Genomic DNA, 62,918 nt, shown 5'->3' with positions numbered 1-62,918 from the left:
TTACAAGTGCCTTTACCTGCTGAGCCAGCTTGCCAACCCCTGAAATATTTTCCTGTAATGTTCTTTGCTGTTATTGTTTGTTTGAAACTGGGTCTTGCTATGTAGCCTGGGCTGGTCTTGAACCAGTGATGCTCTTGACTCAACTTTCTAAGTGCTGGGATGTGGCTGCCACCATGTTGGGCTCTTATAATAATCTTTGTGTTTTAAGGATTTATTTATTACATATAACTACACTGTAGCTGTCTTCAGAAGAGGGCATCAGATCCCATTACAGATGGTTGTGAGCCACCATGTGGTTGCTGGGATTTGAACTCAGGACCTCTGGAAGAGTAGCCAGTGTTCTTCACCACTGAGCCATCTCTTCAGCCCCCTACAATAATCTTAAAGTAAGCTGGTATATAGGATGTAAGCCTCGAGAGAGATGGGTCAGGGCAGGCTGCAGGGTCAGGGAGTGATTCCTGGCCAGCTTAAGCGCAAAAGAGCTTTTAAGTCACCGAGCACTGTCCTGAGTTTCTCTTCTACCCAACCCATGAGTGAGATCAGTGGGCTCAGGGACTAGAGGTTCTGGCACTCATCCTGGGGACCCAGATTTCCTCTGTACCCCTCTTCCTACGTCACTCCAGAGCAAAATAGACAAGCAAGGGTTGGTATGACACTCTCAAGTGACAGACAAGGCTTAGGAGCTTGAGCAGGCAGGTCTGGGCTTGGCTCTGGTTCCGCTACAGGCAGTCTATGTTCCCTACATCTCTAAACGGGGATAATAAAGAGTCTTCTTTTAGGGTTAGATAATTCTATGTGGAAGCTAGAAACCTGGGCATACAGAAAGCCTTTGACAAACTGGTTCTGTGATGATGATGATAATTAGTAACAATATTATTTTACTATCACCATCACCAAAACACCAGCAGTGGCCCAGTGAGGAGGTGGAATGGGGCACAATCAGGAATGGTGTTTATATGTAGAGAAGTGTTAAATGCTACAAGTTGGGGTGCGGGTGTTGGGGTGGGGAGAGACTGAGAGACATTGAGAAAGGCGGATGGAAACTGGTCCCTCCTAACTAGGTGATGAAGCCCAGTGTTACAAGCTGGTTCCAAGTGGGAGGACCCAGGGCTCCTGGGAACAGAGAAGCAGTCACACTTGTCGAACAGGGACAAGATATGAGGAAGATGCCTGGGTTCCCCATTGGAACCGTGACCGGTGGTGAGGGCCACAAGTACCAGTGTGTGACTGTGTGGGGGGGGTGATCTTGTACTGATCCCTCCTTCCTCCACAGGGCTGCCCTGTGATAAGCAAACAGCAGCACGGTGGCTGTGAGCTCTTACAGGCACACATGTTCCTCCATGCAGGTAAACAGGATGGGTGTCTGGGTCAGCTTCTCCCTCCCCTGCTCTTCCCGCCTACTCTTCCCCTAAGGGTGGCTGGCCCGCCCAATTCCCCTGCTCCTCCGCCCAGGGCTCCTGAACTTCTTCGCCACTAACAGAGGTATGCCACTCCAGCCAAACCAGGGTCCCCAGAGCCTCAGAACTTACTGGCAGCCCCAGAATTCCCAATGTCTAATTACATCGTGGACATGTGTGAGGACAGGCAGCTGTGGGTAGAGGCATGCCAGGAGGGACATGGGAACGATGTCTCTCCAGTCTGCGTGCCCCTGAGCATGCCAGGGATGGGTCCTCTGTCCTGTGGCTTTGCTTTCTGTATACCCTGGGGGGGGGGTCTCACTTGTTTGTGAATCTTGTTTCCTTGGTACCCCCACCCTGCCGCCTCCAGAAGACAGCAACACCTATCTCCTCAGATGCTCCTGTCCCCACCCTGCGCCCCAAATTCCTGGGGTTGGGCAACTGGAATACTTTTGCATCCGTCTCATCTTATTCTGTCCCCTCCCTCCCTGGTGGCCCGCTGGAGAGCGCTCTCTGTTTCAACACCGGGCTCTCACTCACAATTAAACTTCATTATCCTATCTGTGGATAGGCCCTGAGTCACCGGAGGAGGGATCTTAGGTGGCCCAGCCCTGTTACTTTTTCCCAACCTACAGTATAAGGGGTAGTGGCAAGCAGGAAGGCTCTGGAAAGCAGGGGAGTCTGGGAACAGAGAGAGAAGGCTGTGGGTCCTGGGAAAGGGAGAATACCGGAAGGAAGGAAGGAAGGACAGGAGGTCTTGAGAAGGGAACACATAGACTGGGCTGCAGAGATCCTTAGGGGAGACTGGAAGCTGGGCAGAGATGAAGCTACAAGGGTCTCTGGCCTGTCTCCTGCTGGCCTTATGTCTGGGTGGCGGGGCAGCCAACCCGCTACACAGTGGAGGGGAGGGCGCAGGGGCAAGTGCTGCCCATGGAACAGGAGATGCTATCAGCCATGGAATTGGAGAGGCCGTGGGCCATGGAGCTAAAGAAGCAGCCAGCTCTGGAATCCAGGATACCCTGGGCCAGGGGCATGGAGAGGAAGGTGGCTCCGAATTGATGGGGGGCAGAGGTGACGTTTTCAACCACCAGCTTGGGGAAGCAGCGCGATATCTGGGGAACGCTGGGGAAGAGATTGGCAGACAGGCTGAGGATGTCATTCGCAGAGGGGTTGACGCTGTCCACAACGCTGGGTCCTGGGTGAGTGGCCGGGAAGCTGGGTGTGCAGATGGGGGCTGGGTGTGGCTGGGTCAAGAACCTTGAGCAACGGATCAAAGGGTGAAGAGATGGCTCCTTGGTGGCTGTCTGGGACAGTTTCTTTTGCTGTCATGAATCTTCCCTCTCCTGCATGCCCCCCCCCATCCTTTTCCCCTTGATGGCTGATTCCTTCTCTCTTGTGATTGTCAGAGTCACACTAAGGGTGGGTGTATTGTCTTTGCAGGGGACATCTGGAGGCCATGGCCTGTATGGTTCTCAAGGTGGTATTGGAGGCGAGGGCAATCCTGGCGCTCAAGGGACACCCTGGGCCTCAGGACCCAACTATGGAACTAACTCTCTGGGTGGCTCTGTGGGTCAGGGTGGCGATGGCAGGCCACTTGACTATGAAACCAATGCCCAGGTAAGGTCACTACCCAGATCTGTTCCTCAGCCCTGTTCTCTCCACCCCTCCTTATCTCTGGATTCTAAACTCGGTTTCCCCCTTCTCTGCAGGGGGCTGTGGCTCAGCCTGGTTATGGGACAGTGAGAGGCAGCAACCAGAACTCAGGGGTAAGGTAGACGTGTGACAGGGTCCGTGTAACTGAATGGGAGGGATGAGGAGAAAAGGGGAGGTGGGGGTGGAGGTCACAGACCAGGGGAGGGAACTAGAAAGGGGAAAGAAAGCCAAGTCACAGGCAGCAACAGAGGTCTGGCCGGGGGAGGTAGTTTTGACATCTCTGCCCTCATGGGGTCCCCTTCCATCTACAGTGTACCAACCCCCCATCTTCTGGCTCCCACGAAAGCTTCAGCAACTCTGGGGTAAGAGGAGTGCGGCCTGTGGTTTGGCTCTGGGAAGGCGGGATGCACAGCTTTCTGGGGGTAGGGGAGGGCGAAACTATGCAGGGCCCTGTAAGGGGACAAGGAAGACAATCGTGAGGGCTCTGTCCTTAGACATTGCTCTGTTCTTCTGGCCGTTAGGGAAGCAGCAATGGTGGCAGTCGTGGTGGCCCTGGCAGTCAAGGCAGTAATGGTCAAGGCAACAGCGGAGGCGGCAGTGGTGGCCAAGGCAACAGCGGCAACAGCGGCAACAGCGGCAGTGGTGGCCAAGGCAACAGCGGAGGCGGCAGTGGTGGCCAAGGCAACAGCGGCAACAGCGGCAGTGGTGGTAGCAATGGCGGATCTGGGTCCCGGGTAAGTTTCTTCTTTAGGATGGGATCACAGTCCTGGTGGTAAGCACACAGGGTCTGGGGTTTCCCTTAAAGCTGTCACAGCGCTAGAGGGAATGGCTTCAGTGACAGTGAAGGAGAGAAAGAGTGTTGGAACTCAGAGGCCACATGAGTTTCCTTAGGGGTCTGAGAATGGTACCAGTCAAAGCAGGAGGCTGGTGCTGGTACCCAGTGGTGGAGGGTGCTTTTCTGGGATGTACTAAAGCCGTGTTCCACCCCCCGTTCCACATAAGCCAAGATGACTCCTGTAATCCTAGCTCCCGCGTGTAGAGGCAAGGTCAGGAGTTAAGATCATCCATGGCTGCATAGTGATTTCAAGGTTATCCTGGGCTATATGAGAACCAAAACAACAACAATAAAACAAACAAACCCAAATAAATAAAGCCAGTCGCAAGTGGCTTTATGTGAAGAGTCTGAGACTACCCTCTCTCTCCATTCAGGAACTGGAAACGTCTAATTTTGATGAGGGCTATTCGGTCTCCAGGGTAAGAGGCGGAACAAGCCCAGCCTGCCCCCTAGTGGCAGCTTCTTTAATTTTTATTGGTATATACGCGTACGTAGGTCATGAGTGCAGGTGCCCATGGAGGCCAGACTGGTTGGTGGATCCCCTAGAGCTGGAGATCACAAAATGTTGAGCCTCCCAGCACGAATCTTGACAACTGAACATCCTCTCGAAGAGCATGTGCTCTTAACCTCGGAGCCATCTCTTCAGCCCCAGCGGCAACTTCTTGTGTGTGTGTGTGTGTGTGTGTGTGTGTGTGTGTGTGTGTGTGGCCAAAGACGGAGAAAGGAGGGAGACTGGAGAGGTGGCTGGAAGCTCCTGGGTCGCTTTGCATGCGCTTTAGATTCATTATGACTATTCTTTTCTTGCAGGGAAGTAGTTCGTCTTCCGGCAGCAGAGGTGGTGGTGGTGGTGGAAACAAACCTGAGGTGAGTGGAGACCGGAGATGCTGGAAGAGCCGGCAAGGATGGGGCTTGGCTGCACATGGTAGCATTGTTGTCTCCAAGAGGTGCTGAGCACACCGCTGTCATAGTGGGGCTGGGACTGCAGAGCCTCAGGAGACTTAGGAGAAAAAAAATCTTTCCCCTACAGTGTAACAACCCAGGGAATGATGTGCGCATGGCCGGAGGATCTGGGAGTCAGGTGAGAGATGGACAAACTCACAGGTACAGGGGCAGGAGCCTACTCCGCTCAGCCTCATAACTGACATTCACCTCCGTGCAGCCTGGGAGGGAAACCAAACTTGACAAGGAAGGTAGCAAACAGAGACCCCTAAAATCTCAGGTCTCTGAAGTCACAGTGGACAGCAGGACAACATTCCTTCATTTCTGATGTGTGTGTGTGTGTGTGTGTGAGAGAGAGAGAGAGAGAGAGAGAGAGAGAGAGAGAGAGAGAGAGAGGAGTCTGTGTGTGCTAACAGGAATTGAACCCTGGGCCTTGGTCATCCTAGGCAGACACTCTACCACTGAGCCACACCCCCCAGAGCAGGTGCTCTACCACTGAGCCACGCCCTCAGTCCCTCACTGGAGGATTCTAGGCAGGGGCTCTACCACTGAGCAGCTTGCCCCCTGCCCTACTCCAGCTTCTTAGTGCTGGATTTTAGGAAAGTGTTCTACCGTGGAACAAAATCTTCCTTCCTTCCTTCCTTCCTTTCTCTCTCTCTCTCTCTCTCTCTCTCTCTCTCTCTCTCTCTCTCTCTCTCAAAACAAGTTCTCAATAACAGGGTTAGTCCAGGTTGCCCTCAGACCCATAGCAATCCTACTGCCTTCAGCCTTAAAAGTGCTGAAATTACAGGGGAAAATCACTAAGCTCAGCTTCTTTTAAGTTTTTATCTTGAGATAAGGGCTCACTAAGGCCTTGAACTCCATATGTAGCCCAAACGACCCTTACACTTTGATGGTAAACTCCTATGCATTATGTTTTGCTTTTGCTGTATATTCGGATGATGCTGTGACGAAGCCGTGTGTAAACTAGTCCGGTTTCATTTTATTTATTTATTTTTGAGATAGGCTCTAGTCCAGGCTAACCTCAGAATTTCGAGGCTCCTGCCTCAACCTTGTGAGTGCCAGAGTTACAAGTGTGCAGCACTCTGCCCACCATCAGTATTTCATCAGCCTATTTTAAATGTCCCATCCCTGGCCAGTGACTGGAACCCATTGAACTCTAAGTGCCCGCACGCACACACACACACTACACACACACACACACACACACCTTCCAGTTATTCTGGAAATCTGGGCACTAGGGTCAGTACCCGAAGTGACGCTGCTTGAGTAAGTGTGACACCCAGGTCCACACCTAGAGGTCTTGTGCAAAATGCAGGTTGAGCCAGCAGATCTGGGGTGGGGCTGGAATTCTGAGTTTCTCATCCCTTTCCTGGAGATGCTGAGGCTGCTGGGCTGGGTCTTGGTGCCAGCAGGGGTCACTGGGCAGGGAGCAAGATAAAATTGGGAGAAAATAGGATGTGTTGTGTGTGTGGGGGGTGGAGGGTGTGTGGCTAAACAGAGACAGTTCTCCAAAGAACTTGTATATTAGGGTGCCAAGTTTTATGGGTCCTCAGGTTTTAAGAGTGACTCTTTTACCTTGTTAACTCTTGTTCCTTATTTATTTATTTTTAAATCAGCTTTAAGAACACAGAGGGCCTGCTAGGCTTTGTGATGCAAGACTTTAATCCCACTTGGGAGGCAGAGGCAGGTGGATCTCAGTGACTTTCCAGGCCAGCCAGGGCTACACAGGGAAACTTTGTCTCAAAAAACAAAACACAGAACAAGAAGAAGACTGTCAACAATAGTGTCATTTTTCTTCTATGGTCTCTGCCATTTTTCTTTTTTTCACCCTTTCCTCTTTTTGGTACTTCAAGAGAGAATGGGAAAGTCCTAGAGTTCCCAGGGGAGGAGCTACCCTGCTCACAGAGAGTACAGTAGCCACTAATCTTCAGTAGCAGCAGTAACAGGGCAGGTATCCCCACATCCTGGCCAAGGCTACTGCTAGCTCTGGGCATGAGAAAAGACAATGGAGCTGCTGATCTCTAACCCAGGAGGTGGCTGAGTGGAGCGCAGTGTGCCCGTTCTCACCGGTGCCACTCCCTTTCTGCCCAGTGCAGAGACCAGCCCAGCCTGAGTTTCTTGCCTGTGTCCGTTGAGCCTGGCCAGGGGAGGAATCGGATGACTTAGTGACGATGGTGCTTTCCCACCGTGTTCTGGAGAAGGGAATATTGTCAGACAGGGAGAGATTTATAAGTGTAAGCAGTCAGCGGGCCCGCATGTGACAGGCGGGAAGACATGACAGACGAAAGGTGCTGCCCATGGTCCCTTCATATCCGTGCACCCCTCTGTCCTGCCCTCTTTGCTCCCACCAACTTCTACTATGTTTTCCTAGGAAAGCAAAGAAAGCAGCCATCTCCTTGGGGGCTCCCATGACTACCAGGTGAGCAAGGGACAGCCAGCCAGGGCAGCTTAGCAGAAGGGATTGTGGAGAGCAGGTGGGGACACCAAGAGACAAAAGTACTTACCTCTCCTTGTACACGGCTCTTAAACTGCCGGGTGACCACTAGGAAACCAAAGTGGTAACTGGGATCTACCTCCCCTCTTCGGCCACTGTTTCCCTTCCTGTTTCCGTTTGGGATCAGAGCCATACTGAAGGCAAGTGGGAAATGAGAAGGAAGTAACAGAAGGACAGAGATACAGGCCTGGAGGTCACACCTGGAGTTGTAGTTACTGGGGAGGAGGAGGCAGGAGGACCACAAGTTCAAGGACTGCCTGGTCTACAGAGTGTGTTTAAGGCCAGTCTGGGCAACTCAGAGAAATCTTACCTTAAAAAGTAAAGAAGAACTCTAACACAGCTTAGAAGTAGAACAGTTGCTAGGATCCCCCCAGTGAGGGGGTGGGGTGTGGCTCAGTGGTAGAGCTTCTGCCTAGAATTCGTCAGTGAGGGGCTGGGGACGTGGCTCAGTGGTAGAGCCTCTGCCTAGAATTCCTCAGTGAGGGGCTGGAGGTGTAGCTCAGTGGTAGAGTCCCTATTCAACATATGTGAGGATTTAGATTCAATTCCCAGTAATTACCCCCAAAGGGATCAAGGGAATATGCATATAGGTGTGTGTATTTACATATGTACATTTAATTGTGCTTAATAGGTAAGCATCTAGAAGGGGAAAGTCGCTGAACTTTAGGCATAAAGATGGGGGTTAAAGATCAGGTGTGCCATTTTTATCTATGTATTTTCAGGCAAGTCCATTGGCTCTTTGTGTCCAGAAACTCTGACTTCCTCCCCACCTTTCTCAACCACTGTACACTTTTCTGTATCATAATCAAACCAAGGTCCAGGCTCCAGTGAGGCAGATAGAGCCTGATACTTCCTGCTGACCACTCCTGTTAAAATGCAGTCATCTCAAATAAGTCCTATGGCAAAATAAGGTGTAGTGGGGGGCACACAGTAGGGCCACACATTATCCATCATCATCTCCACTGGTATTCGTGTGGGGCGGGCAGAAGAAAGCAGAGGCAAGGCTCTGAAGGTGGCAGTCAGTCATGGTGGTGGAGCAGTGTTAATCCCTGTAAATCTGGGGTGAGGCCAACACAGGAGGATTGCTCCAAGTTTGAGGCCAGCCTGGGCTACATGGCGAGCGCACATCTCAAGAGTCTAAGTCAGCCATGTTGTTGAAGTCACTCTTGTCTTTGAAGTGGGAATTCCGGTGTGGGAGAGAGAAAGGAACAAGGGCTACAGAGAGATGCAGGGCCACTGGTGGAGATGGGTAGACCTGAGATAGACCGACAGGACTTGTCTGGCAGCGGACATGAGCCTTGAACATGTCTCTTCCTTTCCTCTACACAGGAGCATGGGTCCAACGGTGGCAACATTCAAAAAGAAGCTATCGGCGAACTCAACACTGTGGTGAGTGGATTTCTGGGATCAGGGTGTCGGGCATATTTTATCGTTTTCCTTCCTGACACCCACATCTCCCACCTCTGCCTCTTGCTCACAAAATGGACTCGTAACCTCCTGCCCTTTTCTCATCCATTCCTTAGAACTCCGATGCATCTTCCTTACCCTTCAACTTTGACAAATTCTGGGAGGTGAGTTCCGGAAGCTCGCTTTGGAGAAGCGACACCACATCCTCAGTCCTCCACATCCCGAGGGGAAGCCACAGCCTCCTTTAAATTTAGTATTTTTTATTTTATGCACATGAATGCTTTGCTGGCATCTATGTATGTGCATTGTGCGTGTGTGTGTGTGTGTGTGTGTGTACCGTGCCAGCAGAGGCTGAGAGAGGGCATCAGATCTCCTGAAACTGGACTGATAAATATTGTGAACAATCCAGGGCCTCTGGAAGAGCGTTCGGTTCTTATCCACTTCATGACCTTTCCAGCTCAGCCCTTAACTCTTTCTGGCCCCAAAAAGAGAACAAAAGGAAAATCAAACTTTTTTTTTTCATGATCTGATATAAACTATATCTTTGTTTTCTCTGCAGAATTTTAAATCCAAGATGGGTTTCATTAACTGGGATGCCATTAACAAGGTAAGGGCTGGAAGGCTGCGCACTGCTGATTTGAGAGCAGAGGCGAGCTAGACATCTCTGTGCTGAGGCAGGGGCAGAGCCGTGGTAGCCACTGAGAAGGTGTTTAGGCAAATGCTCAAATAAAACCAGGTCTCATGTGGGGGGACCTGGGAAGGGAGGGTAAGCCCAGAAATTCCTGGGAGCTGAGAATGAGCCGATGGGACGAATGCTGTTAATATCTCAATGTAAAGGAACAGGTGAACGAATCCATAGCCCCAGTTGAGGTTGCAACGGTGCAGCCTTATCATTCTGGCAATTTGGAAAGAAAAGGCAGCAGGGTTGGCAAGGTTAAGGCCAACCTGGACTACAGAGTTAGTTTATATAGTTTGTTTGGGCGATTTAAGGAGATGATATCTCAAAATTAAACCCACCAGTGAATGCCTGAGTTGAAATTCATAGTAGAACCCTGCCTAGAATCCCCAGTGAGGGGTTGGGGGTGTGGCTCAGTGGTAGAGCCCCTGCCTAGAATCTTCCAGTGAGGGGCTGGGGGCGTGGCTCAGTGGTAGAGCCCCTGCCTAGAATCCCCCAGTGAGGGGCTGGGGGCGTGGCCTAGTGGTAGAGCCCCTGCCTAGAATCCTCCAGTGAGGGCTGGGGGCGTGGCTCAGTGGTAGAGCCCCTGCCTAGAATCCTCCAGGGAGGGCTGGGGGCGTGGCTTACTGGTAGTGTACTTTGTCCGGCTCTTCGTTCTCAAGCACTAGAAAGAAAATTACTTTTTTAAACCAAAGATAGGGCTGGAGAAATGGCTATGAGTTTAAGATACATGCTGATTTCAGATTCTAGCACCGATATGATATCAGCTCATAACTGCCTGTAACTCCAATGCCAGGGGATGTAATGCCTTCGTCTGGCCTCCTCCCAACACACAGAGAAAGAGACTAATATAGGTACACTCACACATACCTAATTAAGTAAAAATAAACTCCAACTTTGCTTTAAACAAACAAAAAAGTGGTCCAAACAGGTACTTCTGTCATCCATGGTCATGGTGTCTGCCTGAGGGGTCTGGGCTTTTCTTTGTTCTTTATCCTCTCAATTCCCAAAAGCTACTATGATGTCAAACCATTCCGGCCAGAGGCATCCACTGTGAAAGGGAAGGGTAGGATGGGAGGAGGAGAAAGAATTTCACTGCCCTAATTATGATTATATGTGAGCAGGGACACTCCCAACACCTGTGATGTCCCACATCTGGTGACAGCAACTACCTTGGCCATTTTCCTTGTCTCTCTGGGTTTGTCAATTTTCATAGGTCCTTGTAGGTGCATGTGACTCCACTCACTGGATTCTCTAGGATCATGCCTGCTCAGTCTGCCTAATCCCTTATAGAGCTGGGGATTGAACCCAGAGCTTCACTAGGGCTACACAAACAGCTCTACCACTGAGCCACGCCCCCAGCCCCTCCCTGGAGGATTCTAGGCAGGGGCTCTACCACAGAGCCACGCCCCCAGCCCCTCACTGGAGGATTCTAGGCAGGGGCTCTACCACTGAGCCACGCCCCCAGCTCCTCTCTAGGGGATTCTAGGCAGGGGCTCTACCACTGAGCCACGCCCCCAGCCCCTCCCTGGGGGATTCTAGGCAGGGGTTCTACCACTGAGCCACGCCCCAGCCCCTCCCTGGGGAATTCTAGACAGGTGAGTACTACTGAGTTGTATCCCTAACATGCTTTTTCACTTTTAATTTTGAGACAGGGATTCGCTAAGTTGTCAAGGCAGTCCTTGAACTCAGTATATCCTCCTGCCTCTCAGTCTCCTGAGTAGCTGGATTAACAGGCCTGACATAGTGGGCTTGGGAAACTTGGGGGTTGTTAAGAAAAGACAGTACACACTTGAGCAATGGGGTGGCCTTCTCAAGAGTCACCAAGACATGTTTAAAAATAAGAATAGGAATTACTTGCCAGAGTTTAAAATTTGGTACTTAATTTAGGTGCCTGGCTTATCTTGAAATATTTGGCCAGTCTGGGACCTTTTCATGGGACAGAGTGGCCTTACTTTGTGGTATAGGTTATTGTTCTCTGGTGGCTACTCTGACCTTGCCCATTAAGGATTCCAGCCGCCTGACTGGAATTTTAATCCTTATCCTAAGACAGCCTTCCCAGGACTTGGGGTCTTTATGGGAAAGTAGGCCATGGTGAGAAGGGGAGAACTCTCTAGACACCAGGAAAGCCTGTTTGACCTCTGAGGACTGAGGCGAGGAATAAGAGATGCGTGGTTTCCCCGCAGCAGCGTGTTTCTGGTTTACATGAAAAAAAAATTGTTTTATTTAAGTACTTTATTACTTAACTCTGAGACAGAGCCTTCCAATGTAGCCCAGGTTAGCCCTGAATTTACTAGGTAGCCCAGAATTACTTCAAACCTGAGCTTTTCCTGCCCTTGCCTCCTGAATGCTTGGATTCCAGGCACGTACCATCCCATGCCTGGACGAGAGGTCTGTTTTTTTCAAAAACCTGTTTCTGGTGGTGTGATCCATCTTGCTAAAGTCCTGTGTGGTGGGGGTCGGGGGAGACTACTCAAGACTCCAGAGGAGGCCAGGGTACAGACTTGCAGTACACCAGGGGCAGCACACATGACCAAGCATTTTTGCCCATCTGGGACTGCTAGGTAGTTAGGATCAATGGAAACTGGCTTTTCAGCAGGTCAGTCAGGGAGAAGGGAGTAGGTACTGCTGGCAGAATAGGGCACCCAGCTCTAGTCTTTCCTATTGGAAGGGGGATGAGGAAGCTGAGCCCTTTAGCCAATGGGAGGAGGAGAGGGGAGGGGCCCTAGCCCAAGCTGGAACATCTGGTTTGCTGGGAGGAGATTTTGAGAGCAGGGTTCCCTGCTAGCCCACCCTTGACCACTGCTCCCAGAGACACCCACTGCTCTAGGTTCCTCTTAGAGCCCATTTCTCCGCTCAGGACAACAAGGGGAGCTCTGGAAAACCATGACCTCCAGATGAGGAGCTACCGGCTACATGAGAGTCCCACCATTCCCTCACCCCTAACTCTCATCCTTCTCCCCGGAAATAAACTGTGGCTGCCCCACACTGCTGGTCTCTGCTCCTTTCTTCGCCTCCACTGTTGTCCTAGAACAGGGTGGGGGGAGATGTTGTCAGTCACTGTGGTAGCCCTGGGTCCTGAGGGGTTTGTGACAGTTGTGTGGTGTCGAGGAGAAGAATCCGGACAATCCAGAGCTGGGCCCCCACACTGCACAGACTTGTAGCCAGTCTTTGTTTCCAGGTTCTGGTGTCCCCGGGGATTCCCAGTATCCTTTGCATGCATTAGTTACAAGGTATCTCTGGAGGCTGAAAGGAGCCGAGTGTAGGAGTCCGGGCTTTAGGCCAGCAGTGAGTGGCAGGCTCCCTGATAACCTATTCCCTGTCTTTTGTTTACAGGGTCGTCTCCCATCTCCCAGCACCCGGGCCCTACTGTACTTCCGCAGACTCTGGGAGGTAGGAGAACTCCCACCTGTCAAAGACCGGAGGATCCTGGCCATCATGTCCCCTTGCTCCAATGTCTCCCTCAAAGACGCCCAGCCCACCTACCACAAACATTGTCCCTTCTTTTGGGGGACGGGGTGTATGTTTTATTTCTGCAGTCCTGCAGATTGAACAGAGAACACATGCTAAGCTGTTATTTCACATTTTTTTGGAGACAGGATCTCATTATGTATCTCTAGCTGGCTTTGAACTTGCTAGCTAGCCCAGGCTGGCCTTGAATTCTCTATGCAACACAGGCTAGCTTGGAATCCACAGTCCTCATGCCTTGGCCTCTCTGAGTGCCCGGCATCCTAGGTGTGTACTGCTATGCCTTATGACTCTCTTTATCTTTGAGATAGGTCATCTCATTAAATTTTATCCCCAACAGCATCTCAAACTCAAGCACCCTCAACTTCCCAAATGTTCTTACCACACCTGGCCCTCCCTGCAGCCTCCTGGCACCCTGCCCGGGGTGTGATCATCTCTCTTGCTGAGTTCTGACGCTCTGGGCACTTTCTCATGTCTCTCTTTCCTTCCAGAATTTCAAACGCAACACTCCTTACTTCAACTGGAAACAGATTGAGGTAAAGGGCTTGGGTAGAGCTCTAGGGATATAGTATCCTGGCTCTAGGGACTCGGGGGTTGGCAGCCCTTGACAAATGGCTTGCTGAGTTTCTTCCTGTCCCTAATGACAGAGGACACCTTCCCTTCCCTCTTTCCTTGGTTTGCGTAACCCTGAGTTGGGTGGAGTGAGAGGGAGAGAGAGGGAAGCTATGAGTCACAGAAGGAAGGAGGACTGGGGTGGGAGGGGTCTCCCGAGAATAAAATCCCAGGGCAGGAGGCTGGGGCGCTCACTGCATGAGAGCAGAACCATGAAGCCAGTCAGTGCCTTTGCTTTGCTGCTTATCCTGCTGGGTGTGGTCTGGCGAGGAGACAGCCACAGCTGGGTGGGTACCAAGGGAAAGTGAGGGGAGGGGGGACCATAAGATGGAAAGACTTGGGGTGGGCTCTCAAGTGATGGGAAGGGGCTATCGGGGAGGAGAGCCGAGGGGAATCAGGAAGTTAAGTCAAGTTCGGGCAGGTCTAGAGCCTGCACAGCTGGGTCTTGGGTTGGATAGAAAGCCACACCTCAGCGTTGGTGGCTAGTGGCCTTTGGGAACCAGAACTGAGGTGAGGTTGTCTGAGTTCCTTACACACATATGTAGGATCAGAGTGATTACAGTGCATTTTTATTTTTACTAGAAAAGTTAGAAATTCTATGTTAAATCATTTGCAACTTTAAAAAAAAATAAAGAAGACCAAATAAAGGGTCTAGAGGCCTTTAATTGGCCAGTTTATGACCTCAGTGCCAAAGGTGGTGGTGGGGCTAAGACTCAAGTGTCTGGAGACTGGAGATGTGGCTCAGTGGTGGAGCCCCGGTCTAGAACCCCCCAGTGAGGGACTGGGGGTGTGGCTCAGTGGGGCTGGGGGCGTGGCTCAGTGGGGCTGGGGGCGTGGCTCAGTGTAGGTTTGATCCTATGACCTCCATCAGATATGAAGGAACTGTAGGGTGTGCACTGCAGGCTTCTTTAAATGTTTCCATGCGGTCTCCCCTTTGCTGGGAACCATCCTAATCACTGAGCCCCAAGGACCTCATGGCGAATAGCATCTGTAGAGCAGGATTCAGAGGCCTAGAGGGAGCAGCAGGGGCTGGTGTAGGCTCATGGCTGGCTGGGGTTAAGAGGCCTGTGTGGGGTCATCTCCTTTGTTATTCTAGCAACATCAACACTCAGAGCTTCTCTGTGTGGAGGTGGAGCTGTTGCCAAACTGGGCCTTCCACCATTGCTCCCCAGCCCAGAGTGTGGAAACCTGTGTCCTATATCTATCTGGGCCATTGGCATCCTCCAGTCCTACTGGACTGAGCTGGGACCATTCCAGGGGTAGGGTGAGATAGGCACCCAGCACAGCCTCCCTGCGAGGAGGCGGAGCTGAGGCGGTACAGTGTGCCGGCTTTGGAAGGCCTGGCAAGGCATGGAGGATCGTGGCGATGCTGACCACGGCTTCTGACTCCGTTTTAGGGCTCAGATCTGTCATCTCTGCAGAAGAGGGCAGGTGGTGCTGATCAGGTGAGTCTCTCTGTCCGAAGGCTCCCCCTGGAAGGGCTCATGAGAGACCCCATTCTCACAGCTAGCTGATCTGAAATTCTCTCTCCTTCCTCCCATGGACAGTTTTCTCAGCCCGAAGCAAGACAAGATCTGTCAGCTGAGTCATCCAAGGTAAGAGATCCTCCCTTGACCCCGACTTAAATCCATGTCTTCCCTCTCTGTCTCCTGTCCTCACCTCCCATGTCACACTGGAGGAGCTGGGATGATAGTGGAACAGGAGGAGGAGGGGGAGGAAGAGAAAGAAGAGGAGGAGGGGGAGGAGGGGGAGGAAGAAGAGGAGGAGGGGCAGAGGAGTAGGAAGAGGAGGAGGAGGGGGAGGAGGAAGAGGAGGAGGGGGAGAGGGAAGAGAGGGAGGAAGAGGAGGAGAAGGGGGAGGAGGAGGGGAAGGAGGAAGAAGAGGAGGAGGGGGAGGAGGAAGAGGGGGAGGAAGAGGAGGATGAAGGGGAGGAGGAGGGAGAAGAGGAGAAGGAGGGGGAGGAGGGAGAAGAGGAGGAGGGAGGAAAGAGGGAGAAGAGGAGGGGGAGGAGGAGGGGGAAGAGGGAGAAGAGGAGGAGGAGGGGGAAGAGGGAGAAGAGGAGGAGGAGGGGGAAGAGGGAGAAGAGGAGGAGGAGGGGGAAGAGGGAGAAGAGGAGGAGGAGGGGGAAGAGGGAGAGGAGGAGGGAGAAGGAGGAAAGGGAGGAGGAAGGATCTGAGTTTCAGTTTACCCTGTGGGGTAACAGGAAAGGAAGCCCCCATTACATGGAAGGACAAAGCATGGCTTCTAAGGAAGCAGCTGTCAGGGCACAGAAGCGGAGCCTTTATTAGCTGATGAAACAACATTCGCCCTTCTCTGCACCCCATGCCTCTTTGTTCCCACAGAACTACTACAGCAACGCACAGGTGAACCCTACTCACGGCTGGCAATACTATGCCAAGACCACCACCAAGGTGAGTTCTGAGAAAACCCTGTTTCCTACCCCCAGCAGCTAGGAAGCAGGTGCAGGAGAGAAACCTGGGCAACACAGGAGGCTTGCCATGGGGCGATGCTCTCGCCCTTTGTGGGGCAGCAGCCGGAGTGGAGGGTAGTGTCCTAGCACATCCTCGATGCTAGGCTTTGGGACTGCTGGTTGGTGGGGAACTGAAGGCCTCATGCCCCCAAGGAATTAGAACAGGGAAGAAAAGAGACTTGAGAGGTTTGTTTTGTGCAGTTGCAGATACGACGAACGGTCTTGGGGGTGTGAGGTGGCTCAGAGGGGAAAGGGGCTTGCTGCTAAGCCTCAAAGCCTGCTATGGACCCCCTGGACTCAGATGGTGGAAGGAGAGAACTGACCCCCTTAGGTTGTCCTCTGAGCCCCAACATGTATACTGAGGCACAAATATAAACATATACAAAATAATATTAAAAAAAAAACAAACAGGAAAAAGGCAACCTTAGGAGTTAGGGGTGTGGCTTCAAGGTAGAGTGCCTGTCTCACAGAGGAAAGCCCCGGGCTCCATTCCTAGCATTGCAAACCGATCAGCCAGCCAACCAGCCAGCCAAGACATAAATAAGGTGATAGACATAATAAGACCAGAGAGTGAATATGTTAGACACCAGTGTGTCTCGCACGGAAAAGCCGGCCCGGGGACCTCCTTCCGTTTCTCAGAACGTTCTTCTGAGATAAGAGAAACTACATCCAGGCTACTCACGGCCTACCATCCTAGCTACTCGGGGTTGAGGTGGGGATGGTGGCTGAGGCAGGGGGATGATCATAAGGGCGCACATCTAGCCTGGGCAACTTACGGTCTCAAAATATAAAGGCCAACAATGCCGCTCAGTGGTAAGAAACTTCCTACTGTGTGTGAGACTCTGCTCCACTGCTCAGCACCTGGAAAACACCAAGACACAAATGAGAAACTTGATGAGGAAGAGGAGGGGCAGAGGCTTCACCTGGCTTGTGTGTGTAGCTGACCTTTACCTATCCCTAAGTAGGAGAGGTCTCCTTCCCCGTTCCTCTACTCCGGGTGTGTGTCTGGCCATATTCAGTATCATCCCGGATAAAATGTATGCTCTGGAGGGTAAGGCCACCGCAGAGTATCTACAGCCACCTTGAAGGACTTCGCTGATAATGTTGGCTTATCATGAGGAACCTTGGGGAGCCTGAGGCCAAGGGGTAGTTTAGAAAGGGCCGCCATGGCTTCCTGTGACCTTTGATCTTCTCTTCTCAGGCCGGAGTCACACCTTCATCCTCGGTGAGTACGGGAGGTTGAGAGGACGCAGCTCGAGGCAGAGGGGACCCGAGGCTGCTGAGGGGGATGGTGACAGTGTGGTGCCCACTCATCCATTCCCCTTGTCCCCCCCCCCCCATAGGCTTCCCGGGCACAGCCTGGCCTGCTGAAGTGGCTGAAGTTTTGGTAGGTAAGTGTTAAGAGTGGACCGGGCAAGGCTGAGGGCCAGGAGCAGAAAGTTGAGAGAGATGAGTATTTGCTTGGATGGAGGTGTCCTTGGGGTGTGTACTGCACCCGCTTTGTGGGGTGTGGTGAAAGACTCCATAGAAAAAGGCCTAGAAGGCTGGCGGTCCTGGTGGCAGAGAGGCCTTAAATCGCAGCACTCTAGAGGCAGAAGCCAGTGCATCCCTGAGTTTGTGGGCCAGCCTGGTCTACAGAGTGAGTTCCAGGACAGCCAGGGCTACACAGAGAAACCCTGTCTTGAAACAAACAGAACAAAACAAAACAAAAAAAAAAAAAAAAAAAAAAAAAAAAACAAAAAACCCAAAACAAAACAAGAAACCCCAAATGAACAAAGAAAATATCCTTAGACACATGGGGGGTCGTATATGACTAAATGGTGGGTTAAGGGCAAACAGAGAGGGAACTGTAAAGGTTCAGAACTAATGAGAAGCCTGGCCAACTGTCAGGAGGCGAAAGTTCAGAGGCATGGTTGAGAAAGACCCCCAGGAAGAAAGTCTGTTTTTCTTGTTTATATCTTGCTTTGTAGTTTTGAAACAGGTTTTGTGTGTGTGTGTGTGTGTGTGTGTGTGTGTGTGTGTGTGTGTGTGTGTGTGTAGCTCTGGGTAGCCTCAAACTCCTAATTCTCTTGCCTTAGCCCCCTGGGGGCTGGTGGAACAGGAGCTGTTCCATGCCTGGCCCAGAAAGTAGTTGTTTGGTACCTCAGTGAGCCCACAACATTTGTTTGATGTAGGAGTAAAAGTGAGGGTCTGAGGCTGACGGTGGTGGGGGGGGGAGCTTGGGGGTGGGGTGGGGGTGGACTCTAAGAAGCCACTGGAACCAGGAATCTTATGAAAGGGCTTGTGCTCCATCTGTGTAAGAGTGGTTGGGTCCTATCATCCCCCCGCCCCCCGCTTTTCTTTTTCTTCTAGAACATTCCTTCTAGTCACTGCCTCAGGAACGAACGCAGGCCTTTAGGAAGTTTGACTGTCCTTACCCACAGTCCTCTCTGATGTGGCCGACCTACCTGGGCATTACATGCCTGTCATCTCACCTGGGGACCTGGTTTATCTGTCCTCATTCTCCCCCGTTCAACTGTGGTGTCTTGGAGACTAATGAGCTTTGTTGGATAACCAGACAGTTCTTCACCTCTTCTTCCCTACGTGACTGGAAGTCCTCGGGACCACACAGCAGGAGCTTCCTACTCTCGGGGTTTCTCTGTGGAAATAAAACATGACTCTTTGTTTCCCCCCCCCGGAGACTCTTGACTCCTTATTCAATATGACCTGGGTGCCTGGGAGTGGAAAGATGGATTGGTGGGTGAGAGATGCAGTTAGCTGGGGAGAGAAGAGGCCTGGGCTTAGGATCGGTAACCCAGGATCAGCTAGTTGCTGGCTCCCTGCAAGTTTCTCTGTCTGCAAACACAAGTTTTGCCTAGCGTATGAATTACAGTATTACACTTAGTAACCACAGATGTTTTGATAGCCTGAAACAGCGACTGCTCCAAACAGATGGGAGTCGGGAAGCTGTTCAAAACAACAGACCGGTCCTGGAGGTGAAGACAGACACACAGGGATTGGGCAGGACAGACCGGTAGAGAACATACCTGGGCATGTCATACATTCATGGTTGGATGCAGACCAGCAGTGTTTAGGAAGCTGGCAGATGAAGGGGAGCCAAAGCCACTACCTTGTCATGTAACAGCTGCTGTGACCCTGAGGAAGGCAGGCAGGGAACTATCCTGTTAGGAACCACTGCATGAGGCACAGGCCCTGGGCACAGGCTGAGGAGCCCCTGGGACAGGGCCAGAAAGTTCTGTTTCATGGAACTGATATAGGGTGCCCAAATGTAGGAGCCCCGCTCACGGTCCTCCCGCCCCCGATATCCATGGATGGGAGCAGGAAGTAAAAGCAAGACAAGAAACCCTACCCCGAATCAAATGAGTCCTGGGCTGTGTTCAAGTTCACCAAGCCCTTGGCAGCCGTGTGTCTTAGTAACACGCAAGGCTTTAAGTCGTGAATCAGTGAAACCTGGCCCTAAACTGACTCAAAAAGTCACCTGACCAAGCCTACTTCTTCGGACCAGAAATTCTGGTCCACTCCTTTGTATTGAGGGCCTTGCAATACCTCTCCACAGCCACATGGGGGCAGACGAGAGGCCGTCCCCCGAGACGACCGGGACTCAGGGGAGACAGTGTGACAATGTGTCCTGCCTGCTGTGTGGATGGGACTGGGAACCTGTTGGGAACCCAGGACCCCTGCCAGTCTCCTGGGACCGAGTAATAGGATAAAGATGTCTCCAGACTCTTACAGGGATGTTCCTGGTCCTTTCGAGTTTAACCTGAGGTTGTCTGGTGTAAGGGGCCAGACAACCAATAACGGGCGGCGGTCCCTTCCTCCTAGCTTACCTGGAGCTAGGAGTTATGTTTAGTATATGTGTATGTCTGTTCGTGCGCGAGCGTGTATAGGTCAGAGGATATAACTCGCTAGAGTAAAGTCTCTCCTTTTACTGCATGGATGCTAGGGTTCAAACTCAGATAATTACACTTGACGGCAATCGCCTTTACCCACTGAACCATTTTGCAGGCACTCCTCTGTATTTCGAGATAGGTTCTCCGCTGAGTTGCCCATTCTGCTTTGTAGTACAGAATTTGAACTCAGAACGCTCCTGCCTCAGGCACCAGGTCCAGTTCAATCTCTCCCCACCCTCAACAGGTATCACCTTTCTGTTTCTTTATAACTCTTGGTTCTCAGGCTCCGCCCTAGGTAGTCTTCCCTCACAACTGTTACCATCTCCCAGGCTTGTTTATTTTACTAGGTGGCTCTCGCCCTCCTCCAAGAACCAAAGCATCTTACTCAAGAAATATTTATGAATTACCCAATGAGAGGAGGGATTGGAGTTCAGTGGTGGGACAGATCAGGAAGTCTTCCGGGGAGGAGTGGAGGCAGTCAATTACCAGAGTGGGAGGAGGGCCTGCTGTGATGCTGGGTTTCCGGGAGTGTGGTGATCCTCTGCCCTAAGGGACCCGACCCGGGACTTCCCTCCGTTCTGATTCTAATTGCCCGCACCCTCTCCTGAGACCCTGGGTTTCCTTTCTCCATGGATTCCCCCATCTGTCCCTGATGTCCCTGAGTATCTGGTGTCCCACGAGGCTGGCTTCTGTCCCAGAGCATGTCATGATGTAGCAATCAGGGCTGGGCCTCACCTCCTACCCACATTCAAGTTCGGTCACATTTGGAGTGGGGTGGGGGCAGGTGGTGAGAAAACAGAGGTTTACTGGTGTACTCCGTGGAGGAACAGAAATAACTAGACCTAGAGATGTGGTTACAGTCAGTGGGACCCCCATCACTCTGCATTCATTCAAAGCAGAGGGGAATCCTGGGAGACACCCTCTGTGGGTAGAGGAAGGCCGGGGTATGGAGAGGGACACCCAGACCAGTACTCAACATAAAATGTCACTCTTGGAAATTTATCCCGGCTGAACCTATCTTTCCAGTTGCTTGGACGGCTGGGGCAGGTGGATGGAACGTTCAGCCTGGGAAGTGTGTGTGTGTGTGTGTGTGTGTGTGTGTGTGAGAGAGAGAGAGAGAGAGAGAGAAAGAGAGAGAGAGAGAGAGAGAGAGAGTGTTCATGCATGGGTGCAACACATATGCATGCTCATGTCTGAGTGTTGGCCAGGAGACACTCTTGGGGCCGTCCATTTTGACTTTGAGACAGGGTCTCTCACTGGCTTATTAAGTAGGTTAGGGAGGCTGACAACATTGAGCCCAGAAATGGCAAGCCCAGGAATCCACGCTGCTAGGCAGATACATCAATTCTAGGGATCCATGAACAAGCAGTTTACTGAGCACTCTCTCTCCAGCCCCTGGTCTAAGAACCTAAATGACACCCCATTTCAAAAGCAAAAGGAATTGACAAGATGGCTTGGCTCAGAGAAAGCCAGAACTGGCTCCTCAAAGTTGTCTTCTGATCTGTGTGTGTGTGTGCACACACAGACACACACACCACATATATACACAGAACCCCCCAAACACATACAACCCATATACACACACACCACACACACACACACACACACACACACACACACAAATACACAACCCTATATATATACCACACATACACATACCACACACACCACACACACATACACACAGACCATACACACACACAGACCATACACACACACACACCCCCAAACACACCACACACATGAACCATACATACACACAAAACACACACACATATATATCACACACATGCCAGGCACACACCACATACATCATGCACACACATACACAACATACACATATACCACATGCTCACATATGCCCCCCAGACACACCACACATATAAACCACACACATATATACCACACACATGCCATGCACACATCACATACATCATGCATGCACACACATACATAACACACACACACACACAAATACTTGTAGAATTTTTAAAAAGCTGAGGATGTATGTGGCTCAGTAACAGAGCCTCGCTGAGCCTGTACAGAACCCAGGGTCCAACTCCCAGCACCATAAAATAAACACGGCGTTCAAATGCTCTGGAAGGTGACCCATGGAGACAAGTCATCAGGCCAGTGCAGCCAGCCTTTACCTCTGCAAGGGATCAGAATTCCTTCGGCTGAACACCTGAGTAGACCACCTTGTGTTTAGAGGCGTTTCGTCTCTACAGCCACAAACCTGGGGTCCGGACGAGAGGACTGACTTTGGTTGATTAAAAGCTGTGTCTGTTTTCTGAGATAGGATCTTGTTACGTAGTCAAGGCTGGCCTCGAGCTCTCCAGGCCCCGATGGCCACCACACTCAGCCAGAATATTACCTTCAAAGACAAGCTTGATGTGGGAAGATGAGTTTCCTAGGTGAAACATCTGGAAACTGCAGTAAGTAATTGTGGGTTCATTGTCCCACACGCAGTTGCCGAGTGCCAGCATGGGTTGCTTACTCCCGTGCTGCTGTCCAGTGCTGGGGATTGAACTCGGAGCCTGGACATGCAAGCCACACCCAGACCCCCTGGCCGCTGGATCCCAGGCCCCTGCGTTACCCCTGAGCTCCATCCTCAGCCCTCTATCACTTTGGAGTCAAGATCTCACTAGGTTGCTATGGTTGGCCTTGAACTCACTCAGTAACCCAGGTAGACCTTGAGCCTCATCCTCCTGCCTCAGCCTCTGGAGCACCTGGGATGATCGGCATTCAGCTCTGCTTGGCTAGTTCCTTCTCTTCTGGCCAAGGGGGCTATTAAGTCTGCCCTGTGCCTTCAGGTCAAGGGCCTAATTCATACAAATGCTAAAGCCCTTTGAGGGATATTATGGAGTAATGGTTATCAGAGACGCAGCTCAGGTCTTGGAATTCCATGGCTTTCATGCTGACCTACACACACACACACACACACAGAGAGAGAGAGACACCAGCCGTGAGACCTCTACTAAATTATTTAACCTTCATATTTGCCATGGCTCCCCCACCCACAGAATGTGGGTAATTATAGTGCCTGCTTCCCTGGACTTCTGATTACTCGATGAGATCATGGACTCAGAATATTTAGCACAAGGCCTGCCGCAAAGTCAGGATGGGCAATGGTATTGGTATCATTGTGTGCAAAAACAAAAACAAACCATTATGGAGATCTCAATACGCTACAAAAGCCCTGCCACAGAGCTGAGCCCAGGGCCAGGTGGAGATGCCAGGGTGGTATTTGGTGTTGGCTCTGTGCTCCAGTAGGCGAGCTTGCATATCAAGTTGGGGTTGAAATTGGATTCCGCCATTAGCATGTCTAAATGGAGCCGATTTGCATAATATCTGTTCTCTTTTGTCTGGTTCTTCCACTTCTTCAAGAGCCTGGTTCACTTGCCCGCTCTCTATCACTGGCTCTCCTGGGAGCTTTGCAGGCACTGCTAATTAAGTTAAACAGAATGATTCTACCTGCCGGCAAAAAACCGTGTCCTCCAGAAAACCCTAGGGCAGGCACTCTCCACCAGCTGTTTATTCTCTTTTCCGTCCCCTCCAGGAGTGTCAGATGAATGTGATGTCCATGGTCACATGGTCATTATGGGAGAAGGGAGTTCCCCAAGGCTGTGTTCTCCTATGGTTTGGGCAAAATGGAAGATGCTCTGGGCCTTTGGGAGAGGCTTCGTGAAGCTAAAGAGGGCTCTGGGATGTAGGGCAGCGGGGACTGCAGTACCAGTCTCTGGACTTCACAAGATTCCTCCCACCCCAGGCCTGCCTACTGTGTGTGTGTTGTTGCCTCAAGTTGGGGTAAGGAACCCAACCCTCAGATAAGCGACTCTCTGGCAGGACAGTGTTCGTCTCTGTCCCAGCACCGGCCTGTGACACCGGTTGGGCCATCTGGACCTCATTGCAGAGAAGTTCGTCATCAGGTTCTTTTGTCACTTTGGGGTGATCCCACTCAGGTGCTCAGGGTGGGGTGGGAAACGGGATTATTTGGGGACACAGAACAAGTGCTAGGCAGTCAGGGCAGCTCTGGTCCTCTTGGGGGGGGTGTCTCTGGGACATTTGCTCCTGCTTCTTGTCTTCCTCAGTCGTCTGTGTGGAATCCCAGGGCAACAGCTGGATAATATGCAGGGTCCGGGTCTGAGAGAGCAAAGCACAGAGTTAGAGCAGGGGATGGGTGCGGTTCTAATGCTCCTAATCTCCACTGCAGTGTGTGAGGCATGGTGTGGTGGATAGAAAGAGGGTTAGTGAGTACACAGTGCCTGGCCCGGGGCTATAGCTCACTTGATAGAATGCTTGCCTAATGTGCACAAGGCCCTGGGTTTGAGTCCCACCATTGCATAAAGCAGATGTAGCAGTGTAATGTTTCAGCAGGAAGCAGAGGCAGGAGGGTCAGAAGTTCAAGGTCATCCTTGGGGCATGGCTAGAGAGCCTTGGATATATGTGTGTGTGTGTGTGTGTGTGTATGTGTGTGTGTGTGTGTGTATACCCCCCTAATCCATATACACACCATACACATACACACACACACACACACACACACACACACACACACATAATATAGATATATATGAGTATATATGAGACCTAAGAAATAAGTTTAAGGCCAGCCTGGCTAGAGAGCCTTGGATATCTGTGTGTGTGTGTGTGTGTGTGTGTGTGTACCCCCCATCCATATATAACACACACACACACACACACACAAAATATACATATAAATGAGACCTAAGAAATTAGGGATAATGGGAGCAACAAGGTTGAGTTCTGAGAATTGGAGAAGAGGATGAAGGAACAGTTTGGCCAACTGTGGGGATGCATGTGAATTGCCTCAGTACCTAGAAGCAGAGGAGAAGGCTCGGGAGTTCAAGGTTGTCCTTGTCAATCAGCTGGGGCTACCTGAGACCCTATTGCCAAAGTTGCAAGGAAAGAAAGGAAGGGAGGAAGGAGGAAGATGAAAGGCTTGGCCAGATGCCCGGAGGAGGAAATGTCATGATCAGTAAAGGAGTCCAAGTCATCCAGCCAGTACCAGGGGAGAAAAAGAAGTAAACTGGAGAGGCAGGTGGAGTCTGCATCATTGAAGGCCTTATGCCAGCCCAACGGCTTTAGATGGATTTGTCAGGGTGGGGGACACAGAGTGACTGAGAGGGAAAAAGAGATGAAGGACAGATTGCTTGGGTGCCAGGTCTTACAGGGACAGGCTCAACCTGATTCCATCCCATTACCCTGTGTAGGAACAGACCTACGGCAGCCTCACCTTGCAAGAGCCTGGGGAGTAATGAGAATTGAGAAATCAAAGATATACTGAGAACAGTGTCTGCCTCCTCCTCCCGGAGCCCCAGGGGTGGGCGACATGATCTGGGGATGAGTCACTAGGGTGGGGACCCCACTCCTTTTCATAGCTACCTCCTTGCTAATATAAAGAGCTGTTGGGGAGGCCCCGCCTCAGAGCACCCCAAAACGGACACCATGAAGATCCCAATTCTTCCAGCCGTGGCTCTTCTCTCTCTTCTGGCTTTGCATGTCCAGGGAGCAGCCCTGGGGCCTCCTACGGTAATCACAATAATCACTCGGGTGCCGGAGATTTTAGACCTGTTACCCGGCTGCCCCTCGGGGCTTCCGTCCATTCGTGGAGTAGTGACTCGTTATCTGTTGGCTGTGCTCTGGCAACTGAAGAGCGGCTGGGGTCCTGAGGATGGAGAAAAGGAGGAAGAAGGAAGGGGAGAGTGTGGGGATGTGGCTTGGTGGAAAAAGAGGGGAATGGCAGTAACTCTGGGAAGAATGGTAAAGTGGGGTGGGGGAAACCAGAAGCGGAGGTGGGTCATTGGGATCCCCCTAATCCAGCTTCCCTTCTTTTCTAACCCTCGAAGTAGCTTCCAGATGATGGGGGAGGCTCCCTGCTGGTCTAGACTCCTTATGATCGTGTCCCTAGGCAGAGAGGACCTCTGGAGTCTCTCTGCTTCTCTCTTATCCTAAGGGAAAGGAAGAAGGTTCTTCCTGCCTTTAACAATCTAAGACAAGTGGCGTCGACTGGATTTGAACAGGTAGCCCTGGGAAAAGCAGTATCTGCTTGGATCTCCAATGGCTTTGGCCAGTCTGCTACAAGAATCTGTACTTGCCAAGAATTAGCCGAGAGTAGTGTAAGCCCAGTTGTGACCCTAGCACTTGAGATGCTGAGACAGGAGGCTCAGGAGACTGAGGTTCATTTGGGCTGCATAATTGAACCCTGTCCTTGGTTTTTTTTTTTTTTATGAGTTTAGTTTTAATTAAGCATGTATGATGTGTCTCTGTGTGTGCATGAACATGCCAACAGCCACGGAGACCAGAAGAGTGTGCTTACTGAAGCTAGAGTTACAGGTAGTTTGTGAGGCCCCTAATGCAGAAGCAGTGGGTGTTCTTAACCTGTGAGCCATCACTTCAGACCTCCTCCTGCCTGTGCTGAGTCCAGACTTAAAAACAAATATGTCAAACGGCTGAGCTCGGCGCACTATGACTCTGCCCGGAGGGCCACATGTTTGTGACCTCTGTGGTGCAGAGGAAGAGATAAGGAGGTCCGAAAGACGGAGGGACGGGGGTCTTTAGGGATGGAGAAAGTTATATTTAGAAAATAGAAGACTTTAGTATTGGTGGCAAGTGAGCCAGATGGTAAACTAGCCACAGCCTACGAGAAGCAGGCAGCTTACCCTAGGGGCTTGGCTTCTGCCAGCGCCCGTGTCCTCACCCAGCCAGGCAGCAAACATAGGTGTTTTGGCATACAGAAAATCAATAGCCAAACAATACTAGCTGGTTTTGTTAGCTGGAGCTCCTTCCCCATCTTTTCTACCTACCAACCAGCAACTGGGTGTACTGGACCAGAATGGGGCTGGCAATGGGGCCCCAGCGAGAGATAATGTGCAGGTGCCTCTTGAGGGGCAGTTGGCAGAGGAAGAAGAAAGAGGGGTGTCAGGGAGAAAGGCTCACCACTGACACCTCTTCTGTCACCCTCTTCAGGAAGATCCCACCTACAGTAACTACCCTACAGGAACAGAGGTAAACACCTACCTGCCTTTCCTTCTCCAGAGTCCCAGTGTCCCACCTCTGTCCCCCTGGTGGCTTCTCTAACTCCCTGCTTTTTTTTTTTTTTTTTTTGCCTAGGGCCTTAATGAGTTCCTGAACTTTAACAAGTTACAGTCTGTGAGTATCCTAGAGTAACCCCATGGCTTGTCCCGCCTCCTAGAGAAGACAGCTTGTAAAATTTCTGGGCCCACCTTCATCTTTTCCAGAGGGCTGGGCAAAGCTTGGGTTTCCTCTAGAACTGACCAGCTTCTGGCCTCTCCCCTTCCCCCCCCCCCCACAGGCCTTTAAGTCGGATGACTTCTTGAATTGGCACGCCCTCAGTGATGTAAGTGTTGGGCTGTACTTGAGAGACAGGTGTGGTGAAGCATGCCTGTAATCCCAGCACTCCAGTGCCTGGGTGGGAGGATCGTGAGTTCAAGGCCAGCCTAGGGTACATAGTTAAAGTCCTCAAGAAAACAAACAAACAAACAAACAAACTGAGGTTTATGTAAACCAGGAAAGCTGAATCTTTGGCCTAGCTAGGCCTGGCATTTGTATTTCTTGGCTCTGTGCTTTCTGTGTGAAACCCCCACAAATGTCTGGTTCTGTGAGCCTCGGTGTTCTCGTCTGCAAAGTGGGCACAAAGACAAGTGCTTTTCCTGAAGAGGTTGCTGTCACACCTAAATAAAAGCATGTTTGCACAGCAGCTAGTACCAAGCAGACACAGAACGACAGTTCCAGAACGTGGGGCTCTTACTAGGATTATAAACCAAAAGCACTGTGCCACACTGGTGAGCGCAGGGTGTGAATTACTGATTCCTGTTCATTCAGTATTTACTGGTCCTTGCTCACTGAGTTTCCACTGGTACCTGTTCATTCAGTGAGTGCTTACTGCTGACCCGGCTCCCTCCTCTCCTTTTAGATGTTCAAAAAGGCACTACCCTTCATTAACTGGGAATTCTTCCCTAAGGTAAGAGCGGTTTACCTTCAGAAGTTAGGGAGAATGGGGTGAGGGGAGGGGTGGGGAGGATGAATGGAAGAGGAAGCTTTCCCCATAGCTCAGAGCCATCTTAGCTACTGTAGTCAGACAACTGGAAATCCAGGCCAGGCTGAGAACCGGTTCCTACCAAAGGCCCACCCACCCTGGCTTGATTATAGGGATTTCCAACCCGGGGTGGGGAGGGTCCACAACCTCACCTGGCACCCCTTGCCCTTCAGGTGAAAGGACTGAGAAGCGCAGTTCCTGACTCCCAGTGACCATTCTCTTTAAGACCTAGGATCTAGGCTGACCCCACTAGAAGAAGAGGCAAGTGTGGAATCCGAAGCGCATCCCATGATAAATCTCCCCTGGCTCAGTACCGTCAATAAACTGTTTTCCACTCAAGTGGCTCCTGAGTTTGTGTTTCTGTCCTTATCCCACTGGGCTCAGGAGAAGAATTAAGGCTGGTAGGGAGAGCCCCGAGTTTTCGGAGGCCGGTCAGGAGGTAGACGGGAAGTGGTAAGGGAAACGGGAAGGTACGGAATTCAGCTTGCACAGTGAAGCTCCTGAGTCAGGTTTCTAGAGCTTGTTCACGAGTTACCTGCCAACCGGCGTTGCGGGACACGCCACAGATCCGCCTGTCCGAGAACAATGGATGGGAGCATTCAAGAGCTGAAGAAACCAGGTGGTCTTAGGGGTGGGGGATGCCGATTGGAGGGGAGGGCTGTGACGTCATCAACGAGCTGCACAGGCTCCATCCAATGCCCAGGCCCTTCATAGGGCACCTGTTGGGAGAATGGTGTTTTAGTGTCACCTGTGGGTGACGTTTTTTGACTCTTTGAACAAGACACCTGTGCAGGTCTAAGTGAAGAGATCGGTGGCTTCGATTAGTTTGAGCCGGGTCAGACGGGTGTGCAGATCCTTAAAACAACTTTGTATTCTCAAGAATATCCAGCAGTAGGGGGTCTGCCTCTAGCTAAATTGGAATGTGTGTTCATAGCGGTGACACTCGGCAGGGAAGATGGTACTTTATTGTTTAGCCAAGTGGCTTCTAAAAAATCACTAATGAAAGGTAGCAGCCTGAGTCAACTAGAAGATAGGGGATTTATTCAATCGATAAAAACAGTCAGGGTGATGGGCTGGCGCGCGCGTGCGCGTATGTGCCTGCGTGCATATATGTGAGTTCTCTCACTGAACTCATCAGGGATCCGCCCATTCCTTCTTACCCCATGTCTAGTGCCAGGGTTACAGACATGCGCAAACAAACCCAACTTTCAAAAGGGTGCTGGGGATTTCAACTCCCATCTTTGCCCTTGAGTCTCAGGAACTTTATAGACTGAGCGGTCTCCCCCAGCCCTCTGGTTTGCATCCATCTCTGAATTCATCCCTACATCCATCCCTACATCCATCCCTACATCCATCCCTACATCCATCCCTACATCCATCCCTGCATCCATCCCTGCATCCATCCCTGCATCCATCCCTACATCCATCCCTGTATCCATCCCTACATCCATCCCTACATCCATCCCTGCATCCATCCCTACATCCATCCCTGTATCCATCCCTACATCCATCCCTGCATCCATCCCTGCATCTGTCCCTACATCCATCCCTGCATCTGTCCCTACATCCATCCCTGCATCTGTCCCTACATCCATCCATCCATGCATGCATCTGCTGACAAAACTTGATACCTGCTTTCAGGGTGCTCGAACGTGGATCACTTGTACAGGTGCAGGGAACCAGACCAGCTAACCCATGTGCATGGCCCAGCAGTCAGACTGCTCAAGGCTTTCTTAGAGGCTTTGATGAAATGAAAAAGGACCTTTCATTCTTGTCCAGGAACAAACTTGGCAAGGTGTATCTAAAGAATGAGCCGGGGGGCTGGAGAAATGGCTCAGCGGTTAAGAGTACTGATGGATCTTCCAGTGGTCCTGAGTTCAAATCCCAGCAACCACGTGGTGGCTCACAACCATCTGTAATGAGATCTGATGCCCTCTTCTGGTGTGTCTGAAGACAGATACAGTGTACTCATATATAATAAATAAATCTTTTTTAAAAATGTGACTCACAGGAGTCCAGGTTGCTGTTTCTGGGGACACAACTCTTTCCCCTGGGCTGTGGTTAGCCCTTAGGCAGCTGTGACTCGGACTTCCTGTGTTCTCTGTGCAAACATTGTCTGACTTGGCTCTCTGCTGACTTTGGACATTTCCCTTCAGAAACCAGTATAGAAGATGCTGTCCTTCTTTTAAAAAAATGGTCTTGGCATCAGAAATGGCTCATACAAGGGTTTCTATTGTTGTGAAGAGATACCATGACCAAGGCAACTCTTATAAGGACAACATTTAATTGGGGCTGGCCTACAGTTCCAGAGGTTAAGTTCATTCTCCACATAGTGGTAAGCATACGGACATGGTGCTGGAGAAGGAGCCAAGACTTTTACATCTTGATCCAAAGGCAGCAGCAAATGCCACACAAGGCCTGGCTTTAGCATATGAGACCTCAGTTCACCTCCACCACAGTGACATACCTCCTCCTCAAGGTCACACTTACTCCAGCAAGGTCACATTTCCTAATAGTGACACTCTCTAGGCCAAGAATTCAAACACAGGATTCTATAGGGGCCATACCATACCTATTCAAATCACAAGGGGGGAGAGAGAGGGGGAAGAAGGTACAGAGAGGATAAAAACATTCATAAGACAGGAGTCCTGTAACCCTGAGATTATTGTATTATTATTTATTATTATGTATCTCAAGCTTCCAGTCACAATACACTTGTCTGACTACTGATGTCATTCCATTTATCTGTGTGACCAAAATTGACACTGCAGGCAGCAACATTACTGTGGCCAGGCCGTGGTGAGGTCAGTCAGGGACACAGAGAGGAAAATAAAAACCAAGCAACAACAACAACAAGAAGAAGAAGTTTCACCGTGAAAAAGAAGAACTTTATAGAGTGTGGTCCCAATGCCTCACCAAATCTGTTACTGGACTCCTCAGGCAGAAGTCTGACATTGGATGGTCCTAACACACCATAGTACTCGATGTAAAAAAAAAAAAAAAAAAAAAAAAAAAATATATATATATATATATATATATATATATATATATTTAGTGGTGTAATAATGGGGGTTATCGATCTACTGGGAAGGACTTGGGAGACCAAGCATCCCCAGCCATGTCTTTGAGCTAACAAGAGCTTGGTGGTTCTATCCTAAAGAACCAAAAGGGAGAGATAGGCAGAGACTTGCAGAGTTCGGCCATCTTTGTCAAACCATTGTCTATGACTTCAGAATGGCCACATGGGAACTTCCTTGCAAAGGGGAAAGTTGCTACTGCTTTAGGGAACTTGTGACTGACTCATCACAAGGTGTTTAGACATCAGATCTATTGTTCCTGGATTCTAAGGTGACTGCAAGAGAGAGTGATTCAGAGAGATGGAGCAGGCAGAAAGACAAGAAGGAACTAGTTCGTAGAGATCGAAGGCTAAGATCAGGGATATCTGGATGGTATTCCATGGGAACAGGAAATTAGTTTTGGTGTGTATGTGTGTGTGTGTGTGTGTGTGTGTGTGTGTGTTTGTGAAAGAGAGAGAGAGAGAGAGAGAGAGAGATGGACAGACAGACAGACAGAGACAGAGGGAATCTATGTGAGTGTGGGACATATGTGTAAGGACAGGAGGCATATGCATCTATGCCTATTCATGACAGTCTGAGGAGAGAGTGCCTGGCCCTATCCTTCTCCATCTTGTTCCTTTGAGGCAAGGTGTCTTACTGAGTTGGAGTTAGCCACCAGCCAGCAAGCTCCAGGGATCCTCCAGTTTTGATCCCACAGTGTTAAGTTTATAGACTTGCATGCAGCCAGGTCCAGCTTTTTACATGCTGGGACCTAAACTCAGGTCCTCAGGCTTATGTGACCAGTGTTGTTACCCATTTCTCCAGCTACTGGAACCCGGTAAAGCCTGTAGGTGACAGTTGTTTGGTGCTTTGTCAATTTGATGCCATCTAAAGTCATGTGTGAAAGGGAAACCTCAATTGAGAAGATGTCTCCACCAGGATGCCCGTGGGGGCACTTTCTTCATTGATGATTGATGTGGGAGAGCCCAGTCCACTGTGGGCGGTGCCATCCTTAGGCAGATGGTCATGGGTTGTAAGAGAAAACCACGAGGAGTAAGCCAGAAAGGAGCATCCTCCTGCCCACTATGGTCTCTACTTCAGCTCCAGCCTTTGGGTTCCTACCTTTGCTTCCTCTGCTGATGAACTGTGTCTTGTAAACCAAATAAACCCTTTCCTCCTTAGGTTACTTCCGGTTATGACATTTTTATCTCGGCAATAGAAGGCAAACTTAGACAGCTGGCTGTGCCGTCTCTGTGAATCTCAGAAGCATGCTAGTTGCTCGCCTTGCTGCTTTCCCCTTTGAAGCAGAAGACTGAGGACCAGCTGGAGTTGAACTGTCCATTTTCTTAAATATACTTTTAAGATTTATCTGTTTTATGTGTGTGAGCGCATATTAAAAACGTTGCTCTTTAGATGTGTAAAAACAGTTTAGTCAAGGAACCCCACTATACCCAAGGCTGCACCTGATCAGCACAGCCCACTGTCATCACACAAGACAACCAGACTGGGTCCCAGAACCCCATGACACCCAGTGAACAGTATATAAGCAGAGACCAAGAGCAATGCTCTGCCCTGCACATCTGGAGAAAAGACACCTTGATCTGCTCTGCACATCTGGAGCGTCTCCCCCAGGATCCTGACCCTCGAATCAGACTAATGTTAGCGACTGGACCTGACCTTCAGCTAAGGTAAGTCACACAAGAGGGTAGACTTGGAGAGACAGGCTTAGGACTGTAGTTAGGAATTTAGGGGTGAACCAATGTAATAACCCTGAGCATAATAAAATGTAACTTTTGTTATCCTAGCTACCTGTATCTGCCTTCTTACTTGCAACAAAGTATTTTACCTGTGTATGTATATATGTGTGTGTGTGTGTGTGTGTGTGTGTGTGTGTGTGTGTGTACCATGTGTATGCCTGGTTCCTGTAGAATTCGGAATGTGGTGTCAGATTCCACAGAACTGGAGTTAGGGATGGTTGTGAGCTACTGTGGGGAGGTGGAGTAGTGGAAACTGAATTTAGATCCTCTGCAAGAGCAGCCAATGCTGTTAACTTGAGTCAGCTCTCCAGCCCATTCTCCTTTTATTACAGGTGCTTGGAGCCCAGGCATGCTAGGCAAGCACTCTCCCAGACCTAAACACAACTCAAGAGACACGGGGCTGGAGAGATGGCTCAGTTGTTAAGAGCACCTACTGCTCTTCCAGAGGTCCTGAGTTCAAATCCCAGCAACCACTTGGTGACTCACAACCATCTGTAATGAGATCTGATGCTCTCTTCTGGTGTGTCTGAAGACAGCTACAGTGAGTGTACTTATATATATAATAACTCAGTAAATCTTAAAAAGAGAGAGAGAGAGAGAGAGACTCAAAGACCGTACTCAGATTTGAACAGGATCTGCGACAGGTGCGGAGGAAACCTCACCTCCTGAGCCCTGCCTTGCCCCATCCACAGTGAGAACCTTTAGCAAACATGGTTTCTGAGTCCCTGTTAGACCAGGACCAGTAGCAACAGATCGCCTGGGAACTGCAAGACGTTTAATTTCTTTGGCTCCACCCCAGATTTACTGAATCTGAAATGCAGGGTGGGGCCCCGCAATCTGTTTTAACAAGTCCTTCTGATGAGTCTGCAACTGAAGCTTGGAACCAGCAAAAGAAGGAGAGTTAAAAGACAGATCCGCCAGAAGTTCAGGATGGTAGTTACCAACCAGGAGAGTTTCCCATGTGTCTGCGGACCATGTGTGTGCAGTACCCATGGAGACCAGAAGAGGGTGGTCGGATTCTTTAGACCTAGATTTACAGATGGTTGTGAGCTTCCTTATGGGTGCTGGGAACCAAATCCAGGTCCTCTGTAAGGGCAGTTAGTGCTCTTAACTGCCAAGCCATCTCTCCAGCCACTGGCCTGGTTTTTGTTTTTGTTGTTGTTGAGATTTTTAGGGTTTTTGTGTTCTTCCTAATTCTTAAGTTAGTCTGTTGATCTATTCCCTGAATGGCATCAAGCAATCCTGAATCCAAAATGTGCATTTCTGCAAAGAGCTCTCGACAGAACCAAAGTAGACCACTTAAATTTCTAAAACACAGAGCTTAACCTAATCATTTGAGTAGACCCTGGGTAGTAGAAATAATAAAACCTCAAACTATGGCTAGGGGTAGCAGTGCACCCCTGTCTTAAGGAAGAAAGAAAGATAGGTAGACAGATACTTGGACACATAGACGGGTCGATCAATAGGTAGGTAGATGATAGATAGATAGATAGAGATTGATAGATGATTGATAGATGATAGATAGATAGATAATAGATAGATGGATAGATAGAGATAGACAAGCAGGTAGATAAATAGATAAATTGATGATAGATAGATTGATAGATGATAGATAAACAGACAATAGCTAAATAGACAGACAGGTAGATAGATAAACAGATAGGAAGATAGAAGTAGGTAGATAGGTAGATAGATATGTGATAGATGATTAATAGATAATAGATGATAGATTGATAGATAGATAAATACATAGATGATAGATGATAGATAGATTGATAGATAATGATAGATAGATAGATGATAGATAGATAGATAGATGATAGATTGATAGATAGATAGAAGATAGATTGATAGGTAGATGATAGATGGCCCCACACACTTGTTAGTTCCCAGGACCCACATGGTGGCTCCCAGCCCTCTGTAATTCCACTGTCAAAGCATCCTAACCCCTCCTGTAGCCCCTGCAGGTACTCCAGTACTACCCAGACATATACGCAGGCAAAACACACATAAAATAAGGTTTTCAGAACAAAAGCCACTAGATCACACCTCAACAGAAGCCGGTTTCCTGCGACCTGTTTGTGTTCCAAAGGACCTCGATTCCTCTGTCTCTTACACTGTCACCCATGAATCTAAATAAATTTCTCTTCACAACTCACTCCCTGTGCTCTGTACACTTTCCTCTTCAAATTATGGGACAAAAAACCAAGAGGCTACCAACTCTGGGAGTTTTTGTGTGACCACTGCACCCTCACTCCCAAGTCTGAGCCCACCTGAGAGCTCTATAGACTTCAAAGACACCCCTGGATTTCCTGAGAAACCAAACGGTACCCTCCCTGCTCTGAACGCCAGCTCACTGCCCCTGCAGGTGACCGGAGACTGAATTACGAGGGAGCAGCTGCTAAGGGAGGCAAGCCATTAGGGAAGAGACAGAGAAAGTCCAGCCAGGCTGAAGTTATCAGCCCTTACCAGGGATCTGTGGTCGACGCTGGTGAGTCTTAATGGCTGAGCATCTTGCATCTGGCGAGAGTTCATTTCTAACCTCAGCTCATAATCAGATTATCCTGCTGTGGAAGTCTTCATGCATAACAGCCCTATCTGTGCCTGCAAATGGGAGTAATTCCTTCCAGGTGCCCCCGGAGCAGAATGCTTAAGAAATTAGAAGCAATGATCTCGTTTCCTGGCTGGTCCAAGAAAGACGCCAGTGGAAATTGGAGTTTGGTGCGCATCTGAGGATGTAACTGTCCTAGCAGCCTTGTGTGTGCTCTGAAGAGGGACACCTGTAATCCTACCTTCAAGCATCAAGTGGTTGGAAAGATGGTTCACAGAAAGCCACACTATCCCCAGGGGCCTCCTCCTAGAAGGAAAAACCTGGTGCCTGATGGGGCTGGAGAAGGAGCTTGTTTCCTGGAGAGAGACGTCACACGGTTGTCAGCACTCTTTGCAAGAGAGAGCAAACGTTGGCCTCGACGGGTGTGCTGGCACACGCCTTTAATCCCAGCACTTGGAGGCAGAAGCAGGCAGATCTCTGTGAGTTGGAGGCCGATCTCGTATACAAAGCAAGTTCCAGGACAGCCAGGGTGATTGATTATACAGAGAAACTCTCTCTTAGAAAAACAAAACAGTACACATGGAGGGACCCATGGCTCCAGCTGCACAAGCAGCAGAGGATGGCCTTGTGGGCTTCAGTGGGAGGAGAAGCCCTTGGTTCTGCCAAGACTGGATGCCCCAGTGTAGGGGAATGTCAGGGCGGGGAGATGGGAGGGGGTGGGTGGGAGGAGCACCCTCATAGAAGCAGGGGGAGGGGGATAGGATAGGGGGGTTTAGGGAGGAGAAACCAGGAAAGGGGATAACTTTTGAAATGTAAATAAAATATATCCAATTAAAAAAAAATTAAACCAACCTGAAAGGTTAAAAAGAAGAAGAAACAAAACAAAATAACAACAACAAAACGGAAAAAAAAACTTCTTGCCTTCAGGTCAGAACCCTAAGATAGACTGGGTGAGAGGATTAGTGTTACAGTGTACTTTTAAAACACATGCTTGCTCCTTTGCCCCTGGCCATCTGCTGCTGGTCTCACTGAAGCAGCCAGCTGGCAGGCTCTCCTGGGAGGTCCGATCACTCCCCAAACTGCTCACCGGTAGCTTTGCCAACAGCCAGCTGGTGCCTTTCCTGGGAATGCCCGGAGCTGCCGTTCTCAATCCACAGGCTAGCTACGCCAATTGTCCTGGCTGCCCCCTTTCTCCTCCTGCCCACTTTAGCGCCACAGATGGAAAACACAAGACGGTTTTATTATTTTAAACTAGCCAGATAACTCAATGGCTGGATGAAAAATTTCCTGCCCTAATCTTATTAACCAGTTCCCTCTATCCTCCTTGGCTATGTCTAGGTGACCCCAAACGTACATGTCTGCAGCTTCCTACTTGTTTCAAAACCTGGTCTGAATTTCTCCTTCTCTGTGTCCCTTCTCTTCCTTCTGGGACCTGGAAATCCCATCTTTCTCTCTTCACCCAGCAGTTGGCTTCTGCCTCCTTTATTGATACAATCAAGGGCCAACTAGGGAGCAGAAGAGATGGCTCAGTGGTTAAGAGCACTCACTGGCTGTTCTTCCAGAGGTTCTGAGTTCAATTCCCAGCAGCCACTTGGTGGCTCACAACCATCTGTAATGAGATCTGATGCCCTCTTCTGGTGTGTCTGAGGACAGCTATAGTGGACTCATATATAACATAAATAAATAATTAAAAAAAGAACCAATTAGGGATTAAACACTTCCCCCTACAGATTATTCTGAACTTTATCATTTTTCTTTTTCCTCCCAAGACAGACACACTGAATAAACATGTCTCTACTTCTAATTGTTGTAGGCTTAGATTTTTCAAAACCTACTTTACTAAGGGTCCTTAAATGCTTTAACCTCCCTTCTAGCCCACCATCCACCAGAGGTAGTGGGCAGGAAAGGTTAATGGGGGTAAAGGAGGGTGTGGGCTGTTTAGAAATAGTTCTTTGAGGTGATTCTGATCTTGTTGGTTCACACGAATCAGCAGCAGCGGTAGCTCAATCCCCTTGCAAACACCATTTACAAATCAGCAATGGAAGTTCGATCCAGAAGGAACCGAGAGGCTCTGCCCATCAGCCCGCGTCCTCTCAGAAGTGGGCAGAAGCGGCCAGAACATCACAAAAAGTTCATTGGTGCATTAGTCAGAACCAGCCACAGGCTATTATTAAAGATTTTTTTCCTTAATAATCTTTGAGTGCTTGGAGTGAGTTCTCACCAGGAGGGTCTAATCTGCCAATTGCAAAGGACTCAGACAAAGACAAGTGAATATTTCAAAAGCAAACAATGTATCAGCAAACAATGCAGCTCCCAGGGAGAAAGCCTGTGGAACAGGGAGAAAGTTCAGAAGCTCAAGGGTAAAGACAGAGCTGTCACAACGCATCTTGAAGATGTCATGGATTTTGCATGACCGAGAGTTCTTGCTCGCTTGGTATCCACTGCATATAGCTCTATATACAACGTAATGCACGCTTGTCTCCTTAGCATCCCAAGCTACCCCACAGATAGCCAATCAGGACGTATGCATCAGTATTGCAAAGAGCCGAATGTCCTTCAGGAGTTCTGTTAGAATTTATTTATTTATTTGAGAGAGAGAGAGAGAGAGAGAGAGAGAGAGAGAGAGAGAGGCGGGGGGGTGGGAGGCTTTGGGGGATCACTTCTCTCCTCCCAACGCCAGCGTCAGAGATCAAAGCAAGTTGTCTGGCTTGTGTGGCGAGCTCTTTTATGGGCTGTGTGACCTTACTGATCAGTGGTGTGCTGAGATCAGGCAGTGCCCTGCCCTAAACTAGCCCGTGTGTTGTAACACGATAGTTTTTCAAACTGTTTCTTGCCCCCGAGGGACTCCATTTTACAAGCAGTTTGAATGTATTTTTAATGCATATTTTTGTGCAAGTCTACATCGTGGTGTGTGTGTGTGTGTGTGTGTGTGTGTGTGTGTGTGTGAGTGTGTGACTTTCTACTGCATTTTATCTCACAGTGACCCCCTCAAGTCCATGTTCAGGGTCCTGACAAGGACATTTAGCTTCAGTTGAAGGCAAGAGGTCTTCATAACTAAACAATAGTCCCGTTCAGGACTATTAGTCCGTCACTGACCCATCTTCCTCTTGGCTTTGGTCTGTAAAGAAACAATAGGGACGTTCAACTGCACAACTATGTTCTGTACTTTAGGGCATTGAGTCTCTACCACAGACTTGGAGGGCAGGGAAGGAGCAAGTAATATTTACTGAGTAACACAAAATGAAGTACATCGCCTCTGTCATACCGGGCTCTTAGGTCAGCAGCGCCCCATCGCGTGGTGGTGTCTTGTTAGTAATGTGGCCTCTCAGGCCACGCCAGATGGAGCCAATCAGAATGCACACTTCACAAGGTAGGTAGGGGTAAGAGTGGGAGCTCTCCTTTGCACAGTGAAATTTGGGGGGCAGAGCCATAGCCATTGTGGTAAATGCTCTGCAGCCATCTTCAAGAAGCCTGACCTCCCCCCACCCCCCACCCCCCCGCAAATGAAGGAGGCACCCGGGGAGGAAGTGCCAGAGCCTTGGATAGGACCGAGGGAGGAACTACTTTTGTATTTATTTTGAAGGCCAGAAGAGGGCGCCAGATCCTCTGGAACTGGAGTTACAGATGGTTGGGAGCCTCCATGTGGGTGCTGGGAACTGAACCCGGGATCCCGCGGAAGGGCAGCCCGTACGTACTCTTAACCGAGGAGCCATCTCTCCAGCCCTGAGGAGGTACCTTTGAGTCAGAGCACACAAATTAAAGGAGGCAGCGTTCGAGCTGGGCACATACGAAGGGAACGAAAACTAGCTCATTGCTAAAGCCATCTTGGTTGAGATCCAAGGACATTCTGCAAAGAGACGTTAAAACCTCAGCTCCTCCTAAAGGGCAATCTCCCTAAGAGCTTCCTGCTGGGAGAAGGAACAAGCTGAAGTGGGGCCTGGGATGTGGGGGTTGGGTCTGAAGGATGAACTCGTCTCCAGAAAAAGGGACTTCACACAATTTCAACAGCGCGGCGGACTGATGGAAACACGGGAAAGAAGCCAGTCGGACATCATTTCTGGGACTGGACGGCCATTCTGATGTTTTGACTCTTGTCCTTAAAAAAATCCTCAGCAACAAACAAACAAACAAACAAACAAAACAAAAACAAAAACCACCTGAAGGGGTGAGGGGCTCTGGCCTCTGTTCAGGCTTCTTGTCTTTGCTCTCCTAAAGACTCTAGGGAGGTGTGACTGGAATCTAGCCCGGCATCTTGTGGGCGGGGCATCTTTCTTCCTTTGGGACAGGGTCTCATTCTGTAGCCCAGGCTTGTCTTGAATCTGTGATGTTCCTCCTTTGGCCTCCACAGTGCTGTGGGGGATAAACAAAAATTTGAGGCTGATGGATGCAAAAGGAGAGAGAGTTACAGTGTTTCTGCTCTCTTCGGAGTAAGGAAAGGATGGATCCAGGCCAGCGTCTGTAGGTAGGAACAGAAGCAAATGTAGAGAAACCAGCAAACCCAGTGTCTCCCCAACTCTCCATGTTGTCTGAATGCAGCACGGGAACAATAAATGCACATGAAGAAAGAGCTTATTAAACATACACATAGGTCCTATTATATGATGGGGACACAGTAAAGAAACTCTGACGTGACCACTCCACAGTATGGTCAAGGGGAAGGGTTTTCATCGTATATAAAAGAGAAAACGGATCGTGCCTGTCCAGGCGTGTCTGGAAGAGTCCAGAGTGGAGAGAAAGAGAAACAGACTTGACACAACCAGGGCTGTCCATGAAAGAGAAGGGCCAAATAAATAAAGAAGGAAAGAAAGAAAGAGGCTATAGCAAGAGGTGTGGGGAACAGGGAGGGGGGAGGAGGAGGGTGAAGGGAAAGGAGGAGGAAGAGGGAGGAGGGGAGGGGGAAGAAAGGGGAAAGGGAAGGGAGGAGGGAGGAAGAGACTGGAAGGGGTATTAGAGGGGGAGGGAACGGGGAGGAGAAAGGGGGAAGAGAAAGGGGGAGGGAAGGGGGAGGAGGAAGAGGGAGGAGGGAAGGGAGAAGAGACTGGAAGAGGTAATAGAGAGGGAGGAAAGGGGGAGGTGAGAGGGGGAGGTGAGAGGGGGAGGGAGAGGGGAGGAGAAAAAGAGGGGAAAGGGAAGGGAAGAGGGAGGAAGGGGGAAGGGTGAGGGACTGGAAGGGGTAACAGAGGGGGAGGGAAGGGGGAGGAGAGAGGGGGAGGGAAGGGGTAATAAAGGGGGAGGAAAGGGGGAGGGAGAGAATAGTGAAAATAATTGGGCATGGGGGGAACCTTGCCATTATAAAGAGAAAAAATGGATATCTGGGAGGAGGGAAACCTGGGGATGCTAGTGTGGGCTTTAAAATGTATAACCAATACTGTAAACAGGGACTGAGGAACCTTAGAGGCAGACATGGGCTTTGATACGCAGCCACAGGTATATGCCAAAGGAGTCATAAGTCTCTTCTGTCAGAGGTAAGGGAAATGCCTCTTCCTTACAGATGGAAATCAGGTTCACAAAGTTGTCAAGGAGTTCTGGCTTTTATCTAACTGCCCGGGCAGACTGAGCTGGACGTAGACTCAATTTTGGACTGAGTCAGTGGGGGAGAGGGTGGCAGAATGAGGCAGTCAGAGGGTGGCAGAATGAGGCAGTCAGAGGGTGGCAGAATGAGGCAGTCAGAGGGTGGCAGAATGGGGCAGTCAGAGGGTGGCAGAATGAGGCAGTCAGAGGGTGGCAGAATGGGGCAGTCAGAGGGTGGCAGAATGAGGCAGTCAGAGGGTGGCAGAATGGGGCAGTCAGAGGGTGGCAGAATGAGGCAGTCAGAGGGTGGCAGAATGGGGCAGTCAGAGGGTGGCAGAATGGGGCAGTCAGAGGGTGGCAGAATGGGGCAGTCAGAGGGTGGCAGAATGGGGCAGTCAGAGGGTGGCAGAATGGGGCAGTCAGAGGGTGGCAGAATGGGGCAGTCAGAGGGTGGCAGAATGAGGCAGTCAGAGGGTGGCAGAATGGGGCAGTCAGAGGGTGGCAGAATGGGGCAGTCAGAGGGTGGCAGAATGGGGCAGTCAGAGGGTGGCAGAATGGGGCAGTCAGAGGGTGGCAGAATGGGGCAGTCAGAGGGTGGCAGAATGGGGCAGTCAGAGGGTGGCAGAATGAGGCAGTCAGAGGGTGGCAGAATGGGGCAGTCAGAGGGTGGCAGAATGGGGCAGTCAGAGGGTGGCAGAATGGGGCAGTCAGAGGGTGGCAGAATGGGGCAGTCAGAGGGTGGCAGAATGGGGCAGTCAGAGGGTGGCAGAATGGGGCAGTCAGAGGGTGGCAGAATGGGGCAGTCAGAGGGTGGCAGAATGAGGCAGTCAGAGGGTGGCAGAATGGGGCAGTCAGAGGGTGGCAGAATGAGGCAGTCAGAGGGTGGCAGAATGGGGCAGTCAGAGGGTGGCAGAATGAGGCAGTCAGAGGGTGGCAGAATGGGGCAGTCAGAGGGTGGCAGAATGGGGCAGTCAGAGGGTGGCAGAATGGGGCAGTCAGAGGGTGGCAGAATGGGGCAGTCAGAGGGTGGCAGAATGGGGCAGTCAGAGGGTGGCAGAATGGGGCAGTCAGAGGGTGGCAGAATGAGGCAGTCAGAGGGTGGCAGAATGGGGCAGTCAGAGGGTGGCAGAATGGGGCAGTCAGAGGGTGGCAGAATGGGGCAGTCAGAGGGTGGCAGAATGGGGCAGTCAGAGGGTGGCAGAATGGGGCAGTCAGAGGGTGGCAGAATGGGGCAGTCAGAGGGTGGCAGAATGGGGCAGTCAGAGGGTGGCAGAATGGGGCAGTCAGAGGGTGGCAGAATGAGGCAGTCAGAGGGTGGCAGAATGGGGCAGTCAGAGGGTGGCAGAATGGGGCAGTCAGAGGGTGGCAGAATGGGGCAGTCAGAGGGTGGCAGAATGGGGCAGTCAGAGGGTGGCAGAATGGGGCAGTCAGAGGGTGGCAGAATGGGGCAGTCAGAGGGTGGCAGAATGAGGCAGTCAGAGGGTGGCAGAACAGGGCAGTCTTGCCGAGGTCATTGGTTGTCTCTGTTCTGGCTCTGTCAGGTGGTCAGACGCACTGGTTACTGAGAGCTGTTACTCCTGGCTGCAGCCATTCTCTTGTGGGTAATGGCGCTCCTCTGGGGTCAGTCTGTTCTTCCTGGAATCTGAGGTACCCATAGATGTAGATTTAAGTGAGTTGGGTTGCAACTTCCAGTGGCAAAAGCTTTGGGAAAGAACTCTCTTCCCCAGGAAATATTACAGTTCTTACATGACAGAAGCTCTCAGACAACCCTTGATGGAGTAATTCTCATGCCTTATTCCTTCTGGATAGGGTCTTATATACATCTTCGGATGGGTTGGCGTCTGATAGCAAGTTCTTCCTATTGGCTTAGTCTGAGATGTTGGGGATGCCTTATCTGCATGTGGAGGGGCTTGGGGTGCTTCCCCTATGTGACTGATTGTCACAGTCCTCTCCATGGGAGGCTGTGGTCACATGACAGAGGCCTGGTCCGGAGCAGGTAAAGTGCCTGCTGTCCTCTGGCATGAGGTACCGGGGCTCCCAAACACACTCAACCTTGTCAACTTTCCTGACACGGTCACCGGCTCCACAACGCAGCACAGCACTGTGAAATAACAAGATGTCATGTGACTATTCAAATGAGAGAGGGTTTCTCTGTGCAGCCCTGGCTGTCCTGAAACTCTCTCTGTAGATCAGGCTGGCCTGGAACCCAGAGATCTGCCTGCCTCTGCTTCCTCAGTGCTGGGATTAAAGGTGTGCGCCACCAAACCCAGCTGCAAACTACCTTTGATTTCATTAAATGTCATTTCTAGATTATTAGCCTTGCAGAATTGCCTGTTCCCACTATGTATTTGACATCATGCCTCTTGTGAGACCCCATATGAGACTATTTTTTATTTATAATTATGAGCGTGTGCATGTGCGTGTGCTTGTGTGTGTGTGTGTAGATTGTGTACTCAGGCACACAAGTACTTAGGGCCCATGTCAAAGCCTAAGAATTTGCAACTTAAAATCCTTAGCATCTTAAGTCTAACAGGACTGGGGGCGTGGCTCAGTGGTAGAGCCCCTGCCTAGAATCCTCCAGTGAGGGGCTGGGGCGTGGCTCAGTGGTAGAGCCCCTGCCTAGAATCCCCCAATGAGGGGCTGGGGGTGTGGCTCAGTGGTAGAGCCCCTGCCTAGAATCCTCCAGTGAGGGGCTGGGGGCGTGACTCAGTGGTAGAGCCCCTGCCTAGAATCCTCCAGTGAGGGGCTGGGGGTGTGGCTCAGTGGTAGAGCCCCTGCTTAGAATCCCCCAGTGAGGGGCTGGGGGCGTGGCTCAGTAGTAGAGCCCCTGCCTAGAATCCCCCAGTGAAGGGCTGGGGGCGTGGCTCAGTAGTAGAGCCCCTGCCTAGAATCCCCCAGTGAAGGGCTGGGGGCGTGGCTCAGTAGTAGAGCCCCTGCCTAGAATCCCCCAGTGAGGGGCTGGGGGTGTGGCTCAGTGGTAGAGCCCCTGCTTAGAATCCTCCAGTGAGGGGCTGGGGGTGTGGCTCAGTGGTAGAGCCCCTGCCTAGAATCCTCCAGTGAGGGGCTGGGGGTGTGGCTCAGTGGTAGAGCCCCTGCTTAGAATCCCCCAGTGAGGGGCTGGGGGCGTGGCTCAGTAGTAGAGTACCTACGCTGCATGTGAGAAGACCTGGGTTGACTCTCCAATGGCATATACATAAACACAGACACACAAACACATAGACAGACAGACACACACACATACACAAATTATTAATTTTTAAGAGTTATTGTAGTTTAAGAAATGAGTCTTTACCTTAGAGGTTTATAATCATAAACTTGCAGATCTAGTGACAAACTGATCTGTGTCATAATAATCTGGAGTGATGAGGGGACTGAGCTAATGAAGTTGCTAATTTTGAAAGCAGACGCTCAGAGGTTTCTAACTTTTGTTGTATTTACATTTTCTATAATCAAAGTGTTGACACGTGTTATTTTGAGGCAGGATGCAGCTGAGCAGTCCGGGCTGTGTTTGAACAATCTATGTAGCCAGGTTGGCGTCACCATTTCTCTACTTCAGCCTCCTGAGAGCTGGGTGTGGTATGAAGTACCACTGTTCTCACCTTAGAGCAAAGTTTAAGGAGCACCAGAGCCGGGAGAGATGGTTCAGTGGCTAAGAGCACCGGCTGCTCTTGGAACCTGTTCACAGCATCCTTACCGCAGCTCCAAGCCTCTGTAACTCCAGGTCCAGAGATCTGATGCCCTCTTCTGGTGGCTTTGGGAACTGCATGCATGTGGTATACAGACATACATTCAGGCAAAGCCTCATGTACATTAAAAAAAATTTAAACACACATACAGACACACCACTCACACTATAAATCAAGCCGGAGTTTTCCTATGTAGCTCAGATTAGCCTCAAACTCTCTTGCCTTCTGCTTCAACCTCCGGACGTGGCATCACACCCCACTTCTAAATAACTCTTTATCAATTACATTCTGAAGTAGCACCTTCAGGACACATTGGGTTCTATATTATTAATATTAATTTCCTCTCTCTCTCCCCCATTCACCCTCTTTCTCTCTCTCTCCCCTCCCTCCCTCTTTCTCTCTCCCTCCCTCTTCCCCTCCCTCTTCCCCTCCCTCCCTCCCCTCTCTCAAACACCTGTCGCTGTGACTATTGGACAATTAGTCTGGACAACAGCTTTGACCAGTGGCTGCGGCAGCGCCGGGCTTCCCTGAAGCTTTTCGAGGCTCTCATCCCAGAGACTGGTGTGGAAGAAAACGTGCTGTAAAACTGTGTAAACATCCTTTACAGACTGCCTTCCCTGTGAGGAGCCGAGTGCCTCCTGGAGCTCGGCTGGAAGGGTGGAAAATCACACCCCGCCACCTCAGGGAAGTGAGTCAAACAGTGACAGCGGCCCAGAAACACAGATACGGCTTGCCCCAGATTCCATGGCCCATTGTGGTCACAGTTTGTCAGTTACGTAACCAAAGAAAGCCATAAATCAAGATAGCATCTGAATATGTTGTAGGCAGCGTGACAGCACAGGGCTGCCCTCCATGGTGGGCCTTAGATGCTGTCTGGTGGCATCCTTAGCATTCATCTGGTGAAAGCCAGGGGTCTGCTAAGAGACATTGCAGAAGGCTTCAGCTCATAGGTACAGGAATGTTGAGGCTTGGCCAGACATGGTGGCACAAGCCTTCAATCCTAGCACTAGGGTCATGGAAGCCAGTGGGTGTCTGACTTGGAGGCCCGTCTGGGTTACAGGTCCAGGCCCGCCAGAACTCCATACCAAGATAGTGTCATGCCGCAAAGAGGATATTAAATCTGGAAGCGTTGGGCAGTGAGTGGCTTCTAAAGGTCGAGACAGTCCATAATTTGGCTCTGGATCTGCAACATCCCAACCCTCCACCATCAGGAAGTTCTAACCAGTCTTTAACACAACACGGGTGTGGCTTTCTCTTCTCAGAGCTGAACTCAGTTCACAGAGACACACAAGGAACACAGAAAGAAGGGAACACAGCCAGCACGCGCAACCCCGTGCTGCTCTTGGGAAGGTGCTGGGGAGGGCCTCTCGGAGCTATGGGGGATGAGTGACTAACTCTGGCCAGCCCAGAACGGGGTCTATGGGACATGTTGCTGCGCTGTTGAAAGGCCGTGGTGAAAGTGACTTAGAGAAGGAGGGTTTATTTGTGCTTATGGTTACTAAGGGGTAAGAGTCCGTCTGGGAGGAGCAGGATGCTGAGGGCTAGAACTAGGCAGAGAGACTCCAAATGCCTTTAAGCTCCTCCTCCAACGCCACACTTCCTACCTCTCCAAGGGATGGTAACGCCCCCCCCCACCTTGTGCTCTATGGCATGTATCATCCCCATAAAAAACAAAATATAATAAAAAATTATTCATGAGGGATGGATTCGATGCATGGATTCGTTTTTAAAGGTCTATTTTTAAATGTATGTGTCTCTCTGTGTCTGAGTATTTCTCACATGCGTGTAGGTGACAGCACTGGCCAGAAGGGGGAGCTAGATCCTCCGCAGCTGGAGTTACAGGCAGTTGTGAGTTGTCTGATGTGGGGGCTGGGACCTGAACTTGGTCCTCTGCGAGGGCAGCAAGCCCTCTTCACTGCTGCGACGTCACACATCCGGTCCCACGGATTTCCTTTTATTGCCCCCTGACACCAGAACCGGATGACAATAATCTGCTCAGAAAAGGGACCCATACATAGAGAGAGGACGTAAGAAGGCACACAGCCCGGGAAAGCTGGAAGCTGAAGACTGTGACTGAGCTGTCACATGGCTGACCAGCGAACCTCGGGCTGTAAGCTAATCGCGGGAGAAGCCAAGCGATGACCAAGATGCCGCTGTGAAACCCACAGACGGCTCAGGAGCTGGCGGTGGCCGTGGAGCCTCTGGAAAACAAAGTCCGAGGAACCCTCAGACCTTCACGGCTTCGGACACTCAATGCCCAGCAGGGGGCGCTGTCTGGGCTCCATGAAGAATGCTTAGAAGGCGTTAACCCGGCTTGAGGAAGTGGTTCTATAAGAGATGGGCCTCCCGCACAACCCCGCACAACCCCGCACATATGTAGCTATGCAGTTTGGTGTTCATGCGGAGTGTGTGTGTGGGGGGGGGGGGGCTTAACGTGACCCTGTTGCTTGTGGATCCTGTTCCCCTAACTGGGTTGCCTTGTCAGCCTTCAGAGGGAGAGGATGTGTCTGGTCCTGCAGTGACTTAAAAGGCCAGGGTGGGTTGGTCCTACCCCTTCTCAGAGGAGAAGGGGGTAGAGGAAGGCAAGAACCGAGTAGAGCGGGCTGCAATCAGTAAAGTGAATGAATGAATGAATAAATGAATGAATGAGGGGAAAAGGAAAGATGGGCTTTAAGGGTGGTACCGGGACATGGTTCCTGTTGAGATTCTGTAAACCCCACCCCTCAATTACCCGGCAATAGCCAGGTATGCTCCGCCCCAATGACCTGACACTATGAAAGGGTCTGCTTGCCCCCTCCTCTCTCTCTTGTCTCCTGGCTCTCTTGCTTTCCCACCCCTATCCCTCCTCTTCCCCTTCCCTTCCCCCCTCTCCCTCCACGTGCTCATGGCCTGCCTCTACTCCTCTCTCTCTCTCTCTCTCTCTCTCTCTCTCTCTCTCTCTCTCTCTCTCTCTCTCTCTCTCTCTCTCTGCCTCTACCACCCTCTTAACTCTCCCATGACCTGAATAAACTCTATTCTGTACTATTCCGTCATGTGGCTGGTCCCTCAAGGGGGAAGGGATTCCCAACATGGGCCCCCCCAGAGGCATCTCCCTTGCCCCCAGGCCTTGCCGCACCTCCACGGGCCATATGCCCCCCACTCTCTTCATCCTTCCCTTAACATTGGTGCTGAAACCCGGGACGTCATCTTTTCACAACATTGGTGCCCCGTGACTTTTCCTTTCAGTGACGTTTCCTTTCATTGGTGCCCCGTCATCTTTTCCTTACAGTTCCCATCAGAGTGCTTGCTTCCTGATAGAGTTTAAGTGTACCGCAACAGTGACGCAAAGGTGGCACATTTCTCAAGCTTCGGGTCTGTTAAGTCACATAGGAGAGGAAAGGGTTTGTCTGGCTTGGAAATCTAAGGTACGGTCCATCACTTTAGGGAAGTCAAGGCCGGAACTGAAGCAGCTGGGCCCATCAAATCCACAGCAGGGAGAGGCCACACGCCTCTGCTTGTGGCTTACATCACGGTCAACTTCGGATGTCAAAGCACAGCCCAGAGTCACCTGGGAAGAAAGAACCTCACCTGAATAACTGCTTCCATCAGATTGGCCTGTGGCCACATCCAGTAGGCTCTTTTTAACATTGCTAATTGATGCAGGAGGACCCAGTCTGCTGTGGGCAGGGTCCCCCTGGGCTGGTAGTCCTGGTGGGGTATAAGAAAGGAAGCTAAGGAAGCCATGGGGTGCAAGTCAGTAAGCCTTGTTCCTCCATGGCCTCAGCCTCAGCTCCTGCCTCCAGGTTCCTGCCTGGACTTTCCCAAAGCTGTGCTGTAAGTTGTGTAATTAAATACACCCCCCCAAGTTGTTTTTTGGTAATGACTTTATTACAACAGAAGGCGACCTGGGATACCTCAGCCTCTTTTCACTTTATGAAGTTCAGGGCCCAACCCATGAGATGGCGCCACCTACCGAGGGCTGGGTCAGTCTTCAGTAGAGCCATCCCCCAGCCTCCATGATCTGGCTCACCCCTCCACTGAGGATTTATTTACGTATGTGAGTACACTGTCGCTGTCCTCAGACACACCAGAAGAGGGTGTCGGATCCCATTACAGAAGGTTGTGAGCCACCATGTGGATGCTGGGAGTTGAACTCAGGACCTCCGAAAGAGTAGTCAGGGTGCTCTAACCACTGAGCCATCTCTCCAGTCCAGAGACTCGTTTCTTAAGTAATTCTAGGTTGTCAAGTTGAGAGTTAAAAACGGACCAGTCCACTCCTCCAGATACACAGAACACTTCCTTCTTTGTGGGATGTGGGGACGATTGCTCTCACCAAGCAATGGACTAGAGTTTGATTCTCTGGAAGGTGGGTAGGAGTGGAGAGAAAGCTGAATATCGAGGTTCCTGGGTTTTGGGGTTTTTGTTGTTTGTTTTTTTTTTTTTTTTTTTTTTTTTTTTTTTTTTGTCTTTGACTCCTAGTTGTTAGGAGTCCTTTCCCCCTCTAGCAACTTCAAAGATTTTTTTTTTTTTTTTTTTTGGAAAGTCTGATTGGCCCAAGGGGGTCGGCATCGCAGAGCTTCCCCAACTCAACAAACGGTCCTGTCGGCTCATGCTACAGGGAAGCCTAATTCTCAGGGTGACAGCCTCCAATTCACCCTGCAGTGTTGGGGAAGATGCCCAGAGGTTCTGACCTGCTGCTAACACCCGTCAGGAAAAGACAACAGAAAGGCGTTTAGAAAGGTGTATGGGGGGGACCACACCTTCTCCCTCTCTGTCAAGCTTGCTTTTTGCTTGTTTTTGTTTTGTTTTGACACAGGGTTTCCCTGTGCAGCCCCTGGCTGTCCTGGAACTTGCTCCGTAGACCAAGCTGGCCTCAGACTTAGAGACCCACCTGCCTCTGCCGCCTGGGTGTGGGGATTAAAGACGGACACCAACCCTGCCCGGCTTCTTCCTTGTTTTCTTGCTTGTTCACGTTAGCGGATATCAGCAACCTCACACAGAGGCCCCTATGGTTAGGAACTGGGGGAGCCCTTTATACCACAGCTGGAAGGAACCTAGGGTCTTGCTGTTGCAGTTTGAAATGGCTCCCAGGGTCCTGATGCTTGTTCCCCTGTGGATGGCACAGTCTGGGGAAGGCTCTGGAGCTAACGGGAGGCGGCAGATAGCTCAGGCCTGGCCCTAAGCTCTGGTCCCAGGCTTTGTCTCCTGGTCCCCTTCCCTCTCCCATACCTGTGGACAGACACAGCCTGTCCACCATGCCTTCCTCCTTATGATGGGCCGGGATGCCCTGAAGCCAGGACTCAAAGTCAGCCATTCTTCCTTTGAGTAGATCTCTCTGGGTGTTTTGCTGCTAACTTCCAGATGTAAGGAACTGAGCTATCAGGAACTGAATCCTACCAATAACCACACTTTTTTGGGGGTGGGGGAATGTTAAATATTTTTCATTTTTATTTATTTACGGATGATCGGGTGTGGTTCTCGTGATGATTTTCATGAGCCTTAGACTCTTTGGTCTTAGACTGTCTGCTTGGAGCTTGCCTGTTCCGGTTCTCGACTGGTGCGATTCGTCCACATCATTCTCAACTCTCTCGTTTAAAAGCCGCCCATTGTGCCGGGAGAAGTCATCGTCTACCTTTGGTTCGCTTTTCCTGTCTTCAGTGTCCGGCTTCTCCCCGAGTGTCTTCTGTTTGTTTTCCCGCTCTCTTGCTTGTGAGGCAGGATCGCACAGTATGTCCCAGCCCGTTAGATTTTCCTCCTTCCCTGCGTTTTCCGTCTATGTCCATAACCTCTCTGCCCTTCCCTGTTGTCTTCTTCTCCTTTTCTTCCTTCCTTCCTTTCTTTTCTGAGACAAGATCTTTCTGTGCACCCCAGGCCACGCCCCCGCAGACTACCTCCAGCCTTTGCCTCCAAAGCCACCTCGCCTTCCTCCCTGTTCCAAAGTCCTGTCTTCTTATTTTTGTTCATTTCTTGGGTTTGCACACACCCTAACAGCAGTTGTCACATCATCTTCTAGCAAAAGTATCATCATAACTCGTTCTGTGCTCCCCCGCCCGTGTCCCCTGTTCTGTCTGTCTGTCTGTCTGTCTGTCTGCCTTTCCACCGAGTGCGAGCCACCTGCAAACCAGATGCCGGGCTTCTTATCCACTGCGGGGTCGCTAGCATGGAGATCAGACCTGACACACGCTGGCCCTGGACCATGGATGTTCAGGTGGGCCTGTGTCTGCCGTGATGTCATAGAAACAGCTCATGGCTGCACACGGTTCACACCTACTCCGAGAGCACAGCTAAGTTTGCGGCCTGTGTATTTACCTTCCTGTTTCCTTGAGGCCAGTCACCGCTCAGGATGACAGATGGCAGAGGGCGGCGGATCAGGGAGAGAGGGGAGCCTGAGATTACCCTGGTGCTGAGGATAGCCCCTCCTTGGGTAAGCTGCAGACCACAGCTGACAGGGTCCAGAACAGTGTCCCACCCCCATCAAGTCTACTGCCTCAGCAGACACCCCGCCCATTGCCAAGTGAGTAATACGACGAGGCTTCTGGTGGCTCACCCGCCGCTCTTTGCCCCAATTTCCTGGTTGGATGTGCAATTGGTAGATGAGAAATGGCCTCGCTTCCTGCAACTACAGGAAAATAACGAGAAGGAAAAGAAAACAGGGCAAAAGTCTTTTTAGCCCCAGGAGGTAAAAAGCAAGGCCAAGGAGGGAAAACGTTCAGAGGTCCAGAGCTGAGAGGCAGGGAGGCCAAAGCCAGTGGGGGCAAAACATTGGGGCGTGCTTTCTTCTGGACCTTTACCAACCCCCAGCTGTCTCCAACCACAGAAATGGACCAAAATGCCCACACTTTAATATGTACACAAACTCTGCTGTGGCCAGAGGTTTTGGAGCTTGGGGTATGGTGGCATCTGAAAGGGGAAGCCGGGGTTCGGTGGTAGTCCCCTACCCCCCAAGCTCCTGCAGCCTGCCTCCAGCTCCCTCCCAGTCTGTTTCCTGCTGGCAGCTGCTGCCTGTGTTACCCATTAACCAGGCACTAATATTTCTGCTTACCCATCTGTCACGGCTGCAGGGAACGGGATACAGGCAGAGCCCCAGGATTCTACAGCCACCCAGAAGCTCTTGGAGGAGGCACAGGCAGCGAGGCTGAACTAATGCTCACCGAAAACCCACCAGCAGACCCTCGCTGCTTGTTGCTAGGGAATGAGGAAGTTTCTTCTCTGGGGTGTGATTGCTGGGTTGGTGTGCTTGAGTTGCTTATCAGCATCCCTTGACAAAATCATGCTCAGAATCCTAATCTTGGCAAAAACTGGCCCCAGGGGTGAGGTGTTTATAGGGCCTAGAAACTGACAAAAACTGCAAACTGGGGCCTTTCCTTCCCTCCAACCTCCCCTCCAACCTCCTCTTCCCTCCAACATCACCTCTTTTCTAACCTCCCCTCCCCTCCATATCCCCAAATCAAAAACCTACTTCTTAACTCTTTTTGGTTCTTGAGTCTTTTTTTTCCCCATCATCTTCTTAAGATTTTATTTTAGGTTTAATTGTGTGTATCTGTGTCTGTGTGTCTGCGTGCAGGTCTATAGACATTTATGCAGGTACTCAAGGAGGCCAGAAGAGGGCGTTAGATTCCCCAGGGTTGGAGTTTTAGGTGATTGTGCCCACAGACATGCGTACTGGGGACTGAACTCAGTCTTCTGCAAGCATATTCTCTTAGACATTGTACTGTCTGGTTTTGTGTCAACTTGACACAGGCTGGAGTTATCACAGAGAAAGGAGCCTCAGTTGAGGAAATGCCTCCATGAGATCCAGCTGTAAGGCATTTTCTCAACTAGTGATCAAGGGGGGAGGGCCCAGCCCATTGTGGGTGGAGCCATCCCTGGCCCAGCCCATTGTGGGTGGGGCCATCCCTGGCCCAGCCCATTGTGGGTGGAGCCATCCCTGGGCTGGTAGACCTGGGTTCTATAAGAAAGCAGGCTGAGCAAGCCAGGGGAAGCAAGCCAGTAAGTGACATCCCTCCATGGCTTCTGCATCAGCTCCTGCTTCCTGACCTGCTTGAGTTCCAGTCCTGACTTCCTTTGGTGATGAACAGTGATATGGAAGTGTAAGCTGAATAAACCCTTTTCTCCCCAACTTGCTTCTTGGTCATGATGTTTGTGCAGGAATAGAAACCCTGACTAAGGCAGACTTCGAACCACCATCTCTCCAGCTTTAAACAAGTTTTTAACTACTTCCTTCCCCGAGTGCAGAAACCTTGTCTTTTGTGTCTTCGGGATCTCCATCCCCCTCAGCAAAGTGTCTGGCTTCTAAGAGGATTCCGGATCTGAGATGACCCAAATCAGTGGTATTTTTAGACTTTACAAAATTGGTGTGAAAGCAACATACTCAGTAGAAACTTGACTCCAATTATGAATTTCGACTTTTCTTAGGCTATGCATGCTGTGTCATTCTTCCTTGTGGAAGCTGCCTACAGCTCCCTGGTAGCCCCATGAGTAATGTGGGGATAGCCAAGGCACTCAGTGTTGTGTCTCTAAGCCGTTTAACATAGTAAATGCATATTCTCTCTCTCTCTCTCTCTCTCTCTTCCTCCCTCCCTTCAGTGTGTGTGCGTTTTTTATTGTCTCTCTCTGTATCTCTTTCGTTCTGTCTGTCTGTCTGTCCATCTCTCTCTGTATGTCTTTCTCATTGTCTCTCTCCATGTCTCTCTCTCACTCCCCTCTTTCTCTTTTCCTCTCTCTCTCTTTTTTAATGTGTGTGGTATGTGAATGTGCGTGTCCTTGTGCAGGGGAAACACCTCATTTGTGTGAGTGCGTGTACAGGCCAGAGATCAACACTGGGGGTTCTCCTCAATGGTTCCTCCTGTTAGTTTAATTTTGAATTTAAAAAATTATTTACTTTTATTTTATGTGAGTGGGTGTTCCGCCTGCATGTGTATGTGTGCACCATGTGTGTGCAGTACCTACAGAAGCCAGAAGGGGGTGTTGGATCCTCTCGGACTGTTACAGGCCACCATGTGGGTACTGGGAAAATCAGTCGGTATTCTTTACCGCTGACAGGTGTCTCGTCTCCGGGCCCCACATTAGATTTTGAGACATGGTCTTTCATTAAGCGCAAAGTCTGGTACTTTGACCAGACTGGCCAGTGTGCCCCCAGGACCCCGTCTCTGGTGCTGGAGTTACAGATGTGTGCCACCACACCCAGCTGTTCTGAGGGCTCTGGGGATCTAAAACCAGGCCCCACACTTGCCCAGCAAGCACTTGATCCATGGAGCCATATCCGAGGCCCTGCCCTTCCTTCCTCCCAAATCTTGGGGTTACAGATGGGTACAGGTCACCGTGACGGGTTGATGTTTAAGTTACAATGTATCTGGGAGGTAATTGATCTATGCTTCCTGTACAAATAAGCCCCTGTTTTCCAGTGGCCTTGGGCTGACAATACTGGGAGTGATCGTGAATGCTAATTCCTTGTGACAAGTGTCCACTGCTCCTCAGACTTGTGTTTTTGGATGTTCCTTGGGCGCCACTGAGAGCAAAGTGACGCCATTTTGTACGTAGTTAGCATTGTTAACTTGAAGTGGAGCATTTGTGCTTCCAGAAGGTCATTGTGTGTCTTGTGTGTGTGGTGGTAGTGGCGGGGGAGACACCTTTACACGGGCTGAAGGATCCTGGGCTCAGTAAAAAGGAGAAAGTTAGCTAAGCTCCACTGTTCAGCTCTCTGCTTCCAGACAATGGATGTCACCAAATAAACCCTTCTCTGAGGGAGCGTGTGCTGTTTCTATGTGTATGCACCTGAGGGCATGTCTGTGCATGCTGTGTGTATGCGTGTGTGAGCCGTGTATGTATGTATGAACGTATGTGTATTGTGCTGCGTATGTGCATATGCCCCTGAGGGTGAGTGTGTGTATGTGTGTGTGAAGTGTAAGTATGTGCTGTGTGCTGTGTGTGTGAGTGTGTGTGCATCTGTGTGCTGTGTGTGTATGTATGTGTTGTGTGTATGTGTGTGTATGTGGCATATGCCCCTGAGGGCTAGTGTGTGTATGTGTGTGTGAAGTGTAAGTATGTGCTGTGTGTGTGTGTGTGCATCTGTGTGCTGTGTGTGTATGTATGTGTTGTGTGTATGTGTGTGTATGTGTGTGTGTGTGTGTGTGTGTGGCATATGCCCCTGAGGGCTAGTGTGTGTATGTGTGTGTGGGGTATGCCCCTGAGGGTGGTGTGTGTATGTGTGTGTGAAGTGTAAGTATGTGCTGTGTGTGTGAGTGTGTGTGCATCTGTGTGCTGTGTGTGTATGTATGTATTGTGTGTATGTGTGTGTATGTGGCATATGCCCCTGAGGGCTAGTGTGTGTATGTGTGTGTGGGGTATGCCCCTGAGGGTGGTGTGTGTATGCAGAGAGGCTAGAGAAAGACTTTGGGTGTCCTCCACTGCCATCTTACTGCCTCGAGACAGAGTCTTTTATTGAACCAGAAGCCAACCATTTAGGTCAGGCTTCCTGGCTAACGAACTCTCAGGATCTGTTGGTCTCTGTCCTTCACGCACACTTAGCCATACCTGGCATTTCATGCCCTACTGAGCATTCACACTCAGGTCCCATGCTTGCACGGCAAGGCCTCTCGCCACCAAGCCATCTTCCAAAGGCCTTCTTCTTTATGTTTTGTCCTAGCAACAGGAGGAGAGCTCACAGTTAGCAAGCCGTGGATGTGGTTGCTAAAGACCCAGGGAGGCAGGAGTGGAGCTCCAGCGATTTGTTGGCTCAGTGCTTATCGGAAATACGCTTACGCGTGTGTGTGTGTGTGTGTGTGTGTGTGTGTGTGCTGTTTCTTCCTCCAACATTAGTGGAAATTGGGAGTGACCGTCTTACTGGGGCAGTTAACGTGTTTGAACATCCCCAGCTGCTGGAAATCCGACTTCTCGTCCTGCTCTTTGCTCTACCCTGTGGGGCCACCTGAACAGCGTCTTCCATAAAACAAGTCTTGTCACGTCCCAGACACGTGGCCAAATGGCTAGACCACTCCAGCGCAAAGAACAGATGTTGTGGGGTGAGGCCTAGGATTTGATCTCCTGACCGGGCGATGATCTTTACCGGAACCCTCTCCAGCCCCTTCTCTCTCACCGTGACTAGCAGTTAGCGTAGTCTATGTTATCAGTGACCCAATGCTGTTAACTTTTATCTCCTTAGATGCTCTACCCTTGCTCTGTGTGTGGAGATCTGGGTGTTGCAAGGGGCCAAACCTCTGTGGCAAGCAACGGCCACTTTCAGGAGTTCAGCTGCACATCCCTGCAAAGGGCTCCTGCCAGCTGATCTTCTTGACTGTTCAGACCCTTCACGGAGGGATCCTGGCCTGAGTACCAGCCTCTTTCTCTACCACCGGTTGTATGCGACCCTGCTTTAATTGTGTGAGGCCTGAGGAAGGGGCTAGACTATATTGTGGAGTGTTGGGGGGGTGGGCGGTAAGGAGAGGGAGTCTCCATCTATGTGACTGTTGGTAAGCTAGATCAAGGCTTTTCAGGGACAGCCTGTTGGAGAGACAGCACCCACAGCCTTGTAATTAAGCCTTTGCCTATGTGCTGTAAGGAAGCCCAATGAACTCCTTGGTTCCCTGGCATGAATGTTGGCAGAGCTGTGCCTCCATTTGTCATTGGGTCCTTAGGAGACGGGTGTGCCATGGAGCCTGTGGTAGCTCGACTGTGTTCCCATCTTCCACCTTGTCCAGGCAAGCTTTCTCCTGTCCTGCCTGCAGGCTAGCTCCTCATGCACATCCAGGCATCCGCCCATCTCTGACTGGCAACTCAACACAGGAGTGCTGGGGTCACAGCTGACCTTTTAATGTAAGCTCTAAGGTTCCAGACTCCTGTCCGCACGGGTAGTGTTTCTCACACTCCGAACTGTGTCCCGGGCCCTCAGCATCCAGTCTGATTTTACAGCCCTTGAACCCCTGAGTTTCTGCTTACAACCGTCTCTTGGTTCCGAGCAGGCTACAGACCAGACCTAAGTGGGCGGTGCTATGCCCTTACCAACCTTGCTTTTTGTTCTTTCTTTTAATGCTGCCTAAACCTTTAAAATTATTTCATGCTGATTGGTTTTGTATGTTTACGTGTGCAATTGACTGTGTACACACATTCCGCGGGACGCATGAAGAGGTCAGAAAACAAACCACCGTGTGGGTTCCAGGGATACAACTCCAGGGTCATCAGCTTTGGCAACAAGTGCCTTTACCCACCGAGCCATCGAGATGGCTCCCAAATGAGCTCATTTGCAAGCTACGGTGTGTCAGACTCACTGTAAACTAGAACACATTTCTTTCCTGTCACACCAACCTGTAGTTGGCTTTTAAATTGTTTTATAAAGGGGCAGGAGAGGTGGCTCAGTGGTTAGAGCACTGACTGCTCTTCCAGAGGTCCTGAGTTCAATTCCCAGCAACCACATGGTGGCTCACAACCATCTGTAATGGGATCTGATGCTGTTTTCTGGTGTGTCTGAAAAACATGACAGTGTACTCATATACATTAAAAAAAATAAATAATATTTAAAAAAAAAGAAAATTAAAAAAATTGCTTTATAAATTGTTTTATTTTAACCAGTCGGGATTTAACCCCCAGCCCTCACAAGGCGGAGAAGTGGATTTCTGTAAATGCAAGGTCAGCCTGGTCTACACAAGGAGCTCCTGGCTAGCCAAGACTACACGGTAATACTCTTGCCTCCAAAATAACTTTAGTTTGCTGTGTGCATTTGCATGTGTGTGCTTCTGCCTGTGTGTGTGCACATGTGTGTGTGTGTGTGTGTGCCCTAGAGCATGCATGTGGAGGTCACAGGACAACTTTGGAGTCTGTTTTCTCCTTCCACTTTGTAAAGAGCAGGAAGATCTCTCCTCTGCCATGTTTGCAACCCAGGCTTAGCTTGGCCCATCTCTACCTCCTGTTGCTGTAGGAGTGCTGGGATTACAGTTACACACCACCACATCCTACTTACCGTGGGTTCCGAGAATCAGAATCAGGTCAGTAGATTCATACAAGTGAGTGTTTTTACCAGTTGAACCAGTGTCACCGGCCCTTGGGTTTAATATTTTATTTCCAGGACAGTCGAGGTGGTGCGTGCCTATATTCTTCACTTGGGGACGTGATGGAGGCAGGAGAATGGGGAGTTAAAGGTCATTCTTGGCTACACAGGGAGTTCAAAGCCAACCTCAGCCACCTACAGGAGAACCCCCCCCCCCAACAATTTTTCTTTTCTGGTGATTTTAAGTTTTTTAGATAACTTTTTAAAAAAAGAACAGGGTCTTCCTTCATAGCCCCTGGCTGGCCTCAAACTCACAATCCTCCTGTCTCAACTTCTGCAGTGCTGGGTACGTTAGAAAGTTAATTGTACTAGGGAGGAAGGTCACTGGACTCCTTGCAGAGAAAGGGGTCAGACAAGTGAATCAAGAAGGGAGTGAAGACACAGGGCAGGCAAAGGCCTGCAGCCACCCAGATTCTGGAGAGAGGTTTGATACAAAAGAATTGTGAGTTATGAGCAAGAGGGAACAGGTTCAAAGTTGCCTGAAGAGTCAGCAGGCCCAGGTGGCACTCACCCACATGCAACCAGACCCTGTCTGTGCCCCCACTCCCCTAGCTGTCACACTATTGTCAATTAAAAGTACACACCCAAAACTGAACATTTGCCTCAGACTTTCATAATCTTTATTTTTCACCAGACAAACCAGATTTTCTTCTTCTTCTTCTTCTTCTTCTTCTTCTTCTTCTTCTTCTTCTTCTTCTTCTTCTTCTTCTTCTTCTTCTTCTTCTTCTTCTTCTTCTTCTCCTCCTCCTCCTCCTCCTCCTCCTCCTCCTCCTCCTCCTCCTCCTCCTCCTCCTCCTCCTCCTTCTTTTCTTTGTCCTTCTAAGCAGGCCACTGTCAATGTCAGACAGGTGGGCACCAGGACACATCTTAGTCCCCAAGCAGTGACACTGAGGATAAACGTGTAACCCAGATCCCAGCGTGACGAAGGAGACAAGACTGAAATAGGAAAATCAGCAGAGCACACGTACAAAGGACAGCTCAATCAGACATAGAAAGGCTGAGATCAGTAGAGATGGGAGCCCTGCCCCCCTCCCCTTGCCCTCCCCCGCAAGCCCATGGCTTAGAGCTTCCCTGGCATACCTCTTCCTCCCACCATCTTCCCCAGTCTTTTCTACTGGCTTCTTTCCAGCACCACCAGCCAGACCACTGTCTCTAGGTGGTATTTCCAAGCTTGTAGAACAAAATTACTTTGAAAACTGCACCCCAATTAGTCGCCTTGCTTCTGAGCGCCCCTGACCCAGTTACTAGGTTTTAGGGCTGTAGCCATTTCTTCTTGTAACCTGGAGCTATGCTTCCCAGGGAAGGAAAATTCAGTCGAACAGTTCTGCAGAGCTGAGATGGGTGGGTGGATGGGTGGGGTGTCTTTTTTAATCTCTTATCTTTTACAAGTCTCCGGAGCTCTTCTAATCAGCCCAACTTCTGGGTGACCCAGACGCTCGGGAAGATCCGGGGGGGACTCTCTACTCACTCGGTGACAAAGTCAGAGCACTGTACCCCTTCTGCTTGACTCACACCCCTGTCTGTCTTGGTCTCCTCCGTTGTCTCTTTGGCTCCCCTGCCCAGCACAGAGGAGCCGGGGTTGCGGAGCAACAGCAAACTTTTCCCAAAAGCTCTGCGCACCACGGACGAGGAGAAGTAGAAAAGCAACGGGTCCAGGCTGGCATTGAGGGAGCTGAACACCACAGCCTCCACCCGCCACGAGGGGCTCTGCCTCAAGTAGAACCCCACCAGGTGGGACATGTTGTAAGGTCCGAAGCACACCAGAAAATTGAGAAGCGTCACCACCGCCAGGCCCACCGCCCGGCGTCGCCTCTGAGCCCCAACGTGGGGCTGCGTGAGCATGATCCACACGAAGCGCCAATAGCAGAAGATGGTGACAACCATGGGGACAAAAAAGAGGACCAGGCACAGCTCCAGTCTCACGGGCAGCACCACATCCAGCTGCTCTTGGGTGAAGTTCTCATAGCAGGTTATTTGGTTCTCAGTCCCCGCCTGCTCGGTTGAGTTCAGGTATTGAACTATGATGACGATGGTGCAGTGGCCGAAGGACATGATCCAGGCCACCAGAGCAGCGATCACTCCATACAGTGGCCGGCGGGATAGCTTGTACTGCACGGGGAAGGCCACTCCCAGGTAGCGTTCCATGCTGATGCCCGCCAGGAGCCACGTGCTGCAGTAGATGCTGCTGTAGAAGCCGAAGCCCGTGAGCGCGCACACGATCTTTGGTAGGTACCAGCGGAAGTTGGACGCCGCTTCCACGATCCGGAAGGGCAGCAACAGCAACAGGAGCAAGTCAGCCAGGGTCAGATTAAGCAGGAGGATGTGTACGGGAGCGGGCTGGGGCTGGCGAACCCGGCTCAAGAAGGCCCGAAGGGCCAACAGGTTGGCAGGGAGCCCAGTGAGAAAGATGAGGATGTAGGCCGTGAGGATCAAGGAACTGTGCCAGTCTGGGGTCATTCTGAAAGATGAGGGAAAGGCGTAGGGTTAGGAGTTTCCCACCTGCAGAGCGCACAGCCTGCGGGCCCCGTTTCCACAGGGGTTCAAACTACTCACATCCTCTGGTTCTCTCCTGTCCTCAGACCAAAGCTGTCTGCTCCTCACCACCGCTTGCCCAAGCCACCTGCCAGAACTGCCCAGAGCAATTATTGACTTAGCCTTGGGCGGGATATTAAGCTGCAGTTATTACATTTGCCATCCTGTGTCGCTGGGGTAGACCAACTTCCCATGGGAATTCCCCGTCTGCTTTCCAGGGCCCCTTTTCTCGGTAGCCTCAGATACTAGGAAGCAGCCACGATCGGTTCCCTTTTTAGCTGCTGGCCATGGAGGGGGAGCTAACGCCGGGTGGGAGAGGAAAGCAGCCACAGAAGCTTGGAAAGACCAGGAAGGTGTGTCTTGGGAGAAAAAAAAAAAAAAAAAAAAAAGGAAACTTCCAGAAAGCAAACAATCCCTGCCAACCCTGGCTCTCCTCGGTTTCAGGCGCCCACTCCCCACTCCTTCCCGTTTCTCCACCCTTTCCCACCTCCTCACCCTCCCGACACACATCAGCTTACCTCTTTAGACAAGTTCAGGGGTTTCTTCCACCTGCTTCTCCTCTGGTCCAGTGCTGTGGAACCTACCAAAACAGGGAGCTAGGGTAGCCAAGGAGGAAGCCTAAGCTAGTTCCTTACTCTATGCCCCCTCCCCCCAGTTTTAGACACACATCAATGGGAGCCCAGAGAATACAGGTGACTGACCTAAGTTTGGTGTTTGGACTGTATACAGGACTCCTCCTCTACAGGAGGTGACTCTGTTTCCACTTGCTTAGTAACCCTTGCTGGGAACACATAGTTTCTCTCCTGTCCCTTCTTCATTCCGAGGTCTGTGGTTCTTAACCTCCAACCCCCAGCCTCTGGGTCTGACCATCACTCTTTTGTTCCGACAGACATCCTCCGGCCTCCTCCTCACCCCACAACTGCTCCTCCAATGCAAGCCCCAGCATCTTGCCCCTGTGTGTACGCACTAAGCTGGCTTGCCTTGCCTTGGCTTCTGATAGGAGGCTTCTTAGGGGTTCCTGGTGCAAGAGGAGTTTTAGCAATGGTTGCAGCCAATTTCGTACAGAAAAAGGAGGGGGAGCCAAAAATCATAAGGAACTTGGTTGGTGGGAAGCTGTTAGACTAGCATGGGTCACATGACCCGAGAAAGAGGCAGGTCAGTAATTGAGCAGTATTTCCTCTCAAACCCAAAGCAGGGGGGCCCGCGGCTCTGTCCTCTCCCTGGAGATCTGATCTATTCTGACTTCGACAGATTTTTCTGACCCTACTTCCTGTCTCCCTGCCCCCAAACCCTTAGACATTGCCCCCCTCCTATCCTCCCACCTGCCTCCCCACACCCCCCACCCTCCACCCCTACCCCGGTCAGATCCATTTCTGTCTTCTAATCGGCTTCTCCCAAGTAATGTCTGGAAGGCCAATTTCATTCTCGGAACGAGGCTTCCCGTTTCCTTTGATTCCTGCCTTGTCTAACTCCCTTGTAGTCTCTTCTTGTCCACCCCAAGTTTCCTTCGACCCTTGAAGTTGAGACAGGCGGGCTTTCCCTAGCTTTCGTCTTGTTTTTGGTGCACAGTTGGGCCACCATGGGCTGCCGTCCAAGTCTCTGCGCTGGGAACTTTGGGTCAGATCAGGTTTTATGAACTTTCCAATCCTTCTGTAAGTGAGCCTGGGAATCCTGACAGCACTGCACATCAGGGCTATCCACCGAGGCTGAAGACATGAAGCACCAGGGTTAGGGACCCTGGTCCCTTCCCTCAAGTCTCAGGCAGCTCCCTAGAAGGTAAGAGCTGGGAGTAGGGCCATAGGCAGGCTAAGGTCAACCGGGCTACGGGTGACAGACAGGGAGGTTCACTCTCAGTAAGGGCTCTCAGGAGAGCTGCAAGCTCAGAAACATTCCCCCTCTTCTTCTTCCTTCTCCTCCTCCTCTCCCCCCCCCCCCCGTTTTCTCTGTGTCCTCTCCTCTGACCTGTTTAGTTAGTGTCAGTTAGACGGTCTTCCCAAGGCTGGAGAGGTGAGATGGCTCAGTGGTTAAGGGCACTGGCTGCTCTTCCAGAGGACCTGAGTTCAGTTCCCAGCACCCACATGGTGACTCACACTATCTGTAACTCCAGTTTCAGCATATTAGATGGCCTCTCTGACCTCCATGAACACTGAACATACGTGTTGTATGTATGCAGGCAAAACACTTAAAGAAAAAAAAATCCCCCAAAACACATATGTGAGAAAACAAGGTTAAGAACATGTTGCCTTTTCCTCTTTCTCCCTCCATCCCTCCTTTATTTCTTTCTTTTTCTAGTATTAGAGATGGGTTCTAGGGCCGTTTGAATTCTAGCCACACCCCCAGCCCCTCACTGGGGGATTCTAGGCAGGGGCTCTACCACTGAGCCATATCCTAGCCCCTCACTGCTCTCAGACCAGAAAGCAGAAACCAGATGTGGTGGTGGTGGTGATGGGGGTGTGTTGGGGTTCTTTAAAACTTCCGAAGGCCTTCCCCTAGTAACCTACTTAGGCTAGCCAGGCCCAACCTTCTAAAATCTCCATAGCCTTCAAAAGAGTCCTCAGCCAACTGGGGGACCGAGCAAACAGAGAAACCTGCAAGAGACATTTCAGTCTTACACCATAGCCCAGAGAACTAAGGAAGAAACCTGCTGTTGCTTGCTAGTACATGTTATTTTGTGTTTATGATTTTTTAAATAAATACTCATGAAGACCATGGCTGGAGAGATGGCTCAGAGGTTAAGAGCACTGACTGCTCTTCTAGAGGTCCTGAGTTCAATTTCTAGCAACTACATGGTGGCTCACAACCATCTTTAATGGGATCTAATGCCCTCTTCTGGTGTGTCTGAGGACAGCTAAGGTGTACTCACATAAATAAATATCCAGAAGA

At 50.6% G+C, this 62,918-nt stretch overlaps 2 protein-coding genes across 8 annotated transcripts; one reads left to right on the top strand and one right to left on the bottom strand.

Annotated features, from left to right (window-relative positions):
- Positions 1 to 2,218: 2,218 nt before the first annotated feature.
- DMKN (dermokine) lies at positions 2,219 to 18,552 on the top strand (the record flags this gene model as incomplete). The annotated part of the gene is made up of 20 exons (XM_080909131.1): positions 2,219 to 2,596; positions 2,838 to 3,014; positions 3,107 to 3,163; positions 3,362 to 3,412; positions 3,572 to 3,784; positions 4,260 to 4,304; positions 4,693 to 4,749; positions 4,913 to 4,963; positions 7,199 to 7,246; positions 8,651 to 8,710; positions 8,845 to 8,892; positions 9,288 to 9,335; positions 12,741 to 12,797; positions 13,364 to 13,408; positions 14,882 to 14,929; positions 15,032 to 15,079; positions 15,827 to 15,895; positions 17,156 to 17,179; positions 17,298 to 17,345; positions 18,307 to 18,552. The coding sequence occupies 19 exons, from the start codon at positions 2,219 to 2,221 to the stop codon at positions 17,343 to 17,345; spliced, it is 1,572 nt and encodes a 523-aa protein (XP_080765257.1). The 3' UTR covers positions 18,307 to 18,552.
- Positions 18,553 to 58,322: 39,770 nt separating this feature from the next.
- FFAR2 (free fatty acid receptor 2) lies at positions 58,323 to 61,525 on the bottom strand. Of its 7 annotated transcripts, none has more exons than XM_080908430.1 (4): positions 61,392 to 61,525; positions 60,554 to 60,615; positions 60,057 to 60,132; positions 58,323 to 59,961 (listed from the first exon to the last, which is right to left on the bottom strand). In XM_080908430.1, the coding sequence occupies exon 4, from the start codon at positions 59,958 to 59,960 to the stop codon at positions 58,968 to 58,970; it is 993 nt and encodes a 330-aa protein (XP_080764556.1). In that variant the 5' UTR covers position 59,961; positions 60,057 to 60,132; positions 60,554 to 60,615; positions 61,392 to 61,525; the 3' UTR covers positions 58,323 to 58,967. The 7 variants fall into 7 exon arrangements, with proteins under 7 accessions (XP_080764556.1, XP_080764555.1, XP_080764557.1 ...); XM_080908429.1 differs by lacking the exon at positions 61,392 to 61,525 and adding an exon at positions 60,737 to 60,934; XM_080908431.1 differs by lacking the exon at positions 60,057 to 60,132.
- Between the last annotated feature and the right edge of the window lie 1,393 nt (positions 61,526 to 62,918).

Source organism: Micromys minutus (genome assembly GCF_963924665.1).
Source record: "Micromys minutus genome assembly, chromosome: 32".
Classification (NCBI taxonomy): Eukaryota; Metazoa; Chordata; class Mammalia; order Rodentia; family Muridae; genus Micromys; species Micromys minutus.
Note: the sequence above shows the minus strand (reverse complement) of the source record. Positions and strands in the feature narration are given on the sequence as shown.

Coding starts and splice junctions, on each gene's coding strand:
- FFAR2 (XM_080908430.1), bottom strand. CDS start 59,960: ATGACCCCAGACTGGCACAGTTCCTTGATCCTCACGGCCTACATCCTC.